We start from the raw sequence: 60,605 nt of genomic DNA on the forward strand, positions 1-60,605 counted from the left end.
TGTAGTTTATATCAACTTTTATCTTGACAATGACGTGGCACTAAAAACCGTGAGCGTTGAATTCATTTCTATATATATATATATATATATATAGAGTTAGGCTGGGGTGCTATGGATAGCATAGTGGCCTCCCGTGCTACGGCTCAATATTCAAGTTTTCAAAATCCAAACGGTCGATCCAAACCGTTCATTGTTTAATCCATATTGAAATGTGCTTGGAGACCAAATTTTACATTTTTTGAAATTTTTTTGCTATTTATTAAGATGGTTTAAAAATCGCTGTTTTTATTAAAATTCTGCACCACTGGAAAACAGCGATTTCAAACCATCTTAATAAATAGCAAAAAAATTCCAAAAAATGTAAAATTTGGTCTCCAAGCACATTTCAATATGGATTAAACAATGAACGGTTCGGATCGACCTTTTGGATTTTGAAAACTTGAATATTGAGCCGTAGCACGGGAGGCCACTATGCTATCTATAGCACCCCAGCCTAACTCTATATATATATATTTTTTTTGTATGGCGAATGTGATGTGTCATGTATGTATATCTGTGTTAAGGGACAATTGAATTCTTTAATTTGGTGCGTTTGGATGAAACAAAGAATAGCTCAGAATAGCTGCTAACCCGACATTTTGGAATAGCTACTAACTCAACATTTCTAATGAATAGCGGAATAGCAGCTAACTCGAGCTATTCTTTGTGTTGAGAATAGCTTTCTTTTCATCCAAATGTGAAAAACAAAGAATAGCTCGCTAAGAATAGCTGCTATTCCCGTGTCATCCAAACGTACTATTATGTTGTGTCAATTTAGTAAGACGTTGAGTGCATTTGACAGGCTGGTGTAGGAGGGACCAAACAAAGATTTTTGTATGGTTGTGTAATGTGAATATTTTGGACGGTTGTCTTTGGTCTTCAAAGCCTACTAAAGTACTGAGTAGCATTTATTTAACTCTACGTATGTCTCCAGGACTCCAGGTCCAGGGATTGTATTGTCAATTTGTCACCACACGAGAAATGGTTTGCTGCATGTAAGAACATTAGTACAAAACTACAAATATTTTTTCACTAAAAAAAATAATAAGGACAGATTACAAAGACTTTTTGTGACTTTAAATTAGTTTCAACATTGTCATCTTTATTCTTAGACAAAAGTAATTTTCTCATTCATCTTGGTATCATTATAGTAAGGCCGGACCCACGGGCGGATTCAGAATTTGTATCAGGGAGAGAGATAAGAAAATAACAAATCGAATTTGAATAATTAATCGAGTATTAGATAAAAAATAATACTTTAATTTATAATTTTCAATGCTCTAATTTCTAATTTTCAAAACTCTAATTTCTAATTCTAATTACCAATTAGAATTCAAGAAATTTATCATAATTATAACTCTAAATTTAACATTAATTAAATACCAAAAGTTCAGAGGGAGGCAAATAAAATTCCAGAGGGGGACAAAGTCAAACCGGACCTATAAATTTGTATAAAATTTCAAAATTTAGGGAGGGGCAATTGCCCCCCGCACTGGGTCCGCCCCTGCGGGCCCACATGGTGAATAGGTTTTTTTTATATTTTTGATCTAAGTAATAATATTCTAACGTGTCTATAAGTTATTATTGACGGAAACTAAAATAACTTTGTCCTAAACTAAAAGTAAAGTAAATAGTAGAGTTTAGAGACACTTGACACGAGAGTTGTTTACGGAGTTCGGCACTAACTCCTACGTCTCCAGGGCCTGCGACCTTCTAGATGGTGCGCCTTTCTTTACCCAATGAGAAAGGATTACAGGGTGGAACCGGTGAGCCCTTACAAACTTATGGGAAGTCACACGACCCTAACAGGAGCACTAAAGGCTCAAAAGAAACAATCTGATTCGCGAGGACTCAAGGATTACAAGGTGAGCACAAGGCTCAAGATAACAAGGGTTACAAGGTGTTTGTAGTAAATAAAGATCTCTCACAAATTACTCAGGTTGTTGAAGTTGATTGAGTATTGTGGAGGAGATCTTTGGTTGTTGAATGAGTATTGAAGATTAAGGTCTAGCAACCATGGTGGCTCTCTTGTGAATAGAGGAGATGAAGTTTGGCAACTGGAGCACACCCTAGAAACCTAGCATTTGCTTCTATATAAAGGGAGAAAAATAAATCTAGATTTATTCTTGTTTTCATATCTGACGTCTGTCTTCCAAGGCCTATACCGATCCATCCGTTCATATTCTGAACAAGGTTAATACATAGAAGTTGTAGATCTCGGTCTTCTGAGAATTTCAAGTTTTGAATCACTCAAATCGGGGTTCGTATGACCAAACGGTGGCCAAAATACGAAAGGTGCACAGGCTGACATTCCATAACTGTCTATGACCGTTGTAACAGTCCGGCTCTGGATTGCTTAGCGTTCGGTGACGTTAAAATCTATTTTACGCGTCACGGGACTTGTACAGGGTTTATTTATTCCATTATAACTCTCCCTGGACTGTTATTGTTGTTCGTACAATAATCTTTTTCGTCTATTTGACTAATTTGCAAAAACATACAATTATTAAATTTTACGATTTCTTCTAATTTAAGATTATGTAGGTTCAAGAAGAATTGGAATTGCAATGTAGAATGCTTGGACAGAAGAAATCATGAAGATATTTGTCAAGAATGTAAATTGTAATACTTTGTACTTGGTAAAGTAAGTTTGAGGTTGTTTTAACAGAGGTAAAACGTTAGTAACGTTTATAGAAAACGTTGTAACATTTTAAACCTGTCAGAGTTGCTGAAGTAATAGCTTGATCAAACTCAGAAACATCCTAAAACGTTATAACGTTTTAGGATTGTCAGAACTAATGAAGCACAGCTGTACAAAAATAACTTAAAACGTTGTAACGATTTAGAAATCGTCAGAATGATAAGTACAGCTGTATTAAAGCTAAAATTCAAATTATAAACGTTATAACGTTTTCACAAAACATTGTAACGTTTTAATTAAATCTGAGCTTCAAACAATTCCTATTTTTTATCAAGATTTTACAAAGCAAAACGTTACGTAACGTTTTATAAACGTTGTAACGTTTTGGATCACTTAAGCTGAGCTGTCAGACAATTTGAAAACCTAAAAATCGCAAAGGAAAAACGTTGTAACGTTTTAGCTCAATTAGCTCATTTTTGAGCTGACTCTATAAATAAGGGATTGGGTTTTCTTTCCAAATTATCTCAGCCGACCATAATCTTCTAAAAAGCGATTTTCTGAGAGCTTAGCTTACTCCATTGTTGTGAGAGCTTAAAACTTCAAAATCCCTCAAACAACCTCAAACCCACTTCACTAATCTCAAATTAGATTAGGTTAGAGTGGTCTATTGAGTGTATCTCTTGAGTAGCTTGAACTAAGAGACCTTGTTCTCATCTTTTTGAGTTGGCCGTTTGACTTCCCGCTTGGTGTGTAAGGGCTCAACGGTTCACAAGTTGTAATCCTTTCGTATTGGGTAATAGAAAGGCGCACCACTTGTGGTTGCGAAGCCCCGGAGACGTAGGCCTTTGTTTTGCCGATCTCCGTTAACATCCCGCATGTCAAATTTCTTTAAACTCATCTATTTACTTTCAATTGCAATTTAATTTCAGTTTTTGAGCAATTAGAGGTGCACTTAGTATAACAGTTATAACGGTCCTCAACTGTTCTGGAACTTCAGCACTCTTCAAACAGGCGTATCTTGGTGCTCGAGTGTCCAATTTCGGCATATGACCACTTTTCAAAAAGCTTGTGAAGAGTAGATGTTGATTATAAAGTCTTGGTCTTCAATGGAACATTTCTACATCTTATGAGCCTGCACACATCTCAACTCAAGGAAACTGTTAAATGCAATTCATGTATGTTTTGCAAATCTAGTCAAACCAATAAGTCGAGGGCTCCCAAAAGCCAACACATGGTACCAGAGGTAGCAGCTGTTCCCTTTGGAATTCGGGTTTTAGTAGATCAGGACATTCTAATCGACTTTGCTCCTCCCTGAAATTATTTTGCCCCCCTTTGGATGTTTGATTTGTAATTCGAGTTAAAATTAAAATAAATTTCTTGAATTATGATTGATAATTACAATTATAGATTAGAATCAGAAATTACAAGTCAGAGTATTGGAAAGTATAACTTAAAGCATTGTTTTGTTTTATCGAATACTTAATTAGTTAATGAGTTTAAATCCAATTGGCTATTTAAATTTGATTTGCTATTTTTTTAAAGTATAAGTTAAAGTATTGCTAGTAATAATGATGTGGATATTTATATTATTATTCAGCGACTTGTATTAGTTTAATGTGGAGATATATATAGTAGCATGAACGTATATTTAATTGCAATTTAGTTAAGAAAAATTTAGCATATATTATTACCTTGGATATTATCATGATGTAGTTGTTTAATCTAATTATATAATCTTTATTAGTAATGAAGTGGTTTGATACAAAATGAAAACTTCAATAATTAAATATAATATTTTTAAAATGTCAGTATTTGTGGACATTTTACATTTTAGTTTGTGATGTGCATTGCATCGTTCAGAAAAAGATTGAAGTTCATTGACAATTAATATGTTGAATTGTTGATGACAGTCCACATAATATATTATAAAATTAAGCTAAGAGATTTTAAAAATATAAAAATTCACAGACATGTTAAGTTCCGTCATTTTTCATGTGTATGGTATAGAAATATCACATTCCAAAAATAGAAGTTCAGACTTTAAATTATTTTTTATCATTATTTTTTTATTTTTAATAAAAAATTAATATATTATATGATCCTAAACTTCTAAAACTAAACATTATTTTATTTTAGACAAGCGACTAATTTATTATATTTTCTTATATCGTCGAGAAACCGTATACAATGATGTCAACAGTCATTTATTATCAATTTAACATACAATTTATCAAAGAGAGCACTGATAACAATGTAATAATGATGGTTCTGTAAAAAAAAAACAATAATGATGATCGATAATGATGATTATCATGATTATCATCATCACTCTAGCTACAAGCAATAGTTGCCGTGAAGAAACTATACAGACCAATGATAGCTCTAGATTTAATCATGATCTCTAGATCGGCTCTTAAGTACCTGAAAAGGAAAAATAAAATTTAAAGAACTATTGCAAAGTATTTCTTATGTAATTAAATATTTATTTTACCAGTAATGAATGGGTCATTTCTAAAGCACATGATATACATGATAGTGTTTATGTCGGTATACATTGTCCAGGAAGCTTTTTTTTATATATATATAAAAATTATGCTTAATATGTATATACTTTAAATGTTCTATGGCATCCACTCACCCACCCTTAAGTTGAAATGTAGAACATAGGGTGTCAACGCCGAACTTTTTATTAATACCACTGTTAAAAAAAAAAACATAAATTAAGAGGAATTCAAAAAATACTAGGATGTTCAATTCAATCTCCATTATTGAAGGGCCGCAGATTGAATTGGAAGCCCCCTAAAAATTCAAAAATACACTGTAATAAATATTATATTTAGATTTTTGACAGACCTCCTCTTCAATATGCGGCCCTCCAAAAATGAAGACGCAGATTCAATAATTATAAATAATTATAATGTTTTATATTTTATGATATTGACTGCATGAAGTGTTTAATATATATATATATATATAGGGTCTGTCTAAATTGCTGCTGGCAGCAGTTTTGCCCAGGTGCTGCCAGGGGTATTTTTAGCCATGTGATGTCCAAACAACAAATCCAAACCGTTAGATGTTTAATCTATATTATAATCTACTTGGAGACCAAATTTTACATTTTTTGGAATTTTTTTACTATTTATTAAGCTGGTTTGAAAACCACTGATTTCAGTAATTTTTTGCAGCATTGAAATCAGCGGTTTTCAAACTAGCTTAATAAATAGTAAAAAAATTCCAAAAAATGTAAAATTTGGTCTCCAAGTAGATTATAATATAGATTAAACATCTAACGGTTTGGATTTATTGTTTGGACATCACACGGCTAAAAATAGCCCCGGCAGCACCTGGGCAGAACTGCTGCCAGCAGCAATTTAGCCACAACCTATATATATATATATTTATAAGAGTTTAATATATTTATTTATTTGCTGTCTATTAATTTTAACGAATAAAAACAGAGTGTGAATAAGACCAATACTAATTATTAAGGCTAATTTTATATAAATAAAAATATAAAAATATTTCCCCTCCACCTCAATATTATATCCGTTGACACTTTTAGTAAAACAGTTACATCAACTAATATGACCTCCTTGTGAGGCAAGCCTTACCACATGAACACTAGATCTTGCAATGGGACCCATTTAGCTAGATACGATATTTAATGCAACTAGATAATGTTCTTTTATTTTGAAAATTTTGGTGTTTTGCAATTAAAAGAGCTGCTAAGATCAGAGGCCTATGGCAATTAATGTTGGACAGGCCTTTAAATTTGAGGCGTTAAATTTGTTTTTAATTTGCTTTTATATCTGTTTTAAATTTGAAGCATTAAACTTGTTTCTAATCTTGCAATGGGACCCATTTAGTATGAACTCGGTGGAGCAAATAATTCTAATATAATATAAACATGGAAATTAAATAGTTCTGTTATATGCAATTTTTCTAGCTTTTGTTTTTCCCAAGTTGTTGCAATGGAAATTAAATAGTTCTGTTATATGCAATTTTTCTAGCTTTTTTGTTTTTCCGAAGTTGTTGCAATATATATGTGTTGTAAAAAACGTCCGTTATGACAGATTTTTCTGATTAATTGGCTAATTATTTCCGATTATGACAGATTATTCCCAATTATTTATTATTAATCGCTTGACGATACCCTGTCTATCTGACGAGTACATACCGTTATTTACAACACTGATATACCAAGGATTTCATTAATCATTCAATTGGTGGATTTGAAGTTGAAGGGTAAGTTATGAAAATATCTCTTTTTGTAAGGGCACGGATGCATAAATTCTAACATGGTCAATTTATCACACTTCTACTGTATGAGTTAGGCTGGGGTGCTATGGATAGCATAGTGGCCTCTATGCTACGGCTCAATATTCGAGTTTTGAAAATCCAAACGGTCGATCCGAACCGTTCATTTTATTCTCCATATTAATATCTGCTTGGAGACCAAATTTTACATTTTTCTGAATTTTTTTACTATTTATTAAGTATTTTACAAAATTGTTGATCCAACGGTGGCTGCACAAAACAGTAAAACCATTGGATTAGCGATTTTCAAAGTGGCTTAATAAATAGTAAAAAATTCAGAAAATTATAAAATTTGGTCTCCAAGTAGATATTAATATGGAGAATAAGATGAACGGTTCGGATCGACCGTTTGAATTTTAAAAACTCGAATATTGAGCCGTAGCATAGAGGCCACTATGCTATCCATAGCACCCCAGCCTAACTCTCTACTGTATATATATATCCTCCTTATTAAGGAGCTTAATGTCTAGATCCTGCAAGGATCCTGGTTTACTATTTTTTTGGGAATGATGCTCAGCCGTTGAATTTCCAGATCGCACATAGATGAATTTTTCAAATTATGAGCTTCAACACTTAAGTATGCATTGGTCGCGCCGCATATGATCCCAGTGCCCGTAGACCGCCCGCCGCACCCGTGGACCGCGCCTCTGAACCACACACGGCACCTGTGGACCGAGCCTGTGCACCGCGCACCCTTTTTCTTTTTTTTTTCTGCTGAAGGTGGGATTCGAACACAGTTGAGTTCTGTTGGTGCCAAAATTCTTACCACTACACTAGAGTTCACATGTGTTATCTTGTAGATAAATATAGTATTTAACTATTTTTCTCTACAAATTTGATTTAAATTATTTCTCCTCCTTATTAAGGAGCTTAATGTTTTCTACTACATAATTTGCTCCCGTTGCTGTGCACGGGCACAATTACTAGTATAATATATAGAGGAGGGTTCAAATGCCTCCATCATGCCTCCATTTTTAAAAACTTTAATAACTAAAAATTTGAAACTTAAAAATCAAAATAAAATCGTTGGATATGATCTACATCATTTTATCTATGCGCATGTAAAATATTACGACATTTCAACTTTGTTCTGGTTGTCATCAAGAGATTGTAAAAAAATGTACTAATTTGGATAATTTATAGACGTTGATTTTTTAACTTATTAATTCACATAAAAATAAAATTGAAATGTGATAATATTTTATGAGCATATAGAGAAAATAACATAGATCACATCTAACGGTTTTATTTTGACATTTATAATTTAAATTTTAAATTATTTAAGTTTTTGAAAATGAAGACATAATGAAAGCACGAAAAATACAGACATTTTGAAACCTCCTCGTATGTATATATATATATATATATATATATATATATATATATATAGAGTACGGCTAACGCGCTTCCTCTAACATATGGGCCGAAATGCTTCCGGTGGAAATTTGAAATTTCAAAATCCAAAAAATTGATCTGAATCGTTCATCTTCTTCTCCATATTAATATCTGCTTGGAGACCAGATTTTACATTTTTCTGAAATTTTTTACTATTTATTAAGCCACTTTGAAAATCGCTGATCCAATGGTGGCTTAACAAAACAGTAAAACCATTGGATCAGCGATTTTCAAAGTGGCTTAATAAATAGTAAAAATTTTCATAAAAATGTAAAATTTGGTCTCCAAGCAGATATTAATATGGAGAAGAAGATGAACGGTTCAGATCGATTTTTTGAATTTTGAAATTTCAAATTTTCACCAGAAGCATTTCGGCCCATATGCTAGAGGAAGCGCGTTAACCGTACTCTCTCTCTCTCTATATATATATATATGCCTATGGTGATAGTTAGGCAGATGGTTAGAGAGATGAAAACCAGACCGTTAAAGAAAAAGAGATGAAAAGAGACATGTCATGGACCTCATGTAGTAAAGAGACAATATAGATCCACCGCTTCATCTGCCATTCTGCCCCCATGGAGTAGGTACTAGTGTATATAATTATTGAAAGATTGGGGTCCAAATTAGAACGCCTCCGTTTCTACCGTAAATGGATAGTTCCATTAAAATTAGACAGAAAAACTATATTCCATAGTAAGTCTCCTATAGTGCTACTGTTAGAATAAAAAGTACTTTAGTATTGTTGTAAGGTACTACTGTTTAGGAATATATAGTAAAACTTGAATATATAGTAAAACTTTCTGGTAAGTATTAGAAAAAAGTGCCGGATTTAATTTTATAGTCAAGCAATTTGGTTCGAAAGTATTAGAAAAAAATTACGTAATTAGTAAAGTTTTAATTATGAATTGACATACATAATTAGAATAATAGAAACCATTACAAATGCAAGACAAACTATTCAAACTAACACTCGATAAAAATTTCATAATATGTTAAGTGTGAGATTAATTAATTTTATATCACTTGTTCTTCAGTTTTTCTCCCTCATGTCATAAAATTACGAACATTCAACACTACAATTAGTATAAAAACATTAATTAATTAATTTTTAATGAACTCTAACTATCGAACACAATTAGATAGCAACAAATATTAAAATCTCATGCATTAAATACATCTATTTGATACTTTTTCATACAATAAGCGGACTATATTTAGCAGTGATCAATCAAATTTGTTATTTAATTCAGTATTCTATTTAATCTGGGCATTTAAAATTCTACTATCTACTATATTACATTGCTGATGTCATGAGCTCATAATTTAGTTATAATTTTATTTCTGTTTTTAAAATAAAGGCAGTATTTCTAGAGAAGGAGAGATATTTCACTAGTCTGCAATATCCTATTACATTTCTGTAGAAAAACAAAAATGGAGAGGAGAGGGGAGTAGGTCCATTTGCCGAAGAGTAGGCGTCAAGGGACGGATCCACATAAAGGTTACATGTGCGTGTCAATCACTGTTACCGTCATGTGATTTTGGTTTCTTTGCTTCTGCTCCAATCCTCTCTTCTCCAGTCTCTACTCCAGTTCACCTATGCTATATGGCTATAACCCAGAACAGCTTGTCGCTGACAAGTGGGAACCGCATGAATTTATTCCAGGACCTTTTGAGATCCTCTTCTGTTGGCACTTGGCAATTGGCACTTTGGCAGTGCAATGCTGTAACATGTGTCATGTGCTTATGAGCCACAGAAAATCCTGTATTTTTTAACTAGGAGCACCTAATCTAGTACTCGTTGCATTACCGAGGCGGTACAACTAATACCCGTGTAAAAGCTGAATTAATGCTCTATTATTTATACATTGGGAAATACAAATACTTCAGGATTGTTTTTTCAAAAAAAGAAAAGAAAAAAGTGGGTAGTCTCCGAGACCCCTATTTTTAGTCAAATCTCGTATCAGGGGCTGCTGTTACTACTACTACAGTTTCTGTTCATAAAGCTTTGAAGAAATAATTAAAAACTTATTATCATATCCATCAATCTGATGCAATTCACGCTTCCTCAAGTTAAGAAAATACTTCAAGTTCAAGTGACTGGACCGGTTTATTTAATTTTTGGTCTGATTTGATTCAGTGTCTTCTCAGTTGATGAGTGATTGTCTTAATTCAGTTGATTCAGTTCCCGATCTAGTCTAGATTTAGTGTCTTCTTGACTATGGAGCAGGGATGATCAATTTGCATTCATAAGATGTACATTTTTTGTTTTATTTAGCTGTATATTTTTCATAGACACTGGTTATCTAATTTTATGTAACACCTACTTTGTAATTTTTTTTTATGAATGAAACTGAAAAATACTTCAACAAGTGAAAAGATGGCACATGCGGTTTAGCGGTTAGGCATAAATCGGTTTCAACAAATACTGATCGCTAATTACCAAACCACTGTTTTGGGGAAAGTGCAAAAAAGTGCAAACAGTTTAAATAAACAATTGAGATAACCTTTATTCTTTTCATGCTTCTCTGATTCCCTTCATTTCTTTTGTTGCCATATTTGTTTCTTAAGAGAACATTACTAGCAAAGATAAAAAGAAAGCCGCATGCATGTAGGCATGATAAACTCTTAAACAGAATTTGGATTGATGATTTAATTTTTGGGATAGCAAAAAGCTGTCTGGTCCTCTACTGTACTGGTAAATTAAACCTCATTTGCATGTGCTATTGCCGGATCCAATTCAAAGTGCAGTGATGAACTTTACATATTCTTCTCTTTAACCAACAAATTTAATTAGCGCTTTGCTAAGAAAAATGGAAAAATCTAAAAAAAAATATGAATCTTGAGCAAATATAGTAAGAAGTTTGTTTCCTATAGAAAAAATGGAATCCCAACAAATTAACAAATTGACCAATCACGCAAAATTGTTCCAAACTAGTGATGTAACAATCATTAATTAGTTAATAATAGACAAATAATATTGTCCATATTCGGAAAAACTTTTATGAAAAAGCATTGAGAGATAAGTTCAAAGTGGGGGTGGGTTTTGTGCAAATTGCAAAAAGTGTTCACCCATGTGAAAAATGAAAATGCCAGCAAAGCAGGTAAACCTTCATCTCTGCTTTTGCACAACCCACACGGCACACCGCACACGCACCCCCTTAGATCTTGGTAACCTTTAATTTGCTTATCCCTAAGTTGTATTTAAGTCAAAATCATTTCATAATTATCACCATCTGACTAGATAATAATTAAAATTATTGATATGTTTACTATATTTTATTGAGATGCACAATGTGTCATATTTGGTGTTGTTTGTATATTGATTGGCCATTTGTTGTTGGAGGTGAAAATCAAAAGTTAAACTTTATAGAAATTTGACCGATGGTCGAATAATTTTCTGATAAGTTTTGATCTTGTCTGTCATAACTCAGAAGAATGTTGACTGTTAGAGTATTAGAGCATCTTCATTCTTAAAATTATAAAAGATGATTTTTTTTATGACATCAACAATTTTAGCAATTCCATGTCCATAAATTTCACAGCTTCATCATTTCTTACAATTCCAGTTGTGTTTAATAAATTGACATTTGTGAAATTTTACATCAGTCAATTGTAAATCACATGATATTTTTAGACAGATTAATAAATTAGAAAATTACTGTACATCTTTTTTAACAAAAAAAATATAATTGCCATATCATCAATTACAATATATTTGCCAGTGAGATGGAGGCAACCAAAAATATATTAGAGTTGACAAATACATTAATAATGGGTGAATTATTTTAGTGGTCAAGATATAAAATTTCGTTTTGGTTTGCTCACCAATAAAAAATGATGCTACCAACTAATGACAGATCTAGAGAGGCTCACGGGTAGACACTTGGCTATTTCATGTGTTGGTAAATTTAAAATTATTGGTAAATTAAATTTGTGTCTATCTTTGGATCATGTGATGTGATCAAGTCAGATTTTTAAGTGTCATGTTGTGCTGTGATCAAATTTGAAAGGATGGTCACAACACGTTAGTTATGTTTTGACCACATGTGACTGGTTTTTCACGTTTGATCATATTTAACTATTTTTTTCATATTTTATGTTAGTTTATTCAAGATTCACTATTTAATCAAGATTTAACGATCGTAATTACATGTGACTCACGTGATCACATGACGTGCTGCAATTAAATCTTTCGCATGACATGTCGTGCTAAATTTTCGAGAGATGGTCGTCACGTGAATAGTTACGGCACGGGACATGCGAGTTACAACACGTGACTGGCACACGTGTTGTGATGGAAACGTACCATGTTGTGACGTATCCGGTCACGTCATGATTTTTTAAATTCCTATCTGCTACTCCGCTCTTATTCGTCAGAAAAAAAAAATGCACTATTATCAGTAATTTGTGTCTACTCCTGATCGAAATCCTGAATCCGCCCCAGCTACCAACATAACACAAAAGGTATTATTAATCTGAACTATTACTAAAAGTTTGATAAATTTTATATAACTAAAATCACGACTATTTTATTAGATCGGATTAAAACCGGGCGTAAAAAGTAAAAACTAAAAAGGGACAGGTTGAAATTTTGAAAGAAGCACAGAAAAAAAGAATCTGGATTTTGGATTTATATATAATTACGGATCCCTCTGTTTCAACAAGAGCATGGTCCAAAACAAAAACTCCGTATAATAATTGTTCATTCACGGACGAAAATGCAGCAGCTAGAAACGGGGTCATATTTCACGGGTTTGGACTGTCAACAAAATAATGCAAGAATAACACTGTTCAGATTAGTGTATGAAAATAATATAAAAAAATGTTAATGTGAGCACTATAAAGAAAGTGTTAATTTTACAATATTTCTCATTGTAAATATTAAATATTGTTTAAAAAGTGAGGCTATGTTACTTTACCATACATGTGCAGAATGGTCTGTACTACTACGGATCAATATTTTCATTTAAAAAATTTAAATAGTTAGAATTAAACTGCTCAATACGATTTTTATATAAAAATATACTTACATACTAAATTGTATTATTTTTTTTTTTTACTATTATTTGATGGGTAGAAAATCACTTAATCTAAAGATCCTAGCCCAATCAAAAGTAGTGATTTTCTACCTATCTAAAAAATTACAAACATATTCTAATAAAATAGAAAATATGATAGACACGTATATTTTAATATATATATATGGAGATAAAGTTGGATGGTAAGGATCGATTATAAGGACTTTGAAAATTGAGATATTGATTCATAGTACGGACTAATATGCGCTATGCATAGTACCATTTTGACCAATATGCAGTATATATAGTTTTATTTTGAATAATACTAATTTTATATAGTTATATAATGTTAAATTATCAAACTAAATAATCTAACACAATTTCAAAGAAAAGAAAATGCATTATATAGTATTCAAATAAAAACATACAAGTACTTCTGTTAATTTCATGCATCCAAACATTTTATCTTATTTTTGAAAAGTAGTGGTGTGTAACCCACCAATTTCATTTATCATGAAACCATACAAAGAAATAGAATACTGGTACCAAACAAGCATTAAAAGTATAAAGCTGAAACTAGCAGAATTACACACAAAATAGACCCAAAAAAAAATATAGTAAAAACTAAGAAAGTGTTATATATATCTTCTCAATTCCTAGAAAGTGTTATAAAAATATTGACAGCAGATCAAAGTTATGTAGTGTTCGAGTGCAATATATGTTGTCCCATTCACACTCTGGTTTCCAGTTGAGCACTGACATGTTAGTGCGCACTATCTGGATTGACATATAAATGTTGTAAATGTAGCCAACTGTCCCCATCTGATGGAGCATTGATGTAGACCTAATTAATCTTCCTCTAGACGCTGCAAATTAATTACAGATTGCAATTGGTGCGATCACAAAAGAGGAAAGCATCAAAGAATAAGAGAGTGCGATGACAAAGAGGATAGGAGTTAATAGGTGGCAACGAGCTGGTTCGTCTGAGTTACAAGTGAGCTGATTTTAGATGTCCAAGTTGAAATCGTCATGAATTTGACTGAGTTAGCTCAAAAGCTGACGAGTTGGGTCTGACCGTATTTTGTTTTAAGAAGAAAATAAATTTTACAAATTTTTTTGACTGAGTTGAACCGAGCTGGACAGTATAAAATGCACACAATTTCACGGATTGATGCCTAGCTGAGTTAGCTCGCGATATATAATTATAATTTTGGACCGAGCTAGTGGCGAGCTGGCTCGTTAACAGCTCGGTCCAATAACGAACAAGCTGTTAGCGAGCGAGTCAGATGCAAATCACGATCGAGCCACAAACTACCAGCTTTTTTTGCCACCACTAATAGAAGAGAATGCTAACGTGGCTATGTTAGAAAGTAATTTATTATAATTTATGGGACATATACGAGAGAAGTAATTAAACTATGGTGTACACATGAAATTATTGGCTTGTTGCTGAAGGATGTTATGACTTATGAGTACAATCTCAACAAAGCTTAAAATAACACTAATACAAAGGATAGCTGTTCTTTGATTGATTGATTGCTCCAGAAGATTTCCCTTTTCTTAAAAGCAAAAGCACTGAATGATTTGAAATAAGTAGCATAGGAATATAGGATACAAAAAGATAAAGAAAACAAACAAAAAGATAAGAGAATCTCTTTTTATTTTTTTGTTCGGAACCAATGGTGATTCTCTTTTTTTTTTTTGTTAAAAAAAAGGTGTGTGATATCTTTTTAAATATAATCTCTGTGTAGCCAAAAATCACTATGCCCTTGACCTTTAAAATACTTTTCTATGTAGCATCCTTTGGTCAAGATTCATATCGAAATCAATTATTGCGCTGATTTAATTAACATTTGAAATTCTAGCCTCTTTGTCACCTGGGCTTTTAATTAATATTTGAAAATCAGATTGGGCTTTTGTATTTTCCAAAAAGTAGATGTACTGGGCTTATGAAGCCTCTTTCTCCTTCTATAATTAAGCCATTCTAAAAGCAACTTGGATTTGTGTTGCTTTTGGGTCGGGTCAAGTCATGACTTGCAAACCCAAACCCGATCCGACAGGTGATCACACAATTTGCTTTGAACTTATCATCAAACAGTCTTGTAAAAAGAAGCTTTGAAAGCCGAATTCCGTTTCTTACATGAAAATAAGATAAGAATTGGGTTTTATTAGGCAGTTTTAAAACACAGAAAACGAAACAGCCAACGGTCAAATCTAATTGGGCTTTACCATGGCCATATATTTTAAGGTCCGTAATTGGGCTTTACCATGACCATATCTTTTAAGGCCCGTAATTGGGCTTTACCATGACCATATCTTTTAAGGACCGTAATTGGGCTTTACCGTGAACATATCTTTTAAGGACCGTAATTGGGCTTTACCATGACCAAATCTTTTAAGGCCTGTAATTGGGCTTTACCATGACCAAATCTTTTAAGGCCTGTAATTGGGCATGTAGAATATCGGATTTCTTTATTATATTCTAAAGAAGAAGCAAGATTTCTTGGTCAACTTTTGGCACGAATCAGCACATTCCAAACCCCCGTCACACGGCATGCTTTTGACCTCTTTTAATTTCCATTTTTTTTATCAGTCGCTCATTATATTTTATTTTTGCATTCATTAGATATTGCGTTACGACAGGAATATTTTTCTTTATATTTCTTTTCTCCAACAGCGGTTCAACTTTGCAGGAGAATACAAAATTATTTGGATATTTGCTAGTCTTACCCTTCATTTGTGCAAAATAATTCACTTATCGAATATGCCGAAATTTTTATTTATATCATATTAAAAAAAAACTATGTTTTGGAAGGATTTTGAAAAATATCAAGACCGCTAAGCGAATCTGCGGTTCCATGATTTTTTTTTTTTAATATGGAATAATAAAAATTTCGGTAGAATGTGATCTCAACAACAATGATATTCGACAACTTAATCCATACTTCTTTGAAAATATTGTTGAATGACTTCGGATTGTTGAGTGGAAAATAAAAAAGAATATACCTAAATTGTCAACGTTATCTTCGTCCTTGTCAGCCTATTTAAAAAAGGAAATTTTATATTATCCTTCAAAATTATCAAAATTTTGTATTTTTTCTTCTTCTAAAATTCATAATATTGACCCTACTAAATTTCAAAAATTCAAAAAATTATCCAATTTACTGTCTTTTATATTAAAACTCATTTTAAATTTACAACATTTTTATTTACTTCTTTATTAAGAAATGAAATTGTGTAGCATGTATAAGAGGAATGTTCAATTTATTAACTGACCGATTTGTGGTGACAAATAATTTATTTTTCTAGTTGTGACTTGTGCATTTTATTTTTTTAATAAAGAATAAAATGAAAACTTTATGTACTTAAATTGAGTTTTAATAAAAAAAGAGACAATAAATTGAATAAATTTATGAGTTTTTGAAAATTATAATGGTAAATATGATATTATAAATTAAAAAAAAAACTTAATTTTGAATTTTATTTAAAAAGATTTATACTTTCTTCTGAAGTAAGCCGGGATCGTAAGGTACGAGTACGAATATGTAATTTTATTTTTATAGATGCGCTAGATCTGTAATTGCTCCACCTAATAGCATGGGTAAATGTTAATTTTTTTAGTACTTTGGGCATTTATGAAAAAAATTGTCATCGCACGAAGGATCGACAAAGCATTATTTATCAGCTAGTGGGCCCACTTGTTTTATTAAATCGCGCCACAATGTCGACATTCAACCACAGCCGAACTGTTTCCTTCAGGATCATGACACGTGTTCCATCTAACGGTGCCAATATGTCGTGTTGATTCCACAAGACCGAACGCGAACCCCTCAACCGTGCACTACCGAAAGCACCAAAAACATAATCAATCCACATGTGAACCGTCTGATCAAACAATAATTACATCTGGACCGTTAGTCGGACCCACTTGACAACAAAATGTAATCCAGTAACTCTTTTTCTCTTGCCTGGGTGGGACCCTCCCGCCATTTTCTATCAGCGGAGTGACGACATAGCGAACAATACGTTGTAAAGGCATCTGGTTCTCTATCTTTTCCATCTTAAATTCTTCTCCTTTCCTTTTTTTAGCGCTTTTTACACAAGATTAAGAGAGTTTGCACAGTTTGTGTGGAACGAAATTGAACAAGTGGCTCAAGTGAATCTTCATTGGAAGAGCTTAGTTTCTTTGCTATGTCTATCACAGAGGTACATCGCTTCAGTTGGAAGTAATTGCTGTTTATATTATTTATTTATTTTCGAATTGTTTTGCTAATTTTATTAATTGGAGCAAAGTACTTGAATTTCTGATCGAATGGCGTTAATCGTATAAATTATTATTGATTTTTCCTCGTAGGAGACAAATTCGACGTTTTTACTGGCTCACCACTTGCGGCAATTTTCTGGTATTGTATACTATTTTTTATTGAGATTTCAATTTTGCTTGGTAGAAATGGTTTTCGCTTAGGCAATTGAGAAATCATTTCTGGTCGACAGTCACTGAAGTAAATCAGTAATTAGACAGAATCGTAAAAATGCAAAAGATGTCTAGACTTTTCCAGTTAATTGCAATTTTCAAAATTTAGCGCCTAACTGTACTACAAGACAGTAATTATGCACCAATGAGAAGCATATCCTTTTCGTTTGAAACAAGTATAGTAGTATGAATTTAGGTTAGCTGAAACCACCACATGTTCAAATGAAGAAGCAACCGAATTTCAGAATTTATTTGGTTGGTAGGTACTGGGTAAAAACAGTTTCTGTAATTTTATCATGAGATAGAGCTCAACTTTTCTTAAGGCCTTTTTTTTTTTAATTTTTTTTTGTAACAGTTGAGTACAGTATGTTCATTTTCTGAGGCTGATAATGACTTGAAATTTAATAAAAAAAGCCCAAAAGTCCAATATGTAAGAAGGCCTGGCAAGAAATATGCCACTTAAATAACACAGATCAGCACTATTGGATCAGATAAATAAATACATAGAAAAATTGATAGATGATAAATAAATATGTAAACAAATGAATAAATAAAAGGGTTATTAAGTCAAATGGTCTGATTTTAACAGCCAAACAATATTCTTTGTTTTTTTTTTTAATAACTAATACTGACTCAATTCATTTTCCACAACAGAAACAGCATCGGCATCTCTCTCCAGCAGCCCTTGCAAAACCTTCACCAACATATCATCCTCTGACACTTGCCGAGATGAGTCGGCAGCTTTCCACCTAAAACTCACTGCCATTGTTGCAATTCTAATCTCCGGTGTAGTAGGCATCTCCATTCCACTTGCAGGGAGGAAGCGTCGGCTTTTGCGCACTGATGGTGCCGGATTTGTGCTAGCCAAAGCAGTGGCAGCTGGTGTAATTTTAGCCACCGGCTTCGTACACATGCTTCATGACGCCCAGTCAGCCCTGACCAATGCATGCCTCCCTGCTGTACCCTGGCAACGGTTCCCTTTTGCGGGATTTGTCGCCATGCTGGCAGCGCTAGTGACACTCGTGGCAGACTTTACATTCACACAATTTTATGAGAAGAAGCATCAAGAGGAAACGAGTGGGGTGAAGGCTGAGGCTGCAGCACTGGCAGTGGAGAGGTCAGCAAATTTGGTTATCTTGATTGCTCCCGAGCCAGATGAAGGGGAGATGATCAATGAAGAGAGGGAGCCTCTTTTGCAAGGGCATTCACATGGCGGGGAGGGTCAGGTGTCCTCGCATGTGCGTCATGTGGTTGTGTCACAGGTAATTTCCATTTTTTGTACTAAATATATTGTGGATTTAACATGAACCAAAATTCTTTGATGAATTTCCATGTTTAGGTTTTAGTCTGTTCTTAGACCTTTAAACTGCAAGTTTTGGCCTGTGATAGGAATACTGACATAAAAGTGTTTGTGGGAAATAATTTCCTAAATGCATAATAGAGGGCCTTCAAGAAATTAATAACATAATTTTGTAAGTCAAAATACTGAAAATTCAATCAAGTATCTTGTACAAAACAATTGAATAAATTGAACTTCAATAGAGCATTATTCCAAGCCATGACTGTCCAAGGGAGAGTTAATAGCTTGTCTGTGCCTATGGTTACCACCTCATGCATATAGCATGGTTGCGGATTGTATGGAAGTTACTCCAAAAGAACTAGTCCTATAATACCCAAGTTCTCGTTTGCCAAATGTTTAATCAAAACCATGGAACTTGTGGGGATTTTTTAGAATAGAAAGAAGAAAGATTTAGTCTTGCATGTTTATTCTCTCTTGCTGGAAATATGAAAAGGGAAGAAAGAGAGAAGGGGGCGGGGTAACTATGGTAGTTGGAATTGTTTAATACCCTTTTCAGTTATCAAAACAAAGGGATACTAATAAAAGAAATGTAACTAAAGGAAGAGTTTATAGAAAAGTTTTAGGACTATAATGATAATAATTATATTGCCAATATTAATGGGGACGGCACAATACCAGAACTAGAGATATTTTTGGTAGTAATTAGAGAACTATGTTATTGTTTATGACTAAAATTTAATGCACAGAACTGCGGGGAGGTTTCTGGTTTCAGGGGTAAGATAAAATAACCGGTCAGGCTGACTGTTGTGATGGTACAATACCAGACTTAGCTGACTGTTGAATTACCAGTGCTGGTACAGATTATACCGAACATGCATCTCCTAGTGTTTTTAAAGAGTTCACAGCTAAGCTATTACATATCCAACTTGAAATTTTTTTATTAATTTCACATTTTGCATGGCATGTGCAGATACTTGAACTCGGGATTGTGTCGCACTCAGTAATAATTGGGCTCTCACTAGGAGTGTCGCAGAGCTCATGCACCATAAAGCCTCTAATCGCTGCCTTGTCCTTCCACCAATTCTTCGAGGGGTTTGCCTTAGGTGGATGTATCTCGCAAGCTCAATTCACTAACCTAAAATCCTATTTCATGGCTTCATTTTTTTCTGTAACTACCCCTGCGGGCATCGGCATAGGCACCGGCATTGCCTCATTTTACAATGCACTCAGTCCCAGAGCTCTGATAATTGAAGGGTTATTGGACTCAGTCTCAGCTGGGATTTTAATTTACATGGCTTTGGTGGATTTGATTGCAGCCGATTTTCTGGGTGGTAAAATAGGCTCAAGTTTTAGGTTACAAGTCGCAGCTTATGTTGCACTTTTTGTTGGTGCATTATCTATGTCATCGCTTGCCATCTGGGCCTGAGTATGTGGCCCAATCTGACATGGCATTTTAGAAATTGTATATTTCCTTTTTTTTTTCTTTTATGTATTTTTAGGTTAATTTAGATAAAGCCCGTCCTGTTTTTTTGGTGAGGGCAAAATAAACGGTTGTTTGTATTTGTAATATTTTATTTGTAATTTAATGAATCAATTGTTTCTTGTATAAATAATTAGTGAAACAAGTGAAAGATATCCAATTGTGCAATTTAATAGAAGCCTGTAAATCTATTTTTCTTATAAAGCCCATTAAGATGGAATTAGCCTGTTTCTTACAAAAGAAATGTATCTGGTCTGATAAGCGTAGAGTGCTTGAAAACAATATTCCAAACAGATTTACCCTAGTTCAAAAGTATATTTCGGTGCATAATTGTATTCCTAAATTAAAAATATTGAACGTGGTTAGGGCTGGCAAAAAAATTTGTAGTTCGTGATTCGATTTTGATTTGGGTTTGATTTGAGTTAATTCGATTCAAAATTAATTCGAACTGAAACGAACCAAATCAGGTTCGGTTCGAAATTAATTCAAACCAAATTCAAACTAGGTCTGGTTCAATTGAAATGGGTTCGCGAACTTTATCGTTCGAATCTCATTATGACATCGGCCGTTCATTTACCTAATGAAATTAGAACCCAATATAGAGAATCATAATATAACATAGCCGACGCTCCTTAGCTCTCAAAACACTCAGTTCTTGTACTTAATCATCTTTTTATGATTATTTGTTGTGATGTATTTTTTCATGAACAATTTTTCAACTTAAAAACACTCATTTCATACTTTGATATCACACTGAAGCTCTTTTTTTTAGTACTGTAGTGACAATTGTAATAGTTAATGTATAGCTATCAGTCTTGCACTTGTATATGCTCAATTGGTATGATTATAGCAACTAATAGCTAATAAACTAGCCCATAATTCATTAGTGTGAATTTGTGAAAGGTAAATGAAAGCTGTGTGATTGTCTCGCAAGAAGAAAATTAATGTATAAACTACCGGTATAAGTAAGGCTGCTAAAAAAAAATTTAGTTCGTAATTCGATTCGAAAAATATGTAGTTCGCAATTAATTCGATTCAAAATTGGTTCAATTCTAAACAAATCAAACTCAGTTCAGTTCGAATCTTATTCAAATCAAACTCAAATTAGAGTAGGTTCGATTCGGTTTGATTCGTTGCCACCCCTAAATGTGGTTATATATTTGAATTTTGTGCAGCCTGATATATAAAATAATCTGAATCTCTTTATTATAATGTAACTTTTTTATGAAGTACAAAGTACAAAAAAATAAAAAGATTTATAAAGTAGTTCCATTCTTTTGCTGACAAAAGTATTTGCGCATTAATTAAAAATGAACTGCATCGGATCAGTAAAAATGAGGACTGAACTCTGAAGGGGCTTACTGGCTACAGACAAAAAAAGGTCCTTCTTTCTTGGTACTAACAAGTGTAGACATCAGCACAAAACACCCATCTTTTCTTCCTCTCATTGAATGAAAAACACCAGTTTCCTCTTCTCAATTGATTGCTGTTAGCCACTTGCGGTAGATGGAGACTTGACCTTTCAGTCTTTCACGCACACGTTTCCAATGTGCACCAACGCTAAGAAAATTACCAACTTAAAAAAAAAAAAAAAATCCTTCAGCCCTCCCCGTTGTACCACTTGAGTAGAAAAAAAGTGTCGTGTTGTTGTCACTAATATACTGTGATTTTGATATTCTCACATGTCGTGACTAAGTTAATTTTTCATATGTCGTACTGTACTGTAATTAAAATGTAAGGGTACTCATAGCACACGAATAGTCACGCCACACGAGTCATGCCATGTCCAAACGTGAATTGCGTGCCCAAACGGTCATAATTACACATGACTTACGTAATCACATGTCATGTCATGCCGTGATTAAATCTTTCGTGCCAAATTTTCTAAAATGATCACAGTACGCGAATTGTTATGATACAGAACACATGAGTCATGGCAGGTAGCTCATACGCATACCATACTATCTATGCAGTAAGCCAGTAACCGTATTATTCCATGATGAAACCGACTTCGCCTCCACCGTTCTATTTTTCTCACTCTATGCACGGCATGTACAACAGGCCCACAAAAAAAAGCAATATCATAAAATAAAAATGAAACGACAGTTTACAACTTACAAGTTGTTAGTACACAGAAAAGCGCCATAGAAGATCCGAACGACCAGTTCAAAATATGAGATATGACTCATATGAGTATATGACAGAGGATACGCACTCGTCTAGAAGAGCGCGAGGAGTAGTTGGGATTCTTTGAGGCTCATTGAAGAAGCTTGTCAGGAATTGCGCACAGTTTCTCTCTTCCACTGAATTCGTATCCTCTGCATTAACACAAAAGGGAATCTTTTGAGTTAATGAATTCTGACCATCCGATCTGTTTTAAGATTCGTGAAGACTAGATTCACACTAATATTAAAAGGCCTCCTATATCTTAAGCAGTGGTCGAATTGGCTCCGTTTAAAATCAGACGGTTGAGATTCATTAACTCCAAAGATTCCGAGTTAATGCAGAGGATACGTGGTACTGTCGTAAAAAGTTGAGAAGTCCTCTGTCGGTCTGTCCTTCTTCGTCCTTTCCTACTGTGCGTTTCTCTGCATTTACCCCTCCCTGCTCTATTTTTGTTCATATCCCCAGCTGGCCCACATTATAGCCTTTATCCTTTGCCATTTCTTTGGTTTTCTTTTCATGACCTCGTTTCTCTTTCTTTCCGTTTTGTCTTGTACTTTTCCCTTTCAGATTATTTTAATATTTTCTTAGTACATTTACGTACATTGACGGTTCTATGAAAGTGATTAGATAATGCATTAATGTAGTTATGTAGATGTAAAATACATTACTAGAAAATTAAAAGCAATGGAAAGGAAAAGATGAAACTTTCTTCTTTTTTTTCTCAAAGAGGTCAAAAGACAAAAAAGGACCTGCTGTCTATCTTCACTGTACAAAAAGGAAACTACTAATAATGTCAATTCATCTCCAGTTAGTCCTAATCCAAAAAGGCTGCCACTGGACCCCACAACTGACACAACGAACTAACACTGCTCGATCTCCTCAAAATCATCTACTTCAATGAAATGCATCCATTCATCATCTATTACACATTCCGTCTCTCCTCCGACGACCTCCCCTGCCGGCGCCACCTCTCCTCCAGCGAACGGCCACATTGATCCGAGATACGGGCCCTCATATCTAGTGTCAATAGATGCCATGACAGTTGATGCAGTTCCAGAGAAAGAGGACCCACAGGTCTCCTCGTTGCCATTAATGGTGACGAATTCAGTTGCTTGAAGAAACGAGGAGGACGAAGAAGGAGAGGTCGAGGCGATCTCCAGCTCCAGCCACTTCATGACACGTTCCACCATTTCTTCTTCGATTCCAAGCTTGTCGGGTTCGGGCTCAGGCTCGAGCTCCAAATCCGAGAGGCTTCGTTTCCAGATATCTTCAGACTCATCCTGATCGTCGGCTTTTGGCACGCGATTCTCTCCTTCTTCTTCCATTGCAAGATTGACGCGAAAGGTTGAGAGAGAAAAAGAGCGCAAGGCGTGCTCGAGTGTTGTGGGATTTATACGATGTGAGCACCGAAAACGAAGAGGAAGGTTGGTTAAATACAGAAGTAAAAGTAACGATTATCTGTTACGAGCTCCCTGTTACAGAGTATGTTGCAATCCATTGACGCATGGGTCCCAATTCCCAATGGTCAAATGTTATTGGAAACGACCTTGACACTTGTCATGATGTAAAATCTTACAAATATTTGCTTTGACCAAATTAGTTAGTGAAAAGATATGCTGAGCATTATTGATATTAAAAAAATAAAAAAGATAACTATCTTAGAAAAATTCAATAGATATTTCAGAATAACAAGTCTTCTCCATAAAAATAATTGATGTATAAGATATTTTAGTACAAAAAAGATACGGCGCATGGTCATTTCAGCGTTCAAAAGATGGCCACTTTTACCTCAAAAAAAACAGATGGCCACTGGCCAACGACATCAAGTGGAATTTTTTTCATAAACCATAATTGAAAAATGGATTCTTAGGGAACCAATATGATTACAACTTTTTTTTCAAAAACCATAAGAACCGTGGGAACGTTACGGTCTGGCATTTTTTTTTTCCAGACCGTGTGCTTCTAACGGTCTTGCCAAAAAAAATTTATTTTTTTTATTTTTTTTTAAAAAAAAACAGATTTTTTTATTAAAAAAAAACATATTTTTTTTTTCAGACCGTGGGGTTCCCACGGTCTCAATTTTTTTTTTTTTTTTTTTTTTTTTTTATAAAACAGAATTTTTTTTAATTTTTTGTATTAAAATATTAGAAATGTTGAATATGTTTCTTTGAAAATAGATGAAATACAATATAATTTGATTTATTAGAAATACTGCAATAAATAATCCGGATCAATATTTTTCAGGTCGGATTTTTCGCGGCTGTAAGAAAAATTAATATATTTATTTATGTGTTATTAGAAAAAAATAAAAATGCTTAGATTCTGAGTTATTGATCCCGATTCAAAAGTCACTTCTAGGTAATCCAGAAAATATTGTGATCCCTCTAGGACATTTAATTTATAAAAAGTTATATCTATTTTGAGAATTCTTTTTGAATAACAATTATTAAATAACTTAAAAGTTATTATTATTTTCAAAAATAGATACAACTTTTCATAAATTAAATTTACTAGAAAGATCACAATATTTTCTGGATTACCTAGAAATGACTTTTGAACCGGGATCAATAACTCAGAATCTAAGCATTTTTATTTTTTTCTAATAACACATAAATAAATATATTAATTTTTCTTACAGCCGCGAAAAATCTGACCTGAAAAATATTGATCCGGGTTATTTATTGCAGTATTTCTAATAAATCAAATTATATTGTATTTCATCTATTTTCAAAGAAACATATTCAACATTTCTAATATTTTAATACAAAAAAAAAAAATTAAAAAAAATTCTGTTTTATAAAAAAAAAAAAAAAAAAAAAAAAAAAATTGAGACCGTGGGAACCCACGGTCTGAAAAAAAAATCTGTTTTTTTTAAAAAAAAAAAAAAAAAAAAAATTTGGCAAGACCGTGAGAAGCACACGGTCTGGAAAAAAAAAAAAAATGCCAGACCGTGAGGTTCCCACGGTTCTTATGGTTTTTGAAAAAAAAGTTGTAATCATATTGGTTCCCTAAGAATCCATTTTTCAATTATGGTTTATGAAAAAAACTCCATCAAGTGCATGCATTAACAGCAAATTGTTTTTGAGAAACCATTCCACGGCTCCACGCTGTGAGAGCAGTTAGCTGACGTGGTCTGATATATCCTGACCGTCCATGAGAAAGTACATCTGAGCCTGAATGTCTAAGATGTCAGTTATCCAGTCCGGGACCCGCATGTCAGTTTCTGACCAAGGTTTGACCAGGAATATGACAAAAAGGCGCGCGAACATTGCAACGGCCCCGTTGAAGTTTTGTATGATAGTTTGTATACTCTTTTATATGTCTCCGCTCTCAAAGAGAAAGAGGCACAAAATAATGGCCCAGGTTATGGAAACAAGTTTGGCTACATAGAAACACCCGTAGCAAAAAAAGACTACTGTCTGCTTGCGACAAGCGTTATCACTGTGCATTTACATTTCTACCCATCCCCTTCAGGTACTAGTACTACCGTCTACTGCCTTTTACTGATTGAGCGGAACAGCTGTGATTTGGCTGGGACTGGGATGCTTAATTCTAGAAAAAAAAATCTCTGATAAGATAGGATAGACCACACTGTATCTTTGCTAAAAGCCTAAAATGGAAAGGCTTCCAAAAGAAGAATCCTCGGTCCTCTGCAATTTAATATTACATTTTACTTGATAAAATTTCTATTTTAAAATTTATAAAAATTGAAAAAATCAATTTGTTGGAAACAAGATTAGTTATTTTTTCTAAAAAATATATATCAAATAGTTTATGTAAATTGCAGTGTGTTTTTATCACATAAAATTTAAAAATAATTGAGATTGAACTATTAACTCATACCAGAGACTGGAGTTATCAAATCCTCTCCCCTTTCTTTTATCTCTTCCACCTGAACTCTATCAAGAAGGCGAATAATTTGATTTCGTTGACGTCCTTCTCCACTAGGACCGTATTATTAATACTATATTTAATTTCAAAATAAATAAAATTTTATTTCCGATAATCATGAATTTATAAGAATTATTATGGCATGTTCGTTTGTCACGGGATTATACGAGATGAAGTTTGATGGGATAGGAATCCACTAATTTAAAAGGTGAGAACCCATGAGTACGAATAAGTACATAATTGATTGTGAAAACGTATTGAAATGAGTATTCGGTTGTATCGTATTAATAAAATTTAACAATAATTGAGACTGAACTATTAATTAATTCATACCAATAGAGACTGGAATGCGAGCATGTATTAATTACCTTTTTCTTCGTGGAAAAGCAAAACTTTATTATTTAAGTTGACTCGTTAATTTTTAAATTTAGAACATTCGGTTATATGTCTATAGGGGCTTTGCTGACGCGAATTTAATCCAAATATATTCAATTGGACAATTCGATTTTAAATAAGAGAGAACTGTATTTTTTACGAAGAAAAGTATCAAAAATGGAGTCGCATCAAGATCGTCAAAATAGTACGATTTATTTGGGATCAAAATCAAAATTATTTATTTTTATTTAGTTTGGATTGATTTAAACACTGTTATATTACTATTGGAATGTTAAACGTATTGACTAGTAAGTGCGTACTCATTCTATTGCTTATAAATTGTGTTTTTATCCTTTCTTTTTAAATAGTTGAAATAAATCACCGATTTTTATTAAAAATCATATTAATTAAATATAAGGTTCTAAAACAGAAACTTATAACTGGATCAGCATATCAATTATAGTCACAAAACAAACAGTATATTAATAAGGTAAAAACAAACAGCTTAACAGGTAGCTGCACAAAATACTAACGATAAATTTTCTTTTTATACTAAGTTTAATTGGTTAATTTTCAATTTTAATTTATTCTTAATTTAGTTTTTTCAAGTGCATGGATTATTTTCGGCCATCACTTCGAAAATAAAAATAAGTATTAAAAGAGGTATTATAATTTCAAACGAGACCAATCATATGAAGTACGAAAGTTATTCTACCCGACCCTATAAAACATAAAAAAAAAACGTGTGTAAGGATAAGGACAATTTATAACTGGTACGAGTACGAAAATTATTCTACCCGACCTTATCGTACCCGTTGACACCCCAAAAGATATGTGATTAAATTTAATATAACTAATTTAATGATCATAAATACAATACTTAATGTTTAAAACTCAACATATTTATGGAGCATGATTATATCTCATCGGAACTCGAACCCTATCTCTTAGAAGTCACCAGATATAAGGTACGTACTAGTTAAATTGGATTTATATTTATGCAAAAGGAGAACAAAAGGTTGTTTGATTACTTTAAAGACACTTTGAACCGAATGCTATCAACATATCCTTTTTCTTTCCCGCTATAAAAAGATTTAAAAAAAAAAATGTACAATAAACTACTTAGGATTAGGAAGCTAAAAAAGCGAATTAAGGCAAAACAGCTCCGGGAGAATTTACAGCTGCTTTATTTTGCAGTATGCAAATGAAAATTTTGCAGGAACACGAAATCAGAAAGCCCTTATTTTTTAAACTGGGCCTTGAACGCATTGTAAGGGGGCTGACCCGTTAAATTTTTGTGAAGATTCGTGCAGTCAAAATATCGATGGACTGAGTTCCATGAGGGATCTGAGCGAGCAAAAACTTTTGCTTTCTAAGGATGAAAAATAAAAATATTTCTTGTAATTTTTGGTCAATTTTTAAAAATAAAAATTGTTTATTTCACATAAGGAATTCACATCCTCTACGGTACCATAAAAGATAATCTTTTAGAATTCGTAGAGTCGGACTGTTCTGTGTAACTTTGCACGAATCTTAAAGTCCAATAATACTACCATCCGCCCTTCAAAGCAGCTGAAAGTAAATCTCAAATTGTAAAGTGAAGGAAATTTTTTACACATATATATTGGAGAGATCACTTATTCCTAAATAAAAGTCTCTTCTTTGTACTTGCTCCGGGTCAATCGAGTACGCTGCATCTCTACCTGTTCCATTAGCTCATCCTGGAGACCGAATCGTCTGCCCCCCGGGGGGCAGGAAATTCCTGCCCCAGAGTCTCTGCGGGTGGGGCCCCATTTAAAAACAGTAATAATAGTTAAACCCTTAAACAGTAACCGGTCTCACTCCGCAGTGACTCTGGGGGCAGGAATTTCCTGCATCCCGGGGGGCAGACGATTCGGTTTCCTCATCTTGAGAATATGATTTCTATCTCAAAATTCTTCAACATCTTTCGTGTCATATGATGAACATAGTAATTAGGAGGATTGATTTAGTCTATTCATTGCTGGTAAAGGCTGACAACCTCAATTGCTTGTAAGATCACCTCTCTCGCCATATCATGAATGTTCTTTCTTTTCTTGGAAAGGGAAACTTTTGAAGCTTCATATTGTCTTAGACGTGATAGTCTCACCATAATTTGTATTTTTTTTTTTTTAAATCCTTGTTTACTATAAAAATGATGATAAAGATTTCGGAATTACCACTTAGCACAGCAATAGGAAGAAAATAAGAAAACAATCAATAGCACCAATTCAAATTTCTGCTCTGAAGACCATTCATTCAGAAACAGATATTAGTTTTTCCAATGTTGAAAAAAAAATACGGCCAATTGTTAGTTTCCTTTTCTTAGGAATAAAATTTAAAAAAAAAAAGGTTGACTGACCAGTATTAATTGCTTTTTTTATCTTTATCTTCAATTTTGCAAGATCAAACAGAAAGATTTGAATTGCCCAATATGATATTCACATTAAAATGTGCTTAAAGTTCACATTTTTATATTTTTTAGATATTTTTTACTAATTTTTAAAATAGGTACATAATCACTATTTTGCAGGAGCACATTAGGTAAACAATAAAAATATGTAATACCACCCTGACAGATAAAAATACCACCCTGACAGATAAAAATATGTAATATTATTTCAATCGAAAAAGGTCATTATTGTTTATATTGTGTATTTAGTAGTTTTGGTTGTAGAATATAATATGAGATATGATTTATTTCCTAGATTATAGGCTAGATTATAGAAATTATAATAAATGAGATTTACTTTCTAGATATTATAGGGCTTAGAATAAATGAGATTTAATGTAACAGCTATTTATTTCGTTCCATTTTACGTATCTTCTTTCATCGTTTCAGTATATAGCTAGCATGAAAATATATTAATTTCATATCATGCATTGTAACATGTTTGATGATCCAAATAACTTTAAAAGCTTTTGATGTACTAAATGTGATCATATGTTTATATTAATATCTATTGAGCAAAAAAAAAAAAAAGTGAGCCTGGCCTTAAACAAGATTTAGAGCTGATTGATGTCTTCACAAGATTAAAATTAACAACAATATCGCTATACCAGCAAACCATATAAGTTCAACAAAATTCATGTCACGAAGACACAAACTAAATTAATTAAATAGAAATTCTAAATTAAATTTAAAAGTGAAATTGTAAACTAAACTTAAACGACAACTTTCTCTTCTCTCAAAAAAATAAACATATAATATAGTTAAACGACAACTTTAATCCTAAATTCATTGCTGACTTGATCATCCTCTTGCAATTTCCCTGCCTTGCGCAAATATTCCAACCACTAAAATAGGTAAGATAAGCAAACATTGTTATACCGAACTTGATCAAAATATCATCTCTCACAGATCGATCAAGGTTATCGATGTGCTAGATCAATTCAAACATAAACAACACTGGGAAATTTAAAGAATTTCAAACATACCTTTTGGCGTTGTTCAAGGGTTGTGTCGATAACATGGACCACGTGTCGCACCGCCGCGATGTTCTTTGGCGCAAAATTTCGAGGCACTCAGTTTCAGTGACTGTCTCAGTTTCAGACGAGTGGGCGATGTTGGCATCGCGCACAATTCTGCGGCGCTTAACGACGGGAGGAGCGGAATCTACAACCGCCATTGATGGAGAGATGTGCAAAATCCTAGACAACACTTGATTGAGACTCGAGAGAGAGAAACGAGGAGGATGCAACTGCAAGTGTCTGGATTTTAAATGTCTTGAATTAGTGTGAGTCTAAAATGGGCCGGGCTGGATCCATCTTTAGGCCCATTTGAAGACCGGATTACTTGCCATAATCTCACAACTCAATGCAAGGTGTCAATTTCTTTCTAAAATTAGTGCCATAATCTCACAACTCACTGCCATTTGGAGACCCAATATCAATTTCTTTCTAATTGATACTGATTCCTTTCTATTTTTTAAATATTATTTTACAGAATTTTTAAATTAATTAATAATTGACTGATTATGTCTTTATTTATTTATATTTTTTATATTATTTTAAAAAATATTATTTGTCATTTAATGTGTCATTTTATATGAGATTTTTTTTATGAAAATATATCAAAAAATAAAAATAAAAATATTTAATATGTAATTTAAATAATATTATTTGTCATTTAGTTTATTTTTTATAAAAATATATTATTTTGTATAAATTTTTTTTTGTTCTCTTATAATATATACCTATTGCAACGGCACCATACTAGTTTATATTCCTGCAGAAGGGTTAGACTAGGTGTAAATTATGGGCTTTTATTTTTGGGTTTTAATATTGCGGATCAGTTGATATGCTTGAGAGGATTTACAGCCTCTTAATTTTTATTTATTTCAGTTTTATGGGCCTTCTTTTGTATATATGGGCCGATATGCATGCAAATGGAAAATTTGTAGGAACACAAGATCAGGAACCACTTGTGTGTTAAATTTAACTTTGTTGAAATTAGAGCGTTAAAATATAGATTCATGGGTAACTCTTGAAAATAATTTTATAAAATGGAACATAGTTTAAGGGCAAAATAGAACTAGACAAAATTTTAGTTACCTAAAAGATTCTTATTCCTCAAATATTTCTTGTGAACTTTTTGTCGATTTAAAAATTAAATAAATAAATTATAAGTGTTTATGTCAAGTTAGGGCTTTCCCCTAATTTTCCTTTCGATTTAGGTAAATGTTCATTTAAATTTTTTAAATAAAAAATTACTAGTGTTTATTTCCCTTAAAATTAATAGGTATTATGAAGTGTGCAGAAAAATAGTACGAGAAATATTAAGAAGAAGAGTCTATGAAATTATCTAATGAGTCAGCCCAATTATAAATAAAATGTAAAAAGGTACCTTTAAAATTGTCAATAATTCTTAAGGAAACAAAAATATCTAAACCAAACTTATGCCATGATTTTGTATCAAGCTTAGAAATTTACGTGTCATGTTGTGTAATGATTAAATTTGAAAAGACAATCACGACTGTCTTTAATTACACAGTAACTGAGGCATGCCTTAACTATCCACGAGTCACATTTTTTTTTTATTACTTAAGTTAGTTTATTCAAAATTTACCATTTAATATTAAAATCTAACAGTTCTAATCATAGTGACAAGGTACCCGAATTATACCCGTTTAATTCTTTTTTGGGGTGATGCCGAACCGAACACCGAATTATTCGGTTGACCGAACTTTGACCGAATTAAACCCGAATAATTCCCGAATTTTACGAACTTTTCCCGAATTTTACGAATTATTCACGAATTTTTCCTGAATTTTTCCAAGAACAATTATTTTTTTGGTTTTTTATTTTTTTGCTCCCTTGCAGGACTGAGATTTCTGGTCCGGATAATTCCGAATTATACCCGAATCACGAATTTTTGATCTCGCCGAACCGAACCCGAATAATTCATTTGTCACTATGGTTCTAATCGTGCATCACGTCCTGTGATCAAATTTTTCATATGAAGTGTCGTGTCTTACTAATATTTCAAAAAATAGTCACATCATGTGAATAATCACACCACAAGAGTGACACACATGTTATGTTGTACCGTGATATATCCGATCACAACAGCATGACTTTTTTACATTCATAATAATAACAAGATTCGATGTGATTCGGATCAAGCAACACAAATTTTGAGTTTAGATCCGAACCGTCTTATCAAAATCTAGATTAAGCTGGTTTGAAGTGCAATGCCCATAATTTCTTTAAAATTCGTGTTAAAGCAGGTCGGACGGTCCGGATCTAAACTCAAAACTTTGAGTCAAGTCAAGGTGATACGAATTCCATGATTTGTGTCACTTCATGTCTTCATGGAGGTGAGCAGTTATTATATATATTAGTTTTGTTTTTTCTTTTTACAGTCACCTGTCACGACCAGATTAATTGCTATTTATTCTTTCTTTTTCAAATCATCAATTAGGCATTCATGACTCAGCGTTGAAAAAGAGAGTATAATTATTTTGAAAGATTAATTAAAACCAAAGTAAATTTTTCTAATTTTAAATATTTATACGAAAAATTAATCGAGTTATAAACTTGTCATTTTTTTATATGAAAAAAATATTATATTAATCACTGATCACCAGATCATTTGTAATGATGAAATGAGATGTAGCAAAAGAAGATTCCCACCCCCTTGTAAATATTTTAATGGTCCCAATTCCCAAATGTTTTCATAGATTTAATTATAGATTTCTTTATAACGATCCCTAGCTACAGTATGTACACCAACACAAGGTTGACAACTAACAATTCTACAATTGTTATTATTTTTTATTTGTTTATAAATAGAGCGAATCTCTTTCGAAGTTAGCAAATAAGGAAAAAAAAAAATTTATTGACTTATTGTTCCTCTCCCGATTTTTTATTCCATGATACCTATATTTTTTTTTAATAAAAAAAAATAGTTTATGTCATAATACTTGGGTTATTTTGAATGAAAAAAGATAGATATTTTATGATATTATTAGAGATATTATGAATAGCAATTTGGACTTTATACTAGTTTAATATAAATATTAATCAATTTTGTGTTACCTATTGCTCTACTGCTCTACGAGACTTTAGATAATGTTGATAATTAGTAGAAATACAAAATATATTTTTTTTAAACAAAAAATGCTATGTAGGATAGCTTTTGATATAGCCAGTGTTTTAATATTCGGTCTATTCGGCCGAATATTCGTATTCGGTTGGAAACCGAATAGGAAATGAGTATTAAGTCCAATATTCGGCCGAATATATTTTGCCGCATATTATCTATTCGGCCGAATATTTCCGAATAGAGAATAAGAATCCGAATAAGAACCGAATATTTCCGAATATGAACCGAATATTTCCGAATAGAGAATAAGAACCGAATATTTCCGAATAGAGAATAAGAATCTGAATAAGAACTGAATAAGAACCGAATAAGTTATAATTTCATTTATTTAAATTTGAACTTATGTTTTATTTATACTTATTTGTAGTTTTATAATTTGTACCGAGGGTTGTTAACTTATTCTAACTTGTGTTATGTTTTATTTATGTTTATTTGTAATATTTATCTATGTTTATATGTTTTTATTAGAGTTAATGCCTATGATTTTTCATTTGAAAATCCGAATATTCAGCCGCATACTATATATTCGGTATTCGGTGAATTTCCGAATACTGAATAAGAACCGAATATTAAAACACTGGATAATATTTAAAACCTTGATTTAAACAACCGTTTTTTTACAATAGTAGTATTAACATCCAATGTGTTTGTTTCTGGTAAATTGTGCAGGAAAAAAAAAATGCAAATTGCAAGTTTGCAACCCTTATAAACATTTAAAGCACGAGCACAGCTGTTGCAGTGTTGTCTCTCCAACCGTACGGATTTCATTGGAAACTTCGGTAACATTTGATTCGAGGCATTAAATTCAAAATCCGGACATTACAAGTCAAATGTTTAATAAAATCGATGACAAGGAATAGATATTGAAACAATTTAACTTGAATGTGCATTGATTGAACGCACCGCATTTTTCTAAAAATGTTTAATTAACCAAAATGACATAATTAATTAAAGCATTCAATTCTCCGCGTAACAAGTCCCCAATCTAATCTAGCATTTACTAGCTAACACGTTTTGTCTCATTACTTGCTTTCTAGTTTCTTCTCTCAACAAAATTAAATGATACACTAATAAAGACTTCCGCCTTAAAATTACAAGTTCCCCACCGACACCTGTACTGTATGTATGTGCGAGTGCCTCCAATTATTCAACGCTCTCAGATTCTCTTTATCTTTTCTCAAATATCTACTTCCTATAACGGGTTACTAAATCAAAACATTTTCAAGAAAATTTGATTTTGCTTGTCAAAATAAATTTGGTCGAGGCTGCCCAGAAGGACTTTTAAGAAAGAGAATTGTTTTTGTTTTCACAAATATCTGATTCTTATAATGAATTACTAGATCAAAATGTTTTCAAGATAATTGATTTTTTTTTTTGCGCAAATAAATTTTGTCCGAGTTGTCCTTATCAACCTTCTTATGCTCTGCATATAGGGTTGCTAACGAGCCGAGTTAGCTCGAGTTATGGACAACTCGAATTCAACTCGGAAGATAGTGAGTTGAGTTGACTCGAGTTGAGATTATTGAGTCGAGCTGGCTCGCTGACTCGAATTCAACTCGCGAGTAACTCGAGTTGGCTCGTGACTCGTGAGTCAACTCGTTTAAGGTGTTGAAATGTTGAACATTTGAACTGATGATTGTTGTTATGTAATAATATGAGAAGTAAATATTGAATTAACAAATAATCCACAACAAAATGATTAAATGAAATGAATTGGATCAACTTAGGTCAGTCACATCTAGTTGGGAAAATAAAATGGGCCAAAAATTATGAAGGAAATCATCAATCAAACGAGTCACGAGCGAGTTGAGTTCAACTCGAACTCAACTCGTTTAACTCACGAGTTACTCAACTCAAGTCAGAATAACTCGAATTTTAAACGAATGAGTTGTTAGCGAGTTCGTTACCGAGCTGGGTTTGAGTGGCTCACGAGTCGCGAGCTTTTTATACAACCCAATCTGCATATGAAAAATATATAATTTAAAATAATTTGATAAGATATAAAATTAATAATTCTAAAATATTTTGCTATTCTCTAGTCATACCACAAAAAATATGACATAAATAGTTAATTTATAAATTAGTCAAACTTAAAAATAATTCGGAATGGTGGTGAAAAAGAAAATTATTTGAAGCACTTGTTACTATAATATCATATACGAACTATAAACGATTTTGATCAGTATAACCGCGTAAAAAAATCAAACTTTATATATAATTCATAGTTTCATACTGTAACAGAGTAGAAATTTTGTCAGCACGATTATTGGCACGAATCTTGGAAAAATTGACCAGCCACACAAAAATATACACAGATTAACTAAAAGATTATCTGAAACTATTCATGCCTGCCCGGCTGCCCCAGGATTCCCTGCCCTTTTAACTCTAATTTATTAATTATCAGTAATAAATGCCAAAGGTAAAAGTTCATTTTCTCAGCGAAAGATGCTCAAAAGAAGGGAAAAGAATATCACTCTTGACTTTCGCCTACATATTATATTATTTTTTTCACCAAGTATCTTACATTCATTCCACGAGAAAGGAAAAAAAACAACTGATGAAAATGAAAAAAAAAAAATCAAATTGACCTACATAGAATTCAATCATCAAATTCCCCTCCCCAATAAAGTATTCAAATAGTTAAAAAGAAAAATCAAACAGCAACTAAAAGAAAAAAAAAGAAAAAAAAACAATCCCCTCAGCTCCAATTCTTTCCCTTTCTTACAATGACAATAATAAAAGAATTTACAAAAACACAGCTGTATGTAACTGTAACTCCACTTCCCGGCAAGTCCACTTGCATGCAACTAGAAAGTCCACTTCCAGATCTTGACTCTGAGTTTGACCTGACACACTGTATCAGGCGTTGCCGCAACTCCCGGCTTTCCTTTCGTCGGTGCACCAGCCTGGAATCCTTCGCAATGCACCTTAATCCCTACCTTCTTTGTTTTCAAGCTCCCGACTTTAACACCTGCTTTCGTCTCCAGATCCACTGCCAATTGCACATTGCTCTTCTTCAGATCCGAAACCATGCTCGGATCGACGCTCTGACGCGACACACCAGCTGTCACTTTCAAAACAGTCGTGTTCTTGGCATCGTGAAGGAAGCCAGGGATGGATCCATCACCGACATCAGCTCCATTGCTTGTAACACCGACAGAGATATCATCATATAGAAAAACAATCTTTTTGTTCGGATTACGAGCAGTGATAGAGAGATCCAAGCTGGAGGTTAAAAGATTGGAGGAGGTGAGATTGAATGTGGAGAGACGAAGAGAGGAGACAGTGAAGGTCGGGCGATGAGGCCGGTAAAGAACATAGAAGATTGCACCAGCAATTGCAGCAAGAAAAACAAGAAGGATGATGATTAGGATGAACCAGCAACAGAGGCAGCGACAGCAAGAGCCACGGGATCGGCGGCGTGCTTTGGATGGGGCAGCCGGGCGGTACATCGGTCGCTGATACATTTGAGATTTTGTTGCGGGGAAGGATGGTTGTGCAGCGGTTGAAGCCGGGGGCTGAGGGTTTGGTTTGGCTGAAGGGTATACTCTGTCAGCCATGGTAGAAGAGGTGGAATAAGGATGTAAGGTAGAATTAGTGAGAGGGTTAATTAATGAGAGAGGAGAGGAAGGGAAGGGAATAGAAGTATAGAAAAGAGAGAGAGGAGATGAGGTGAGGTGGGGAGAAAGGAACAGAGTACCTTGCAAAGATGGTTCTGCTTCAACTACTGCTGGTTTTAAGTAATTTGTATTTGGTATAGGCAGAGGCGAATGCGTATCCTCTGCGTTAACTCAAAAGAGAATCATCTCTTGAGTTAATGAATCTCAACCGTTTGATTTTAAACGGTGTCAATCCAGCCTCTGTCTGCACGAATTTTAAAGCATATCGGATGGTTCAGATATATTAACTCAAAAGATTCCCTTTTGAGTTAATGCAGAGGATACGAATTCGGCAGAGGCAGTGTCTTTTTGTTAAGGTTTTTATTATTATTATTTTTTTTTCTATTTGGATGAATTATGGTGGATAATTTTTATTTTGGCGGTGGTTAGGGGCTGTTATGGTGTACCGGCAGTTCAGTTCAAGCTGGTCTTTTAATACTCGTATATACCAAGTTTTCAAAATAGTTAAATAGGCTAGGTTAAAAAGTATGTTATTGGTTACAGTTAATTCAATAAAAATTAGTAAATTACTTGAGAAAAAAAAATGCAAATTTAACGCGCATTCAAGTTTTTGTATATGCCGAATTCAAGTTTTACTGATAATTCCTTTAAAGATGATATAATTGAGTATATGATACTATGCATATCACAGGTTGGTCTGTAATACGGGTCTATATTTTTATTTTCAAAATTATAACAATTGATCCGAACTGTTAAATATATTCCCATATGAATATGTACTTGGAGACTGGTTTTTTTTTTTTTTAGAAAAAAAATTTAGTACTTTTTAAGATAGATAGAAAATCACTTGATCTGAAAATTATGTACCATTCAAAAATAGTGATTTTCTACCTTTCTTTAAAAATAGTGAAAAAATTCTAAAAAAATTAAAATTCGGTCAGCAAGTACATATTCAATGAAAATCATGTTGAATAGTTTGGATTGACTGTTAGAATTTTGAAAATGAAAATATTAATCTATATTACGGACCAAATCGTATTATGCATAGTACCATGAAAATATTAATCCATATTACGGACCAAATCATATTATACATAGTACCGTGCACTTACTCATGATATATTAATATTATTATTCTTGTTGTACTAAGTTATGATGATATAGTACATAATGAAGGGGCCTCAATTTGTTAACTATGTATTTATTTTTCAATCATTTGCTATCAATTAGTTAGACATCTTGATTAAATATTTGAAACACTCATTATATGTACTTCAATTATTTAATTAACAGCAGTAAGAAACTGCCATGGGTAAAAGGAAAAAAAATGATGGAGATGATGAATTTGATTCTTGATCAGTGATATCATAATATTATTAACCATAAGCATCATTTAAGAAAATATTATTATGTTCTAGAATATAATTTTAAATCGTAATTTACCTATTAATATTAATAGAAGTTGTGACAGTGTTATTAAATATGTACTAGTTTAAAAGTCTACAATGATTATTAATCGTATCACATGTCCCATATAGAAGGAATATTTAAACGCATTAAAATATATTTTACAATCACTTTCTTAAACAAAAATATATTTTTTTTCTTATCTTCTTAAATTGTCTTAAATTCTTAAATTGCAAGGTATCGTAAATTTTGAGTTTGATTTGAAAAAAAATTCCAAAATAGAATTCTTCTAACACGTGTCACTTGTAGAAAAGATATACTACATTTTTAGTTCACACACACGCACATGTGCGCGCGCATATATATATATATATATATATATATATATATATATATATATAATAAGATGGACTACGGTGAGCCATGGAGTAAAATAAGTTGGTGCTTCATGGCACTATATTTTTATTTTGAAAATCTAAACGACCGATCCAAACCGTTCAACGTGTTCTCCATATTGAAATGTGCTTGGAGACCAAATTTTACATTTTTTGGAATTTGTTTACTATTTATTAAGCTACTTTGAAAATCACTGATCCGACAGTCCAGAAACTTTTACTGTTTTTTACTTTTCACATTAAAACAGCCATTTTCAAAGTGGCTTAATAAATAGTAAAAATATTCAAAAAAAATGTAAAATTTGGTCTCCAAGCACATTTCAATATAGAAATAACATCTAACGGTTCAGATCGGTTATTTGGACTTTCAAAATAAAAATATAGCGTACAGTACAAACGCATTTTACTTCATGGCTCATCGTAGTCAACCTTTATATAAATCGGTTGAAAATGTAAAAATGATTAATCATCAAGAAAAAATTGTACACTTTCCAAGTCATGAGGACCGTTACATATGCAAAATCGGAATGACAAATCATTTACAAATAAAAAATTATGATTTGATGGTTGGTGAGTCCTTGACAGGCAGATGGAGAGATACAAGTTGGCAATAATTCGTGTATATATTATTCTAATCTTGCTCATCAATTGACTTGAGGAGTTGGAGACCAATTTAATAATTTGGTGATTATTAGGCACTTAGTCTAATCTTATCAAAACTATGACAATGGTTTGTCGGAAGTATGAAGAGCCGTTGAGATATCTACATTTGCAAATTGGATGGTCGATTCATAACAGCTAAGATGACAATGGAATTATATATTGTGGTGTGTTTCAGGTGATCAAGATTCAAGAGAGAATAATTTATTCCTTCTGGAATAAGTTTAGTTTGTTTAATTTTCATGTCCCACCAACCAGGATTGTAAATATAGGACTGATTTTTGATGGAATATGAATTGGAATTTGGAATACCAATCTAGGTGCAACTCAGCCAAGAGCCATCAGCCATGTATGATGTACCCAGAAAGCAAACAGAAAACTAATTATTAAATGTTCAAATGGGTGCAACTTTAGAAAAAATAATAATAATAATAAAATAAACATGTTATCATGTATGCAACTTTAGAAGATTTTTTCTTTTCGCATATTAGCCATATTTTTGGAACAAAATATTAAAAATGGCAGTATAATGGAACCAGTGTTGCAAAAAAGGGCGTTTAGGCCAATTAATCGGTTAATTAGTTGTTGGCAGTGACTAATCTATCATGAATTTTTCTGACTAATGGATTGATTATTTTCGATCATAGCTGATTATTTCCGATTAATCATTTGACGGTACCTGTTTGTCAGATGACCGCGTACTGTACAACATTGAATGGAACTATTGTGAAGTAGGCCCCTACAAAACTAAAAAGGTATTTTTTTTAAGGTTACAACATTAGGAAGGTTATAAGCACTGTTTATCTTAAAAGCAAATCATAGCATTACAGTTCGCCAATCTGTACTTATAAAATCATAGCTATTTTTAACGTTGAGGTTCATAACTTGACAGAAAATGGAATAATAATTGCTCTATGTATTACTTATTAGACGATGGCCTTAGAGTGGGAAAAATAGCATGGCAGAGCCGATTTTGTTACGGAATGGTACGATATGTGTATTAGATACATGTCGAATCATGTGTAATTAGAATCGTTAGATCTTGATCAAATAGTGAATCTTAAATAAATTAATTTAAATTATGATCAAATTGTTACACGAGTCACGTGAGTTACGTTTGGGTACTGCGTGACTCACGTGAGTTACGAGTCATTCGCGTACTGTGATCACTCTTTGAAACTTTGACAATGACACAATACAACATGTGAAAAATTAACTAAATTACAGCACAACACGAGATTAAAATCATAGCATATTAGTCACGGCAAGACATGTTTTTTTCACTCTAGACGGCCTATGTTGCCATATAAAGACAGTGAACGACAAAGTGAGAGCCGTTCGATTGAGATCGTACGGTTCAGATGTTTAGAGAAACTTTATTTTTTTTCTCGGTCAGCTGTTTGAGCCGAGCTGATCTGAGCCGGCTAATTTTGATCGGCTTATAGCCATTTAGCGAAGCCGCTGCTATAAGTGCCAATTTAGACGAGCTGGCGAGTTTTTTTTTGTTGTTTCTTTTTTGTCATTTACTTTTTTTATAGACAAAGTTGGTGAGGTACCGTATTGCGTGAAAAGCTGAAAGATTGCACTTCATTTTATCTAAAAAAATAAATATCAATTTTGTCATTTTCTTTAAATAACACGTTGATTTGTTAGGTGCTTGACAGGATTTCATGAGTAAAACTAGGGTGTTCTTAAGTTCATTAAGTCTTATTAGTAAACTCAAGTCTAAAACTCATCGAATTGGCTTCAAACGGCAAATTTGAATTGTTGAAATCCATCTATTTTACGAGTGATGCGTCTACATGTAAAAAAATTTAATTTTAAAATTAATTTTGCACAGAATCAACTGGTCAAAAAATGTTCAAAAAATGAATGCATTAAAATTAATTTATTAAACTTCTAATTTTGACCGCTTGACTTTATACTAAACTAATTCGAATGTTTAAAATTTTCAAATGTAGACACATCACTCGTAAGGTAGACGGGTTTCAACAGTTCGGATTCTTCATTTGAAGCCGATTCAATAGATTTTAGACTTGAGTTCACTGAAGAGCTTGGTGAACTTAAGAACACCTGTAGTTCTACTCATATTTCATTGTTTATATCCTTCGAACTTAAAATGATTTGTAATTTCTTCCCTTATTCAGTTTCATTTCTCAAATATTGGTGTTTTTTAGAAGAAAAAAAAACAAAGAATAAATGTGAATATTATACATTTTTTTTAGAAATATGCCATTAATTTTCTAAACTTCTCACCATAATTTTTTCATATATATTTTTCTTCAATGTCAAAAGAAAGAACATGTGCCTTGAGAAAAATAAATAAGTTCCACTTGAGCAAAAGAGAATGTCAAGCATAACACTGTTGAACACATTCCTATTAACACTATTTGAACATATATATATATATATATATATATATAAATCTATAAATAATATTTAAATTATAAAAAAATATTGGCAGGAAAAACGTGTGAAAAAGAAGTGAGAAATCTTATTTTTCTAATTTATATTTCTGCCATTTTTTTTAAAATTTTAAATTTCATACATGTAGTTGGAACCATATTATATTTTATAATAAGGACATTGCTTGTTTGTCTTTATGAAACCTCAAATTTCCCTTAATGAGAGGTATAGGTATTATGTTAATGTTATCATATTAATATTACTTGTCTGATATAACAAAAAAATGACCTATAACCAATTATAAAGGCACCAACCAACCATGGGATGGAGAATCCATGGATGCAATAATATTATGGCCCCAACTTGCTATCTTTTGGTAGTTCAAGTAATAAATTTTGAAGATTGTAAAGTACATCTTCATAAAAGAAGTCCTGCCCTTTAGCAACACTTTTTATTTGCTCTCTTAAATTCAGTTTCTTTTTTTCATATTATATCTCATATTAGGATGCCACAGCTGCAAATTTTATATAAATGGATATTTATTACAATTAATTAATTTGCTAATTTTAACTACCGTTGAAAATAAATTCTAAATTTTAAATCTGTCACTGTTTTTTTTAAGTTAGTGGTTTTAAATGTCTACTATCAATTTCATTAATAACAAAATGTATTTATAATATGTCAAATGATCGTAATTTTTAAATTTACTCTTTAATTCTCATAAAAACCTCTAAACTACTCTAATATTTTAATCCTTTCTTAATCATCATCTCGCTCCATGACCGAATCAGCTTCTTCAACTGTCGCCGCACTCTGACGACGATTGAATCTACTCACCGTCACGCTCCAATCATTTAAGATGATATATACTGTATCTATATCATAATGATACAAAAATGAAAAATTTTGATATAAAATTTTATTATTTATCAATTCAGTTGAAATTTATAATGCTTCGTATTTACTGATCTTTTTATGGAATTTTAAAAGAAACTCTAATTATATAAAACTTGATATATACATACCTACAATTATAACTGCATGTCTATACATTTTCTTCTTCTATTTTATAAGTTTATTTTGAATAAATAGTGTTGTCAATGTTGTTGAGTTAAAGATATTATCAATAAACAATATCTATTTTACACAATATAATTTTTAGAACTGACAATATACATTTACAAAAAATACTCCGTGTTATTCGTGCCTCATCACATCTCATATTTTTTATTTTTGTTTTCAAAGTTCTAACAATTAATCGAACTATTCAATATGATATACATATTAAAATGTATTTGGAGTCCAACTTTTATATATTTTTATTAAATCTTTTACTATTTTTTTTTTTTACTATATATCAATATTTATGGACCATCCAAAAACAATGATTTTGTATATATCTAAAAAAATAGTAAAAAATTTCCAACAATTATAAAATTTGGTCTCCAAGTATATTTTAATACAGAGATCATATTAAATAGTTCAGATCAACTGTTTAAAATTTGAAAACGAAGAAAAAAAAAATATGAGGCTATTTCTAGCAAATTTGTTTTGCCCATTGCGGAGCATGACATTTAATACGTTGCTAGTTCTCTGTGTTATAACAATGCAAAGTAAAATATTGTTCTCCAACTATATTTATTTTGCAAGAGCATAACTAAAAATGATATTCTTTTATAGCCTTCTACACGATTCACGTGACACACATGCATATATAGCTGTGGCCTACTAAATAATTGCTAGTCAAAATCGTTTAATATATATATAGTCGGAGGAAAATGACACGCCACCTGCCGTTTTTTTTTCCCTACCCCCTCAAAAATCAGAATTAAATGAATACCACCCGAATAATCAGATTTCAGATTCCGCCACGTTCGCACCGTGGATCTGCGAACGGATCGCCAACCCGTTCGCGAAATGGATCTGCGGACTGACCCGCTCGCGTGACCCGTTCGCACCGTGGATCGGCGCACCGACCCGTGGATCTGTGCATTGACATGGTCGCTTTGATCCGCTCAAGTGACCCGTTCGCACTGTGGATCTGCACACCGACCCGTTCGCACCGTGGATCTGTGGACGGGTCAACCCGTTCGCAGATCCACGGTGCGAACGTGGCGGAATCTGAATTCCGATTTTTCGGATGGTATTCATTTAATTCTGATTTTTGAGGGTGTTAGAAAAAAAAAACGGATTTTATCCTGAAGCAACTTATTAAACAATAAGAGCGTTTCATCAAATTTTGATGATGAGCTGTTGTCCCTTTTCAGAGACAATTGCTCACATAATAATTACTCCCAGGATTCACATGTATTATGATTTTGTATTTCAATATCTTTTAAATTTGTTATTTTTGTTTTCAAAATTCGAACAGTCGATCTGAACTGTTCAATATGATCTTCATAATAAAATATGTTTGGATACCAAATTTTATATTTTTTTTATAATTTTTGTATTATTATTTTAGATAGGTACAAAATCACTATTTTAAAGAAATTCTGGATCATTGAAAAAGTGATATTTTACCTATGTAAAAAAATTAAAAACAAATTAAAAAAAATGTAAAATTTGGTCTCTAAGAATATTTTATTATAAAGATCATGTTGAACAATTTAGATTGACTGTTTAAACTTTGAAAACAAAAAATAAAAGATGTAGAGTATATTGGAGCACAAAATTACAGTGCATTTGAACCATCCTCAATTATAATACCCAATAAGCCCTTGTATACATAATAATGATTAATTGAGTTGATGCGAATATTTTAATGTGTTTTGGTTACCGGACAACTTGGCTGCAAAGTAATGGTTTGCGTAAAATAAAATTTAACAGTGCTACCACAGAAAAAGGACAATTTTGATCTCAGAGATAAAATATAACAGAATAAAAAATTAACAAGCTGAACATTGAACATTCTCTTCTGTTTTTATTTGTATTTTTGAACAATCAATTAATATGTAACTATAAGTCATAATTTCACATGTGCCCCTGTAAAACCTCAAGATGTTAGGGCACCTTAATTAACCAAACCACCAAATTATTACATGTGACAGGAATTATTTCAAATTATTTGGCGGAAATTCTCTGAATTTCTGTCAAATTATTTGACGGATTGGTTAGATTTGGAATTTTATTGAAAATGGGTGTAGATTATAAAATTTGATTTTTTTTTTTTGGATATAAATAAAAATTTCAGACGTTAGACACTTCATAAAAAAAAAGAACGTTAGACAGAATAAGGCTGTTACACGTGCAAAAATTACAAAAAGAGAGAAATCTGTCTTACTATTCCAATTTTCAAAATTTAACAATATACCACATCCACCTGCATGCCCACACGCTTCCAATAAATAAAAAGAAAGATACATTACACTTGGTTCATACCGGATCTTGCAGCTTCACTGAAAAGTGCGTTTACTTACACCTAACGTTTGTTGACATATATATATATATATATTCTGTGCTTATTGTCATGTACTCATGTAAGTAAACTCCGTTAGCATAACAAACCGACAGATGAACTTCACAAAGTTAACAATACATATGAGATTTTTCACTACAAATGCAGGGGAAATACAACAGGATTAGCATTTTTTTTCTCTGTTACATGTATTGTATTTGCCCCTATGACAGAGATGTTTGCACTTCCCTTTTAGGCCCTAGCGAAGTTTGATGTTGACAAAAAAAATTTGTATTAATTAGGCATGTATACAACAAAAACAAAATTTGCTGATTGGTACCTGTTCGGAGAGAGAGGCTTAAGCTTCCTTAACATTCTTTAAATCCTTAAATCTTTCCGAACGCTATCTCCTTAGACAGGATTAAATGCCTTCCTTTAACTTCTTTTGTTAATCCCCCCCCCCCCCCCCCCCCTTTCCTTGGTAAAAGTTCTCCTTGAAGAGCAAAAGTGGTATTTCTTGGGACATATTCACCCTCCAACCATACAGCTTCTTAAGACTCCTTTCATTTTTTTTTTTTATGGTGTCTTCTCTCCCATGAAACATTTTCCTAGGTTTATAAAAACATTCCTTAGGTTTAGAAAAAAAAAATCTCCTCCTCATCTTCGGCCTAAATTAGCGATTAACTAACGTCAAGCTTCAACAATCTGATGCTACAACAATGTTTGCACTTTGCACCGAGCTGTTCTCTCGAATGAGATCATTTTTTTTGCTTGATTCAATGGTTCCCATTTTCTTTTTTCTAAATTATTTGATTGATTTTTCTGTGCATGACTGGATTAGGTTTTCTATTTTAGCATTATGGTTGGATACATTTGGGAAATTTTTCCATAATTTTACTGGGGGTGAAGTTTCTCAGTAGTTGGTTAGTTTAACAAGTTTGTATCTATGTATTGTCATAATGTTAGTATTAAGCAATAATCAATCGTGTCCTTTTTATAACTAAGTCTTTTGAAAATATTAAAAGTAAATAGAGCTTCCAAATATGATGAATTTCAACTTCAAATATTTGGTTTGTACTACCATTCTAGTCTGGATGGTACCAGTTCATTTTGAACCGGCCTTGTACCATTTTCTTTTCTGTACCAACAATTAATTAGATGGCAATAAAAATGTAAATGAGGGTATTTAGGTCTTTATATACTACAATATATATCTTACCGAATAAATGCTCCTTAGTAAGGATTAAATGTTTAATCCCCACCACCTTAAGGAGGGTTACCGAACACCCCCCTAATTTAGTAATAATATACATCAAAATGTTACAGACTTGACACAGAACAAACAAAAGTTATACAAGGTCTTCTACAAATCATAGAGCATTTTACCTCTTGCAAGAAACAGCTTATATTTGGGGTAAACCCAAAAAAAAAAAAGTTGTTAAAATAATTTGGCAGTAAGGCTCTGTTAAATCAAATCGAGGAATTGAAATTCCAAAAATCAAATTTACTCGTCCTCATATTCTTCAACCGGCAGTGTTGGAGTTTTTGAGCACATTGTATTGTTGTGAAGCTCTTTCATTTTTTCAGGCAGACTGCACTTCCCTGCAATTTATTCACATTCCAAGATTTCAACAAAGCAAATTCATGAAAGCAACATATCTTATGTCCAAAATCAGGATTACCAGCATAGACTGTAGGCAGAGGTTCTACCAATGCATTACAAGACATGGCTTAAATTGCACCTAATACGTGACTTTGTTCCCAGTAACTATTTGTTTCCCCAACATAGGGAGCCCGGCTAAAATATTCCTTGTAGTCACTTCTATGGTCATCTAATTCCTTATAGTTGCATTATTCCTTTTCTTTTCACTGGGGTTCAGATTTTTTTTTTAAATAACATCAAATTTAACTATTTCAACGAAACAAACATGTTGGATTTGATTGTTATGAAAAACAGCTCCACCGATCCACAGAATCGGTGAAGGTAGGAACTTTTTTGCTCCATCATACTTACTGCCTGGATAGTAAAACTGCCTCCACCGATCCACAGCTGGTTTCCAATAAAACCAAATCTAGTATACTTGTTTCGTTGAAATATTTAAATTTGATTCTATTTATAAAAAAAAATCCTGGGGTTCTGCTTCATGGTATTTCTTTTAGTCTTTAAGGTAAACTTTACCATGTTTTAGGACACCTATTCCTTTATTTATTATAGAAAGCTTAAGTTGGCCTTATTTGAGGCATTTAACTTTTGCTTCTTCATTTAGATTGGTCACTTTATTAATAATCCATCAAGAAGTGGAATATGTAAACATTCTGATTTTGAAAGAGATTATTTTTAAAAAAAATTGGAACACCGATAACCGATTACAATGGAATTAAATTAAATGTAGTACAGAAAGTGAAAATGTAGTATAATGGAAGTAAATTAAATATTGTACAAGTGAAAATGTAGTACAGAGTGAAATCTTTGCTACAATTGAAATAATTTGAATATTAATTCTTGATAACCAATCCACCCATAATGCAAAAAGTATGATGACGAACTTTGAAGAAGAAGAGATAAAGTAATGACTAAGCAATCGGGGTGCTAATGAGGTTTTCATTTGGGGTTGTTCTCAGGATTTTGCAGATAAGTGCAAGAATATTTCATTCAAGGGGTGGTTTGAAGAGGATTAAGACGGTCATATTGGCCCCATGCCATTTAAATGGAGTTCAATAAGAGGGAGGTATTTGGAATGCAGACAACTGAACCAGTAAAGACATTAGAGGCTCTTAAATTGCGGGGAAGACTTAAAATTAGAAGTAGGGGGATGGAGAGATTTTGGCACAGGAATGCTACAATTGATAAAGAGGTCTAATTGAAAGTTCAATAGCTTTTTGCAATGAAGAGGGTATGATATGGTTAACAAGAAAGACACCTCAAATACTACAATCATTCATATTATTTAAATTGGATCTTTTGAAAATATACCATTGAATGTTGATTGAAGTGAAGTGAAAACTTAAAAAGTATCAAAAAGTTCTAAATATCCAATTTCCCCATCAAAACTTGAAAATGTGTATTTCCCCACTAAAAACAAATTTCTCTCATTTCCCTTTCTTTAATTTAATTTCAATCTTCTATTTGATTAATAAGAATAACCCAGTTTTTAAACTTAAAAGTATTAAAAGTTTTATCTAATTTTAAACTGTTAAATAAATAACCTAGTTTACAAATCCAGTAGCTAAACTTGCACATTAGCATTTAACATTTGATTGATTAGAGTGCAAAAGAATATTGATAGTAGTTGGACATTAAAAAAATGTGGCCGTTGAAGAGAAGGGTAAAAAGTCCTTTCATCTTAAAATAAAAGATTAATAATAAGTTCAAATAAAAGTTTAAAATTAGATTAAAGAAAGGGGAAATAAAAAAGGTAATTTGTTTTTAGTGGGGAAAAAACAATTTCCAAGTTCTGATGGATTATCCTAATTTAAAATGAAGAGATAAGAAATTTGAGTGTTATGATGTGGAAATGGACAATTTAGAATATTTCAATGGGTATAACAACGATTCTCCCTTATTATTATACCTCAACAAATCTTTCAACAACTAACTAATTCAAACTTAAAGCCACGTTTTTATATATTAACTTGATTTTTACTTCAATTTAGGTTTAGTGAGTGACAAAATAGTCAATGTTTAACAGAACACACATATTTGCATGACTCTAATCTATAAGTTGAGCCTAATTTGTAACCATGTCAGATACACTGAGTGTTATACAAAAGCAATATAGCACCTAATTAAAAAATATTAACTTGTGGAAAATTTGGTACCTGAACAATTTGGTATGAAAACAGCAATGGAGGTTGCGGTACATTTGGGATCACAAATTGCCTTGTTATCTTCATGATTGACATTCATGGATAGCATCCATGAACCAATTGTGACATCCTCGTTGCTAAACATTCTTAAACTATACAAACATCATGCAAAAACAAGAGATTAATAAAAAAGTTCCAAGGAAAGGTATCTCATATTTGTAATTAGTAATTAATATATTTGAATTATTGCTAATACAACAAAAAAAATCACATATATTTTTTTTAAATTTACCCCCATCTTTAAGATTACTGTTGTAGAGAGTTACTAGCATTTGTAGTAATAATTAATTTGAAAATCACATCTAAATCGCAATTATTTCATTTCATAGAAAACCAGTTCCAATGCACAAGGATCGCTATCGCTTCTGAACCAAATCCAATTTCTATTTCTCGTTATCGTGGAATTCGTCATAAAAATGGATTGCCCTTGCGCGGTCAACAAACTCATACTAATGCCAAGGACTGCTCGCAAGCAAAGCAAATTCGGAAATAAAAGCAGTCTATCTAGCTCAAAGTCTCAATTATTTGGAGAACTTTCTCCAACACACTAATCTAAAAGTAGGTTTTATCTGAAGGCATCATAGTAATGTTCCGTATTCATTATCTATAATGAGAAATATTTGGTAGTGCAATTTAAAGATGTACAGTAACATAGTTATTAAGTATCCAGAAGTACCTATCATTTTTTGCAGCAGCTAAAGCAGCTACCACATCAGAGGAAAGAGCATATATCGGTCCATATGCATGTAGGAAGTATTCACTGCCAATTAAATCCCCTTTACTCTCGTACCTATCATTTACGTGTCAGTTAAAAACAATTACAGCAAGAAACTATTTTTATATGAACTGTAACCTTCATATTGGGGTACGACATCCAGAATTAACTCATGAAAAATTACCACTTCATATTGGGGTCAGTGATCACTGGGCCCTTTTTCATGCAACCTATGTAAGTCATGCGATGCGCTCGATCCTTGCCGAGAAGTGTTGCCAGTCTATCTGGTTACATTATTGGAGATATAGAAGATACAATAGGAGTTAAAGAAATATTGACAAATCCAAACTTGCACAACCACTCAAATAACCTTAAAAGTAAAAAAGTATTATTTTATAAAAAAAATTACATTTTAGTCATTATTTTTTAGTTTCAAGGAATCCTTTCGCCATAAGAGTGTTCTTGCATGTTATTGGTTAGCAAAAGCCCTTCTATTTCCAGGTAGTCTAATTCTATTGTATTTTTTTAGGAAAATCAAGTACAGAAGCCTAACTGTATAAAATGAAATGTTTGTAATATCAATATTACCTGGACGTAAATAGATGTCATCATCAGCTTTTACATAAAAGTCAGCATCAAACAGATCAAATGCTGCTTTGAAGAATGCTAACCTAGGGATAATATCATTAATAAAAAATATTAAATTATGTATGTATTTATAGGTACTTTTTTTCCAATACAGTACAGTAAACCAATCTTGCAATGAGCCAATCCAGACTATACTAACTTCTTTTTTAACCCTATCTTGGTTAAATTAGCCCTCCATCATAAAATAAGCATTATTTAACAAAATTCAGCCTTAGTTAAGCCTAAACTATGAAATTAAACAACAAATTAACCATTTTTTCCTACAAACAGGGCCCTGACTAATCCCAGGTTGACAAGCACAACTGAATGAAAAACCAGTAAACACAAGTCCAGCAACTAAAAGGCAAATACCAAAGTGGTCAAGTTAATTACATGCAGATAACAGCAACATTTTTTTGGGAAGGATGAAAACGATTGTAAGGTTTATGACTTACGTCTTCTGTGGACGCTTTGCATGATCTTCATCAATATCAATAAACATGAAATCATGATACATGTCGGCCTCTTTTTGAAGCTCAGACATATTTTTGGGATCTCCTGTGCGTCCAATAACAAACCTAAATGCTAAACCAGTTCCATGCTCCAAGCTGCCAAAACAAAATACACTAAAATAAGATAATTGTAAACAAGGTAACCAATCCTTCTTTTTTTCTGCTTTCGTAATTTTGCTTCTACCAGTAAGTAATGAGTGTTATTTTTCCTATTTAAGTGTGCGTGTCAGTTGGCAGCAGTTTTTGTTTGGTTTGAGAATTTTTTTTGAACATGCCGACAATTAGCTATTGCCTTAATTTACTATTTCAGTACTATTTATATAACACAAGGCTGCTAAAATAGTAAATTAAGTCCATTCAACAGAACACTGAAATAGAGCTATTGCCTTAATTGTTGTTTCAATGCAAAACCAAAAGCTGCAAAATAGCCTCCTCTATTTCAAGTATTTATGATAGACAAACCATGTGTTTCAGTTGAGCTGAATCAAAAAAATTGCATAGTGATCCCCATATTTGCTTATGTCATATACGCAGAGATCAACCACTGAATAGATACATTCTAATAACAAGATCCACAACTTGTAACCTGACAAGCCCATCAGGATCAGGCGGGAACCAGGTGCTTCTAAGCACAGACCGTCTGTCAGCAGATCCAAACTCAGTCTGAACTCCCACAAGACCAACCACCTTCGGCCTCGCGGCTGTCTCGACACCGGCCGAGCTGGAGAGATGTGTGCGCAGAGAGTCCTCGGCTCGGCCGCACCGATAAACCGTAACGGTCTTGGTGGGGGCAGGGGACGCAGACAAGGCGTAGACGAGGCTGGAAACGGCGAGGATCAGGGAGAGACCGGTGCAGATGAGGAGGAACCGCCTGGATGGGAAGGAGGTGGAGGAGTGGAGATGGTGGTGAGGTTTGAAGCGCTTGGATTTGTCTTTGTCGTTGTCGTCAGTGGCAATGGCAGTGTTGTAGTAGGGGAGCTGGTGCGACCGCATTTGGGGAAATGAGATCTGATTAGTTGTTGTCGTTGATCGGTTCGGCGCGAGAGAAGAGGGAGGAGTAGAGAAAGAGTCTCTCTCAGTCTCAGTTCAAGTAACGAAGTCTTATGAGAGAAATGTTGGTTTCCGTACGAATTGCGTAATTACAGAAAAATATGGGCCAACGCTGGAGCTGCGGAATCAAATCCTTTGCCACGGTTCTGCGTACAAAGGCCGAGTTTATGAAGATTTATTGCTTTTTTTTTCAGGAAAACCACGAGACGGGGGCCGAACTTGCTTTTACTTTTACTGGATCTCGCTTAAATATTATACTTATTTGTGTTCTTTATTAATTCTTTTGCAGTCATGGCTCATTAGCAAAACAGACACGCCAAGTGGGCTTCGTTGGGTAAACCAGTGTTGTAAATAGAGTACAGTGATTAATGGAAAATAATCATAAATAATAGATCATAATTGAAAATAACGGTCGATTAATTAAAAAAATCTATAACGATTTAGTCACCGTCAATGACTAATCGGTCTAAACGGACTTTTTTTTACAACACGGGTGGCTAAACTATTCTCAAATAACGTAATAACTATCTTCTGCAAAAAAAACATTACTGAATCGAACAAACTATAAGATCTTATTTTCAATGTTTTGTGGTCAATGGTAGCTTCCGTTGCACTGACCCTAAGGCATTGGCACCACAAGAGAAAAACATGAAGCACAAAAGAACAGACTGGATACAATAATTCAAAATTCAATTCCCAGCTGAAATACCAGTGCAATATAATACACAACTCAATTAAACGTAAGACTATCATCTCAAAGGGTTTCAATCAACAAGGTAAATATATTATTACTATATTACCCCCCCCCCCCAAAAAAAAAAAAAGAAGAAGTAAAAGTAACAGTGTTAAAAAAGAAAAAGATAAAAACTTCCAAGTAATAGCTTTAGTCTGACTAGGCTATCTTTTGCCTCTGCGGAAGAGCAACTAAAATCTACAATTCTATGCTGAACCTCCTTCCACCCAAATCCAGTCACCAGAATAGCAAAAAGATCGTTTTGCCCTTAAAGCCATATCAGTCTATTTTCACCGATGCATATATTTTCCTGACAAACCAGAGGCATGCATAAAACCCGATTGTACCAGTGAGCACAAAGAAGGCATATGACGCTATCAACATGTACCCAAAATAAAGTATACCAGACACAAATTTGGTTATCTCCAGCTTGGTGAAGAAATAAAACACAGAATAGGCAAACAGGTACAGAGCACTGGACCCAGCCGTCAGGTATGCGCGCCACCACCAGTTGTAATCTTCACTACACAACTGGAAGTAGCAGAGCACAATGGTAATCTCAGCACATGTGATTAGTAGAATAATAAATACAATGAAGAGGAAGCCAAAGATGTAGTAGAACTGGTTGAGCCAGACCGAGGTCAGGATGAAGAAAAGTTCAATGAACACCGCACCAAATGGCAAAATCCCACCAATCAAAATCGAGAACGCTGGCTGCATGTACCAAGCCTGCTCTGGAACCTGCCTTGGGATCTTGTTTGTCTTTACTGGATCCTCTATAGCAGGCTTTTTAAAACCCAAGTAACTTCCAACAAAAACCAGCGGCACTGAGATACCGAACCAAAGAAGCACCAATGCAAACATTGTACCAAATGGTACAGCACCAGACGATTTCTCACCCCAGATGATTGCATTCAACACAAAGAAAACTGCAAACACAATACCGGGAAACATGAACGCTGTTTTCAAGGTGATTTTCTTCCACTCAGTGCCCTTGAACATCTTATACAGACGCGAAGAGGCATACCCGGCAAACAACCCCATAAACACCCACAACAACACCATAGCAGTCATTAAACCACCACGATTGGAAGGGGAGAGAAATCCCAGGAGGGCAAAAATCATGGTGACAAGTGTCATGCCGAAGAACTGGACACCAGTGCCCACATACACACACAGGAGGCCGGAGTGGACGGGAGGCCTGAACACATCACCATGAACGAGCTTCCAGCCGGTCTCTTCCTGGGCCTCTTCCTGGGAATCAAGCTGGTTGTAGTTAGCAATGTCCTTGTAGAGGGTGCGCATCATGATCATGGCAATCATGCCGGAAAGGAACAGCACGATCATGAGGGAGTTGATGATGGAGAACCAGTGAATTTGGTCGTCGTTCATCAGCAGGTATGTGTCCCACCGTGAGGCCCACTTTATTTCACTCAGCTGTGTCATGGGTAGAGTCAGATGTCAGAATATGAATTTGGGGGTTTGGGGGGGAATAACTGACTTTGGCAATATCAATGCAAACAAAAAAAAAAAAAAACTATAAAAACAAGAGGTGGTTATAATTAAAATCACTGATGTAAAATGAAAGAGTTGGAAAGCAGGTCACAAATAATATTTGTTCTCAACTAGAAAGGACAAAAACTGGTGGCTGTCCTGACAAGAGGTGACCTTGATAGAAATTAGCTAATGAGAAAGGGGTATAATTGGAATGGAAGAATACAATATGGTAATATCATCTTCAGCATGCAGTAGTACATGCAATTCATAAAAAAGAACATACTACTTTGACCACCAGCTATTGTTTATTTCTTCTCTTTTTTTCCCATTCTAAGTTCCATGCAAACATTAGCCATAAGAATGAATTGGAAACATATTGAATAAAAGTGCCAGGCAAAGATCCTTAACTGAGGTAGAAATATTAAACTTTATATAAAAACTATGCACTATCAAGAAATTCAAATTTAAGAATAAACATTGGATAAATCGAGGTCAATTGCACAATTGCAATCCAATCAGCTCACAGATGAGACTTCAACATGTGCCAAAAAGTTCATTTAACCATAAGCTTAGAGCAGCATACAAGAAGGAACTTAAATTCAATAGTTTTTTGTAATTTTGGAGGAGATGTGAATAAAAAATGATTGAAAAGAGATCAAGGAAAATATTAAGTACCACAAAGGTGACATCATAAGAGAAGACGACATACTGATCAGCAATTACTTCCTGAGGGGTGTGGCTACCTGGAGTTATCTTAGTTGTTGGGTTACAAGTTATCAATTTTGGGTTCTTCTTGTCCCACTCGCCGTATTGATGCTTTACACTGCAATAAAAGAAAAAAGCAAGTTTTTTACAAACTTCAACAAAAGAAAAGATAACATCCCCGCAAGCATCTGTTCTTTCATAGGAATCCGAGAAAGCTGGTTTTCAGAACAAAAGTTCCTAGTGCAGGGATATTCTTGCTTGTCTATTAAGTTTACAAGAAGGTATTGCAAACTTATTAAACCCATAGTTTTCTGTTTGCACAAAATAACAACTCCAGAGGCATATATTCACTTAAATGACTATGAAGATAGAACATTTACAAGTATCAAGAACTATAAATTTTATAAACTAAAATATAATTTGAGGACAAATAAGGGAATACCTGCTTGGAATCACCTCAAAGCCCACAATGCGGGATTCTTCTGAGAGCTCTTCTTTATGGTACATCACTTTGAAGCTCAAGTGATTGTTTATGAAATACTGATCATCCTTACCCTGGTAACATACAAGAGATGTATTTATAAATCTCAGGCATTATTACTGCAGAAGTGCTTTAGACAAGTTCATACTCAATTGTGAATCCCTGAAAAATCATCACATATACACCCTGCAAACATAATAGATAATCTATATTCCCTGCAAAATGAGGAAAACATCTTAAAACCATTCTCAAATAAAACCTCGTTTTAGATCTCTTGTTCTGTTCCGTAGGTCTGTGCATGAGCACGGGCAGTGGGTAGTGGAAATTGTCTCTTGCTTTTGAGGGCACAAAAGATGTTTCTTAATTTGCAGGTAATGTATAAATTTAAGAGTTCGGAAGGGCCCAAACAAGAAAAAACCCATAACATGGAAGTTACCTTGTAACCGACTCTGTAGCCATGCTCATAGCTGGGAGTTTGGCTCCCATCCCTTCTTTGCCGAGGAACAGCAACTGGCAAATTGTCCAATATCCTAGTATTAAAAAAAATTCAATTAAACCAACAAACTTCAAATGTTCTACTTCATGTGACTACTACGAAAAATGTTTCAATAAAAATCAATTTTAACCCAAATATCAAGTTAACCCACTTGGCAAACACCAAAATAAATGCCAATGATGTAACCCAGCATCATTTAGATGATATTCTCGAAAATTTAACATGTGTCTCTGAAGAGAGAGACGAGGGCTCGTGCCACTGCACTAAGCTTGCAGTTCTTAAGACTACCAAAAATTAACACAGCATTGCTTGATACTGGTAATAATATGGTTAAGCCACACTAGCAATAAACTGACAGTACAAAAACTTATAAGAATATATAGACTTACATGTTGACCCGGTACTCATCATCAATCTTCTCTTTGAAATTCTTAGCAGACTCTTTGGTGGGCTTTATCCTGCATGCTACTTTACAACCCTCGTCCCGTCTCATCTTAAACTGTTTTTTTTATTCATAATGAAACCTTGATTCATTGGCAGTAACCAAAAACAAAGATAATGTAATGGTTTGGTACTGTTTTCCTCTGGTAAACCAAAAGACAATTTGATCACTTGTTAGAGACTTTTTTTTTATCTTAGTTGGCTTCTGCTGCTTAATCTAATAACTGAAGGAGAACAGACAGATTTAAGGTAAGTGGGGCTTAATTAGTTAATCGTGCCATAATTACACAACTCAGCGTTTGTAAAGGTGAAATAGGATGACAACAGGGGTCAAGTCTAACATAGTTTATTAGATAAACAAATGAAGAAGCTAAGCCAAGCCAAAATACAAAAGTACCAGAGGCTTAAATTCATAATTATTGAGGAAAGATCAATTTAATCACTTAGCTTCGGAAGTCTGTTTTAACTGAGACTTAATTCTGCTAAATCAGGCTTAGACCTAGGTTTATTACACATAAAACAGTGATGTGTAGAAATATTTACCGCATAAACAGAATTCTCAATCCGGTCGCCATGAAGAACCTCCCCCAAATTCTCAGCACTGTTCAAGATCTCATCAGGCTTGCAATAATCCAAGAAATAGTAGTCATATGGAAGCTGAGTCTTTGTTGAAGAAAGTTTATTTACTTTCACTAGAAGATCATCATCCTAAAAGGTAAAAAAAAAAAAAAAGTAAGATACAATTATATAAAAGAAAATAAGTAAAAAGTGAGATAGAAATTGTGTTACTAAGAGGAAAAACACAGTTAAGTAGTGAACTTTTTAAAAAAAAAAAAAGGCATCAGATGCCCGAATTAAGTAGTTTAATAAAAAAGTCCTTACAAATTGTTTATATAAGGAGACTAATTAAAGTCATGGTACACAATAATTAAGCATTTATCTTCAGCTTCATTTGTAGCTTCCACAAAAATCTTATGCCCCAGAAAAACAAAGAAATTTTTTGAACACAAGACAATGGCAGACTAGGTTTCCAATCTGTGACCGCATAAGGGTGTCTTACCCAGTTGTGCTAGGTGTGTAATTCTCCCGAGAACAATGAATTAAGATTTGTTCTGAAGAGGATATTCTACCAAATCAGTTAACAAAGAGTTGATTATTAAACCAGAAAGAAATATATTTCGCAGGCAGGATTTGATGGATCAGAAGTCAAAGCACAAAGCCTGAATGTTTTTTTATTGATAATACTAAAGAAAGCACAACGAATAAAAAGTGTGCAATATATTTCAGTGAGAAATGCAGTTAATAACTCTTTTAACAGATCCAACTATTTGTTCAATTGATCTATTGAGATGCCCAATCCAAACATCGAACCATCACAGATCTATCGATATATCAGTTCAACCTACGAACTTCGCCTCTAGATCCATACTAAGGCTTCCATTTCGAACAAAAAGGATAAAACCCTGGGTAAAGTATCAGTATCCTAACCTTTTGGAAATCGCGAGGTGCGACACCAGGCAGGTAGAAGGCGGTTGCAGGAGAGAGTACGAGAAAGAGGAGGGATGCGAGGAGCACGTGCGGCAAGGTGTCGCCTGGTTTCGCCATTGTTTGGGAAGGGGATAGAGAAAGATATGAAGAGGAGGTGTCTAAGATTAGATCATAGGATGTTATATGCGACTAGGCGTGAGCGAGAAGGAGAGTGAATTAGAGAGAAGATTTTTTTTGTATTTTCTTCTGAAAAATGCTTAGGGGACTAGCTGGCGTCCCAGATTACTCCTCGATGATTCCACATATATCCCAAAGAGTAGAATTCAGATACCCGAAATTTACTACGGGTTTCTCATAAAAAAAAAAAAAACCGAAATTTTTATTATTAGTGCTAATCCGGATTAGCTACTATTTTACGTTTATATGTATTTGATTTAGCAAAAATAAATTATTCTTTGTTTGTCTTTTGTGAGTTAGCATGCTATTTTACTAACTCAACTAAAAGTTGAGTTAGCTCACTATTCTCGCTAATTCAAATCTTCATCCAAACACACCCATAATAAAAAAATAAACTAAAACACCTTCATTTTGAGAGAATTCCACCAATACCCAAGCCGCACAGACAATCCTACGGCTCAATTTAATGAGAACCACACAATCAGTCTGCAGCCCCAATTTTCCTTTTTCTTTTACTTAAAAATTGTGCTCAAACTTTGAACTTTGAGCTTTGTTTGGCGTTGTTTGAGATGGATCCGACTTTGCTGCTCTCCAAATAGGAGAGCAGGACCTTGTTATTCAAACTTTAATTGTTGATTTTTTTCATGCACAAATCTCAACATAGATGAACAGTTCGATTTTGAATAACAGAGTCCTGCTCTCCTATTTGGAGAGCAATGGAGTTGGTTCGGTTTGAGATATCTCAAACTTTGAGCTTTATTATTAATTAATAATACTTTTGTAAATAAATAAAAAATCAGTGAAGCGAACATCAGCTGTGCGGGCTACGAATTGGCTATGTGGCCTTGGCAATTTTCATATTCTGATCAAACGAGGGTATTTTTTTTCTTTTTTTTATTATGGTAATAATACAAATTTCGGTTCAGATACAGTCAGTTACCTCATTTGGATTAGTGAGATCCGAACCATGCTCAAACTTTGAACTTTGAGCTTTGTTTGGCGTTGTTTGAGATGGATCCGACTCCGCTGCTCTCCAAATAGGAGAGCAGGACCTTGTTATTCAAACTTTAATTGTTGATTTTTTTCATGCGCAAATCTCAACATAGATGAACAGTTCGATTTTGAATAACAGAGTCCTGCTCTCCTATTTGAAGAGCAGTGGAGTTAGTTCGGTTTGAGATATCTCAAACTTTGAGCTTTATTATTAATTAATAATACTTTTGTAAATAAATAAAAAATCAGTGAAGCACAGATCAGCTGTGCGGACCTCGTTAAATGGGTCTACGAATTGGCTATGTGGCCTTGGCAATTTTCATATTTTGATCAAACGAGGGTGTTTTTTTTTATTATTATTATGGTAATAATACAAATTTCGGTTCAGATACAGTCAGTTACCTCATTTGGATTAGTGAGATCCGAACCGTTTATTTTTTCAAATTTAGCTTATCAACTTTTTATTTAATTGTGAATCTCTCGCACATGTGTTTTTAATATTAGATTAAAAATTAGTTCTTCGAACTGTTTATTTTAATTTGACATAAATTTTAAAAATTTGGTGCATTTAAAGAGGTTCGAAAAAAATCAGTCGACGGCTCAGATTAATTCAGATAATAAGATAATACTCTTCTAAAAAAATAATTTATTCACTTGTATGTTAATATAATGGAAGTGCATATTTTTGTAGGCATTCTTATATTTTATGTCTATAAATACATTGTTCATACTAATTTGTTATATTGCATTAATTTTATTTATATAAATTAAATATTGCATAGTGATTTCTCTCTGTCTTCCACTTAATTAAGAGAAACACTAACTTTTAATTTATGACTCGTTTGATAAATCAAGAAATAATGTTGGAATATTGTTAATTGAATAATTGATATATATATATATATAGTTAGCGATAGTGCTGTTTGGATATGAGTTGTAGTAGTCATATTCTTGCACCATTTAAGAGAGTGAAAATGTTGTTTTGGAGAAATGTTTGTTGGATAATGAAACATAATCTACGTTATAATGATGATGGTGATGGGGTAATGTATTAATGATAATAGCTAGCAGCAATAAAATTGATAAAAGAGGAGGGTTCGAATGCACCCAAATTTTTGTGCACCCAAATGCACCCTATCTTTCAAATCCTTTTTCTCAGTTTTCAAAGTCCGAATAGTCAATCCGAACCGTTAGATGCGATCTATATATTAAGATGT

The 60,605-nt window shown here is 33.2% G+C and overlaps 5 protein-coding genes across 5 annotated transcripts; 1 reads left to right on the forward strand and 4 right to left on the reverse strand.

Annotated features, from left to right (window-relative positions):
- Positions 1 to 17,447: 17,447 nt before the first annotated feature.
- On the forward strand, positions 17,448 to 20,794 carry LOC144559094 (zinc transporter 7-like). The gene is made up of 4 exons (XM_078308037.1): positions 17,448 to 17,616; positions 17,765 to 17,813; positions 18,539 to 19,146; positions 20,155 to 20,794. Exons 1-4 carry the CDS (start codon positions 17,602 to 17,604, stop codon positions 20,608 to 20,610), a joined length of 1,128 nt encoding a protein of 375 aa, XP_078164163.1. The 5' UTR covers positions 17,448 to 17,601; the 3' UTR covers positions 20,611 to 20,794.
- A 2,768-nt stretch (positions 20,795 to 23,562) lies between these two features.
- Positions 23,563 to 24,213, reverse strand: LOC144559707 (uncharacterized). The gene has a single exon (XM_078308811.1). The coding sequence runs from the start codon at positions 24,153 to 24,155 to the stop codon at positions 23,691 to 23,693; it is 465 nt and encodes a 154-aa protein (XP_078164937.1). The 5' UTR covers positions 24,156 to 24,213; the 3' UTR covers positions 23,563 to 23,690.
- A 12,134-nt stretch (positions 24,214 to 36,347) lies between these two features.
- LOC144559814 (NDR1/HIN1-like protein 13) lies at positions 36,348 to 37,398 on the reverse strand. Its single transcript, XM_078308941.1, has one exon. It carries the CDS (start codon positions 37,279 to 37,281, stop codon positions 36,529 to 36,531), a length of 753 nt encoding a protein of 250 aa, XP_078165067.1. The 5' UTR covers positions 37,282 to 37,398; the 3' UTR covers positions 36,348 to 36,528.
- Positions 37,399 to 46,918: 9,520 nt separating this feature from the next.
- Positions 46,919 to 52,424, reverse strand: LOC144559095 (putative beta-1,3-galactosyltransferase 12). Its single transcript, XM_078308038.1, has 7 exons — positions 51,914 to 52,424; positions 51,271 to 51,423; positions 50,777 to 50,859; positions 50,373 to 50,472; positions 50,150 to 50,263; positions 49,426 to 49,565; positions 46,919 to 47,208 (listed from the first exon to the last, which is right to left on the reverse strand). The coding sequence occupies exons 1-7, from the start codon at positions 52,318 to 52,320 to the stop codon at positions 47,111 to 47,113; spliced, it is 1,095 nt and encodes a 364-aa protein (XP_078164164.1). The 5' UTR covers positions 52,321 to 52,424; the 3' UTR covers positions 46,919 to 47,110.
- Positions 52,425 to 53,050: 626 nt separating this feature from the next.
- LOC144559785 (transmembrane 9 superfamily member 7-like) lies at positions 53,051 to 58,472 on the reverse strand. The gene is made up of 7 exons (XM_078308906.1): positions 58,219 to 58,472; positions 57,274 to 57,438; positions 56,679 to 56,788; positions 56,230 to 56,323; positions 55,755 to 55,867; positions 55,283 to 55,430; positions 53,051 to 54,547 (listed from the first exon to the last, which is right to left on the reverse strand). The coding sequence occupies exons 1-7, from the start codon at positions 58,333 to 58,335 to the stop codon at positions 53,390 to 53,392; spliced, it is 1,905 nt and encodes a 634-aa protein (XP_078165032.1). The 5' UTR covers positions 58,336 to 58,472; the 3' UTR covers positions 53,051 to 53,389.
- Between the last annotated feature and the right edge of the window lie 2,133 nt (positions 58,473 to 60,605).

This window comes from Carex rostrata, chromosome 9, assembly GCF_964058835.1.
Source record: "Carex rostrata chromosome 9, lpCarRost1.2, whole genome shotgun sequence".
NCBI lineage: Eukaryota > Viridiplantae > Streptophyta > Magnoliopsida > Poales > Cyperaceae > Carex > Carex rostrata.

Bases quoted from the DNA above. Each gene is read 5' to 3' on its own strand.
- LOC144559094 (XM_078308037.1), top strand. The intron at 17,814-18,538 runs GTATTGTATACT...TTTCCACAACAG, and splicing joins CCACTTGCGGCAATTTTCTG to AAACAGCATCGGCATCTCTC. The intron at 19,147-20,154 runs GTAATTTCCATT...TGGCATGTGCAG, and splicing joins GTCATGTGGTTGTGTCACAG to ATACTTGAACTCGGGATTGT.
- LOC144559707 (XM_078308811.1), bottom strand. From the start codon at position 24,155: ATGGAAGAAGAAGGAGAGAATCGCGTGCCAAAAGCCGACGATCAGGAT.
- LOC144559814 (XM_078308941.1), bottom strand. From the start codon at position 37,281: ATGGCTGACAGAGTATACCCTTCAGCCAAACCAAACCCTCAGCCCCCG.
- LOC144559095 (XM_078308038.1), bottom strand. From the start codon at position 52,320: ATGCGGTCGCACCAGCTCCCCTACTACAACACTGCCATTGCCACTGAC. The intron at 50,473-50,776 runs GTAATATTGATA...TAATGTAACCAG, and splicing joins TGACATCTATTTACGTCCAG to ATAGACTGGCAACACTTCTC. The intron at 47,209-49,425 runs GTACCAAATTTT...AATAAATTGCAG, and splicing joins TTTCATACCAAATTGTTCAG to GGAAGTGCAGTCTGCCTGAA.
- LOC144559785 (XM_078308906.1), bottom strand. From the start codon at position 58,335: ATGGCGAAACCAGGCGACACCTTGCCGCACGTGCTCCTCGCATCCCTC. The intron at 56,789-57,273 runs GTAAATATTTCT...TAAAAAAAACAG, and splicing joins TTGAGAATTCTGTTTATGCG to TTTAAGATGAGACGGGACGA. The intron at 55,431-55,754 runs GTATTCCCTTAT...CTTTTATTGCAG, and splicing joins TTTGAGGTGATTCCAAGCAG to TGTAAAGCATCAATACGGCG.